This window comes from Protomyctophum parallelum, assembly GCF_964188405.1.
Source record: "Protomyctophum parallelum genome assembly, chromosome: 15".
NCBI lineage: Eukaryota > Metazoa > Chordata > Actinopteri > Myctophiformes > Myctophidae > Protomyctophum > Protomyctophum parallelum.
Window position 1 is genome coordinate 33,194,436 of NC_139710.1, and position 60,948 is coordinate 33,255,383.

The window sequence follows — 60,948 nt, forward strand, 5'->3', positions numbered from 1 at the left end:
TCTTTGCCGCACGGCTTAAAGAGTACGTGTTGAAGCATAGCAGGCTGACAATCGCGAGGTGGTATCACTTTGTTGACAGTCAGACAGTGCTGGGTGCCATTCAAAGAGACAGTTACGGGTTCCAAACGTTCTTCGCAAACAGGGTTGGGGAAATCCAGAAGGCGGGGCCTGTGACTGACTGGTGGTGGATTCCCGGGGTGGAAAATGTAGCTGATCTAGTCACAAGGGGGGGTTCTCCTGAGCAATTAGACAGTGACTCCCTGTGGCAAAAGGGACCAGAGTTCCTGACCAAACCAGTGGAGGAATGGCCCATGAAGTCTGCTGCTGAGGTGGCTGCTTCATCGCGAGAAATCGTGAGTACATTGCAGAGAAAGGCATTCTCTGCCGCTGTTACTAGATCCCAGACTAGGAACCAGGGGTCTGCGACGCTGCCAGGCAGTGGCAGGTCCTCACCAGTCAGTGACAGATCTTCACCGGACAACGGGGGGTCTCCAGCAGCAAGCAGGAGTCCTTCACCGGTCAGTGATGGGGGTTCTGGGGCAGCATCTAATGATGAAACTGAGCAGCTGTGGGGGTCGGGTCTTGTGAACCAGATGGACTTGACTAGATGCAGCACACTGTCAAAACTCTGCGGGGCAGTAGGCTACGTCCGCAGGGTGTTGCGCGGCCACAGGGGCTTATTCAAGTCCGGCAGTCGTGTACAGTGGGGGGCAGGGCTCTCTGTCGGAGAGCGCGACACAGCATTTATGGAGCTGTGCCTTGCTGCCCAAGAGGGGATTTCTTTCCCGACAACGACACTGAACCGTCTTGTAGTTAGTAAGAACGACAAGACAGGTCTCTTGCTATGCCGAGGCCGAGTTCAAACCGTTGACCAAGAAAGTCAAGGCGTGCCCATCATTCCTTACGGAGCACGAGTCAGCACACTACTGTGCGAGGAGGCTCACCGTGCAAACCACGAAGGCGTGGCTGGGACGCTCCTGCGGGTCAGGAAGAAGGCCTGGGTGATTCAGGGGCCGAGGGTCGCACGGAAAGTGATCGACTCTTGCCTGTTTTGTCGCAAAAGGGAAGCTAAGCTATCCAGTCAAGTGATGGCTGATCTACCTACAGTGCGCACAAGTCCAGCAGCTCCGTTCGAGTACACAACGCTGGATTTGTTCGGTCCTTACACTGTCAGAGGCATTGTGAGGCGACGCGTAAAGAGAAAAGTCTGGGGCGTGGTCTTCAGTTGTATGGCCTCACGAGCTGTCCATGCAGATTTAGTTGAGGACTTGTCTACAGAAGGCTTTCTGCAGACCTACCAGCGTTTCACTGCTCTGAGAGGCCACCCCAAAAAGTTGTGGTCTGATCGGGGTACGAACTTTGTTGGCGCAAGACCAGCATTGGAGGATCTATACAAGTTCCTAGGGGACATTGACAAGAAGCAGATCCAGCAGAGAGCAGCAGTTGCAGGGACCGACTGGGCATGGGAGTTTAGCCCAGCGGACTCTCCGCATCGGAACGGGGCGGCCGAAGCTGCCGTCCATGTTCTAAAAAGGGCGTTGAGCAGCGTCGGCGACACCGATGATCTGTCGGCGTTGGAGTTCCAGACTCTACTTTACCTTGCTGCTAACCTGTCCAACGAAAGACCCATCGGAGCCAGAGCTCAGGTCGGCGAGGATTCGGTGGACATCATCACTCCCAACTCACTGCTGTTGGGGCGGGCAGGGCCCAGGGGAGACTACCTGGGTTTTGACTTCCCTAGCTACCCATACAGTCGTCTTCGGGCAGTTCAGCGCGAGGTGGACAAGTTCTGGAAGCGGTGGAGCCAACTGGCGGGTCCACATCTCTTCATCCGAGAGAAATGGCACGTTCCAGCACGGAATGTGGCCGTCGGCGACCTGGTGTGGGTCGCGGACCAGAACGCTCTACGAGGTCGATTCCGGATGGGTCGTGTCGTGGAGGTCTATCCAGATAACCAGGGTGTTGTCAGGGACGTAAAGGTGCGGACATGTCCAAGTCTGCCCATCAGTTGGTCGCAGGTGGAAAAGGACGAGGTGGCGTGGCCATCTGTCATCCTCCATCGTGATGTGCGAAGGCTGGTGGTCCTAATCCCGGTTGAAGACCAGTAAATTAGACTAGAAGTCCTCTTGAGAAATACCCAAACGAACTCTACCATATATGCATGCTGCGCGGGTAAGATTAGCTTAATGGGTATTTACTTGAGGCAAGACTGGGTGGTGGGGCATACTTGCCATCCAGTAAGGAGCGAAGCGGTGGTGTCGACCTCCTATAGTCAGTTGAGATCAAAATTTATTCAGTATGAAAGTAGAATAGGTTTATTGATTCATGAGTTCACCTGGTGAGTGCCATCCGGAGGCGTTCATCGATAGAAGCATGATTGATATTTTTTTTTTCTATTGTTTATTTGAATGTTTTTGTATACAAATGAGTGTGGGGTATCTATTTAGCTTACTGGGTTTAATTTCAAACCGTAGCTAAAAGTGGGAGGTGTCGCGTTTATTCCGGGTGGTGGGCTCATTATAATATTAAGTGCCGACCCAGCTTATATATGTAACTACATGTTGTGTTGTATATGTATAGATGTTAGTGTTACTAAGAAAGTTCACTGCCTATAGATATACTCTGTGTTATATAAGAACAGAAATCCTCTTATCAACCAATTACAGTATCTCAGGGATGTAGATATTAATACAGTAAATTGGGGGGTAAAATGTGTTGTACTAACTACTGCTAGAAGGAATGTTAAGACGCATACTAGTGGGACACAAGTTAATAAGTAATGACAATTGCATGAGGAAGGAAGTGTCAGATGTCGAAGAGGCGTGCTCTCACAGAGACAATGCAGAATACGCGTGACCCGTTTCATTCATTCGTAAGCAATGTGACAAGACAAAGCAGGATCATGGCGTTTGCGTGAGTCTTTATAATGTGTTAATAAGTACGGTAAATACTCTGTCATAGTGATACGCTTGTGCAGTCGTTAGATCTGTGAATTAATAGTATGTGTTTGTGTTTCTTTTGTGTTTCAGTTTATTACCTAATGCTACTAACGCGACTACAGTCGCGACCTCTGAATCTTGTGCTATTGATTGAAGGACATTTAGTTGTGGAAGCTATTTGAACTATATCTAAACACGGGCCAGACAAAGCAAATAGGGCTTTTACTGTACACAAGTTTAGTAGAAGTGTGTTTGTACGTGTGTGAGTGTGTTATGAGTTATTAGTAATAAAATGGCCGGAAAATAAGTGAATGTTTGAGAGCCTTATTACAACTTGGAGGAAGTGTGTGTTTGAGTAATATAACGGTGTGTGTTTAAATCACAATTACTATCCTGTTTGTTACACCCCCATGCGGAGGGTTGAATCAATAGTTGAACAAAGTTATGAAACAGCAAAGTTTAACAATATCCGTACAGTGGTGGAGGAGGTGCGCCACTAGGAGGAAGCAGCCAGGTGTACCAAGGCAGTCTCCCAGGCCCAGCAAGGCCGCTGGATGAAGTGGGATGGCGTGGAGAGGAGGAAAATCACATGGAACGAGCTGTGGAGCATGGAGTCTAGTAGGCTGAGTTTCATCATTAGAGCCACATATGATGTCCTGCCCTCTCCAACCAACCTACATCTTTGGTATGGAGAGGACCCAGCCTGTCTCCAGTGTGCAGCCCCAGCAAACCTCAAACACATCTTGGTGGGTTGTAAGACCAGTCTAACTCAAGGAAGATACACCTGGTGCCACAACCAAGTGCTAAAGTGCTTGGCTGCCGAACTTGAGAACAAGAGGGCAACCACCAATGCCATGCCTCTAAATGCCCAGACTACCTTCCCACGGAAAACCTTCATCCGGGAAGGGGAGAAACGGTGGACCAAGCCAGCGCCTCCAAACTCAGGCCCATTGAGTGCAGCCCGGGATTGGGAAATGCGGACAGACCTCACCCAGAGACTCACCTTCCCACCCGAAATTGCAGCGACCAACCTGCGTCCAGACCTGGTCCTCTGGTCCAAATCCTGTCGGCGTGTCTTCATCGTTGAGCTAACAGTCCCTTCTGGCTCCAAAACTGTGGAATGCACTTCCCATTGCAGTCAGAACTGCAGCATCACTCCCAATCTTCCGCCGTAGCCTGAAAACCCACCTTTTCAGAATCCATCATGGCCCGTAGCACTTACCCCACCCCCTTAGATAGCATTTCTGTAGACGTAGATAGCATTTGATACAGACTTATAGCATGTTATGTAGACAGCACTATAATTGCATTGTATGTAGTCATAGCACATCATAGTACATAAGTATAGCATAGTAGTATAGATGTATAGTTTATATGTATAGTTTCATCATATAGATATTCCACTGTTACTTTCTTAGCTTACGCATGTTTCATGATAAATGTTTTTATGTGATGTATTCCCATGCTTTTTTGTTCTTGCTTAATGTAAGTCGCTCTGGATTAAGAGCGTCTGCTAAATGCCTAAATTGTAAATTGTAAATTGTAAATTATAACATCGATGAGGCATTCGAGCGGAAGAAGCTGCGGTATGCCAACTTAGCAGCTGAAGCAGAGGGGCGGGGCTGGAACGTGAAGGTGTGACCCGTGGAGGTGGGCTGCAGAGGCTTTGTAGCCAGTTCCACCACAAGGCTCCTGAAGGAAGTAGGGATCAGAGGTCAGGCCCAACGGAAGGCAATCAAAGAACTTTCCACTGCGGCAGAACGGAGCAGTCACTGGTTGTGGCTGAAACGTAGAGACGCAACATGGGCTTCCAGATGACCACGTGGTGCCACCATGCGACATACACCCAGGTCTGATCAACCTGTGGTGGGCCAACCTCGGCAGAGGGTGTCTTGTGATAAGAGGCCGAAACACCCAATGAGGTCGGGGCACACAACTGAAGATGTGTCGTACTGGTGGCACCACGCGATCATTGACAATTCCACCCCACCCAAGAAGTCATCTCCAATCCATTCAATTGTTGTGCTGAATATTTAGGGATATTTAACAACTAGTCCTATTAAGAATCCTTCTAACTAAATAAAAACTAAGCTTTGACGAAGACTAAATAAATATATTGACAATTTCGTCAACAAAAACTAGACTGTAGTGGAGAACAAATCTGAAAATAGCAGATCTACAAGCAATTTTCAGTGTAAAATATGCCAAATTTAATGACGTCGATGGCTGCTAAAAAATAAACTGTAGATTTAGTCGACTAAAATCTAAAATATCATTATTATATATTCTAGTGCTATTTAATTTGACTAAAACTAAAACTTTTCAGATGACTAAAATATGACTTTTGACATTTGATTCAAAGACGTATGACTCAAATCTAAATCAAAATGTGCTGTCAAAAACACGGACAGAGGCTCACCCATCTGAGTCGGAGGAGGAGTCAGAGGAGACGCGGGGAGGCGTGGCTCTCTGCCGCTCATCTCTCCTCCTGTGCTGCCTCTCCTCCTCCTCCTCCTCCTCCTCCTCCTCCTCCTCCTCCTCCTCCTCCTCCTCTTCCTCGTCCTCTTCCTCCTCCCCCTCCCCCTCCTCCTCCTCCTCCTCTTCCTCCTCCCCCTCCCCCTCCTCCTCCTCCTCTTCCTCCTCCCCCTCCTCCTCTCCCCCTCCTCCTCCTCCTCCTCTTCCTCCTCTTCCTCCTCCTTCTCTTCCTGTAGGAGGCGGAAGTAGCCTCGACCCTGTTTGAGCGCCGACGCCAAACGCCTGCGGGCAATAAGCACAGAGTCAGTGTCACACTGTGTATGCGGTTCAACACCCATTAAGACCATTCTGACCTGAGATCAGATTCTACAAATGTCTTCTACATCCTGACAGTTTTCCATTCTGACCTGAGATCAGATTCTAAAAATGTCTTCTACGTCAGTCGCTCTTCGATTAAAAAAAATAAATAGCAGATCTACAAGCTCGAGCTTGTAGATCTGCTATTTTTCAATAGCTAAAGCATAACATAATGCTAACACCAAAAGGGGTTCCCGCGCAAAATGGGTTAAGACCATTTTAGACCTGAGGCCCATTCTAAAAAGAATGGCTTCTATTCTAAATCCTGACAGTTTTCTGAAAAAACTCATGTTTCTATGTGTCAGTGGTGCCCAGCCTTTTTCATGTCAAGGACCCCCAGAATTATCTGTATTTACTATTTGGCCGTGGACCCCCATCTGAAAATATGTTGTTCCAGGGCAGGCACCCCCCACTAAAAGCAAAGATTTGAGTTAAAAACGTTCGCTGTGAAAGAATATATTATGTTCAAAGATTTGCACCACATTTTCACTATCAATAGCTAAAGTATAATGCTTAACCCATTTAGACGATTCTACAAATGCCTTCTAAATCCTGACAGTATTCTGAAAAACATGTTTCTATATCAGTGGTTCTCATACTATTTCATGTCAAGGACCCCCCCATAATCTTATGTATTCTGCCTCCGACCCCCATCTGAATTTTATTTGTTCCAGGGACCCCTCCAAAGTAAAGATTTTAGTTAAAAATGTTCGCTCTGAAAGAATATATATATTCAAATATATATATTCATGGATTTCACTAGTTCTCACTTTCAAGATCTTTTTAAAATCATTTAAATGCTTTGTCCATTGGAAAAGCACTGAGAGTGAAACACGGACGGCACAGAGCATGTGTGTACAGGGCCTCAGAAAACATATAATACAGGAACTCACACAACAGGGAACTACGAACCAACCAACAGGAACACAATGCAAACACAGGACTTAAATAGACACAGGATAACAGGGCACAGCTGGAACCCAAATACAATCAACACTATAGGATAGGCTGGGGGACTAGAAGGACACAGGTGGAAACATTATAGGCTGGGGGACTAGAAGGACACAGGTGGAAACATTATAGGCTGGGGGACTAGAAGGACACAGGTGGAAACACTATAGGCTGGGGGACTAGAAGGACACAGGTGGAAACACTAGGATAGTTTAAGGACTCCAGTGTTTGGTACCCTACTATTGTATACGTATAAGTACAGAACAAAGAATGTTTGCTATCGCCATCTTTGTTGAAGAAGGGTCTGGGAAATTAAGATTCAGTCTCACTAGAAACACTAAAAGTTTCTCAATCTTATTAGGTTAGGTTTAACCACTTAAGCATAATTTACTTAGGTTACTTTAGTTTAGGATCCCATAGGCCGCACAGTTCCGCCGGCTGTACGCCCGGGGCGAGTTGGTAATTTAAGGGGCGACTCGTCTGGTATTCCTCTGGGAACACAGACATGAAACAACAGGAGCTGCGTCTCTCTCTCTCTCTCTGAATGTCAACACCATCGCTCAACCGCAGGCCTCTCGTTTCGCACGGCGTCACCGCTGACGGATAGGCGTCTGTGGACGTGTTGCTGCCGCCGTTTGATTGGCCATTACGGTGTAATTAGGAAAGCGTAATTTAATTAGTTTGCCTGTCATGTCGCAAAGCGGCTTGCGTAACAGCCCGCTGGCCCGCGAATCATGACGCACAGAGCAGGTGGTGGAAAGTAATTAAGTACACTCACAGTACTGTTCTCTACAAAGTAATTAAGTACATTCACAGTACTGTTCTCTACAAAGTAATTAAGTACATTCACAGTACTGTTCTCTAGTCTACAATGTAACTAAGTACACTCACAGTACTGTTCTATACAAAGTAACTAAGTACACTCACAGTACTGTTCTCTACAAAGTAACTAAGTACACTCACAGTACTGTTCTCTACAAAGTAACTAAGTACACTCACAGTACTGTTCTCTACAATGTAACTAAGTACATTCACAGTACTGTTCTCTACAATGTAACTAAGTACACTCACAGTACTGTTCTCTACAATGTAACTAAGTACACTCACAGTACTGTTCTCTACAATGTAACTAAGTACACTCACAGTACTGTTCTCTAAGATGTAACTAAGTACACTCACAGTACTGTTCTCTACAAAGTAACTAAGTACACTCACAGTACTGTTCTCTACAATGTAACTAAGTACACTCACAGTACTGTTCTCTACAATGTAACTAAGTACACTCACAGTACTGTTCTCTACAATGTAACTAAGTACATTCACAGTACTGTTCTCTACAATGTAACTAAGTACACTCACAGTACTGTTCTCTACAATGTAACTAAGTACACTCACAGTACTGTTCTCTAAGATGTAACTAAGTACACTCACAGTACTGTTCTCTACAATGTAACTAAGTACACTCACAGTACTGTTCTCTAAGATGTAACTAAGTACACTCACAGTACTGTTCTCTAAGATGTAACTAAGTACTCTCACAGTACTGTTCTCTAAGATGTAACTAAGTACACTCACAGTACTGTTCTCTAAGATGTAACTAAGTACATTCACAGTACTGTTCTCTACAATGTAACTAAGTACACTCACAGTACTGTTCTCTACGATGTAACTAAGTACACTCACAGTACTGTTCTCTACAATGTAACTAAGTACACTCACAGTACTGTTCTCTACAAAGTAACTAAGTACACTCACAGTACTGTTCTCTACGATGTAACTAAGTACACTCACAGTACTGTTCTCTACAATGTAACTAAGTACACTCACAGTACTGTTCTCTACAATGTAACTAAGTACACTCACAGTACTGTTCTCTACGATGTAACTAAGTACACTCACAGTACTGTTCTCTACAATGTAACTAAGTACACTCACAGTACTGTTCTCTACAATGTAACTAAGTACACTCACAGTACTGTTCTCTACAATGTAACTAAGTACACTCACAGTACTGTTCTCTACGATGTAACTAAGTACACTCACAGTACTGTTCTCTACGATGTAACTAAGTACATTCACAGTACTGTTCTCTACAATGTAACTAAGTACACTCACAGTACTGTTCTCTACAATGTAACTAAGTACACTCACAGTACTGTTCTCTACGATGTAACTAAGTACATTCACAGTACTGTTCTTTATACAATGCTAATTTGAGTTACTTGTATAGTTTAACATTGACACTAATTAGCCCACGGACCCCCATTTGAACATATATTCCAGGGACCCCCATAAGAGAAGATTTATTTTTACTGTTCTAGCAGTGATTCTCAACCCGTTTAATTTCAAGGACCCCCAGTTTGACCTGCATTATAGTCTACGGACCACCCATTTAATGGCATTTCTATCTCTGTGACCCTCAATTTATATTGTAAAATCAATGTTCATTTAACAGTTGCAATGCGAAAATGTAAGCCATCGTTCTCACGATATATATATATATATATAATATATATATATTATAAATATTTTATATTTTTAATCTTGTTTAAAAATAAATCTGCCCAACGATGATGTCACTGGTGGACGGGTTTTTGAACTGCCCACAGCCCTACCATGAGACACAGACAGTGGTATTTTATCATGAACGTTTAGTGAGGACCAATTATATGAAGATATGTTGAAAAGTAGTGAAGTGGTCCTTTAACCCATTTTGGGTGTTAGCATCATGTCATACTTTAGCTATTGAAAAATAGCAGATCAAGTGGCGCGCTACGAGCTTGTAGATCTGCTATTTTTGAAAAATAGAATAATCTGATCTCAGGTCAAAATGGGTTAAGTATACCGTATTCTTACTTTTGGCATTTAAAAAAAAATCATGCCTTTTACTTGTAACAGAGTGTTTCAAGTTTCTACTTTCTTTAAATAAAAACAAAGACCTTGTTCACCACTGGTTTAAAGGTGCACTCATGTGGCCACATGGGGGCAGCGCCGGCTGATATGAGAGGAGGCTCACTGTTATGGGTCCCCTTCGCTTTTTTGTTTCCTATACATTTGTTTTAAATTATTACAATTTCTATTCATTTTCAAAATACGTTCTGAGAAAAAGCAAACCTTTTCATGAATTAATCCAAAATTCAATGATTTTTTTTTTTAACTTTATAAATTCATAAAAGAAAAATCTAAGAAATGCCATAAATTAATAAAATATAAAATAAGTAGTGGGTTAGGGTTAGGGTTAACTAGTGAAAATAGCCGATCTACAAGCTCACAATGCGTCGCAAAGCGAATCGTTGTGAGCTTGTAGATCGGCTATTTTCACTAGTTTGGTCCCGAACTCCCGGGAGAATGTCTAATTTCTGTTTTGGGTCACAGGCTAAAAAAGGTTGGGGGAACCACTGGAATAACAGAACCACTGGAATAACATAACCACTGGAATAACAGAACCACTGGAATAACAGAACCACTGGAATAACAGATGCAACAGAACCACTGGAATAACAGAACCACTGGAATAACAGAACCACTGGAATAACAGAACCACTGGAATAACAGAACCACTGGAATAACAGAACCACTGGAATAAAAGATGCAACAGAACCACTGGAATAACAGAACCACTGGAATAACAGAACCACTGGAATAACAGAACCACTGGAATAACAGATGCAACAGGTGGAGTTCCACAATGTAGACATTAGGGATGTCCCGATCCGATCCCGATACCACAATTTCTGTGTTAGCCGATACCGAATACCGATACCAGTGTCGTGATCTCATGTTGTGTTTATAGCTATCTAGCTTATATATCTCGTGTCGTGTTTATAGCAGACTCCTCACTCATAATTATGTGCACTTGCAGTTTGGGTAACTCAAAAGCAAACTCCACATGCCCCAACATTTTATTTACCTGCCATAGTGTCAACCCCTTACCCCTGTGTGGGATCGGTGGTTAGACTGGCATAGTGTCGACCCCTTACCCCAGTGTGGGATCGGTGGTTAGACTGGCATAGTGTCGACCCCTTACCCCTGTGTGGGATCGATGGTTAGACTGCCATAGTGTCAACCCCTTACCCCAGTGTGGGATCGGTGGTTAGACTGGCATAGTGTCGACCCCTTACCCCAGTGTGGGATCGGTGGTTAGACTGGCATAGTGTCGACCCCTTACTCCTGTGTGGGATCGGTGGTTAGACTGCCATAGTGTCAACCCCTTCCTTACGCCTGTGTGGGATCGATGGTTAGACTGCCATAGTGTCAATCCCTTACCCCTGTGTCGGATCGATGGTTAGACTGCCATAGTGTCGACCCCTTACCCCTGTGTAGGATCGGTGGTTAGACTGCCATAGTGTAAAACCCCTTCCTTACCCCCGTGTTGGACCGGTGGTTAGACTGCCATAGTGTCGTCCCCTTACCCCGGTGTCGGATCGGTGGTTAGACTGGCATAGTGTCAACCCCTTACCCCTGTGTCGGATCGGTGGTTAGACTGCCATAGTGTCAACCCCTTACCCCTGTGTCGGATCGGTGGTTAGACTGCCATAGTGTCAACCCCTTACCCCTGTGTCGGATCGGTGGTTAAACTGGCATAGTGTCAACCCCTTACTCCTGTGTCGGATCGGTGGTTAGACTGGCATAGTGTCAACCCCTTACCCCTGTGTCGGATCGGTGGTTAGACTGGCATATTCGCCGATACCGATATGACAAATAAGGGCCGATACCGATACTTTTCCGATACCAATACAGTATCGGGACATCGCTGGTAGAAATACTGTCAAAGTAAATGGTATTCAGAATGGGGTGTGTAGGCGTAGCGTTTATAGTCCAACAATGTCCCGTTAATCCGACATTACTAACACTAACCTGTTCCCGAACCGGATCATAAACCCAAAAAGGAATGCTGACCAGAGGCTAACCCTAACCTACCCCTTTAACCTAACCCCTTTAACCTAATCCACTTCACTGACAAATGGAAACTAAATGAAAACTAAGCTACGATGACTAAATATATATATATGACTAAATATACTGACAATTTCGTAGACAAATAAAAACTTAGGAAGGGACTAGTGGACAAGAGATCCAGTATAAGTCATTTTACACTTGGTTGCATGCTGAAAATAGCTGATCTACAAGCTCACAACGCGTCGTGACGTGCTGTGAGCTTGTAGATCGGCTATTTTCAGCATTCATTATGACGGCATCAAGACCCGCCAAAATACATTTGACTAAATCTACAGTTGATTTAGTCGACTAAAATCTTATGACATTTAGTCGACTAAAACTAGACTATAAGACATTCCAGGTGACTAAAATGTGACTAAAACTAAATGAAGTTTCAGTCCAAAGACTATGACTAAACTAAAATGGAAATTTGCTGCCAAAAACAACACTGTCGTCAACACTGCCGAACCGTGCCCCGTGATCTGCCGTGTAGTGCGGGAGGATTACATTTGCCATATTAGGAGATCAACAGTCATCGTCCTCCTTGATTGGCCAACCCAACGGATCGGCTGTGTGGATTGGTCAGGCTATGCGTGCCATTTGTGCCACTGAACCAATAATAAGCAATAACATGCACCTTATAGGACTCCGTTGTTTCTCAGAGCAAGGCTTCATAAATACAACGTGATTTACAGTGTGGGAAATGTTTCCGACTGGAGGACAAACACCACACAGCGCTTGTGCTGTTTCAGTGCAGCACAAGGTGTACGCCTTTTTTCGCTGTGGTGACACGGCTCAGATTGAGGTGCGTGTTTTCAACACGGTGTCTTTACGCTGGACGAAGTTGACTCCACTGACATCATCGGGAAGAGGAGAAAGCCACCTTGAGGTTCCATCCTCGCGCTGGGGCCACTCAGCTGTGCTGGTTGAAGATGTCATCTACCTCTGGGGAGGCCGTGTGTGGGGCCCACACTACAGAACCACCAATGAGTGCTGCAAAGTGCATTATGCATTTGATGTGGACGCCCACAGATGGTTTATACTCAGGGTTTCTGGGTCTGTTCCGGAGGAGAGGTGGGGCCACTCAGCCTGTGTCCTTGGGAAGGTCATGTATATCCATGGTGGACGCATCACCAGGCTGCCTAGCTGGACTAATGCGTCCGACACCTACAAGTTGGACACCACTACGATGGTCTGGTCTGTAATTGACACCAGAGGAACTCCACCTCCTATTTCATCATATCACTCTGCTACCATCATCGGGACAAAGATGTTTGTATATGGAGGCTGGGGGCCGGGTTACAACACCATCAACAACACCATCAGAGTGTTTGACACAGAGACCGACCTCTGGCTTAACACACCTTCTGCACAGCCTCTTCCAGAAGGACGCTGGTGTCATTCAGCCGTTGCCTACAATGGAGAGCTGTTCATATTTGGTGGTGACAACGACCAATTCCAGACCTTCAATGATATGTGGACGTTCAACCCAGAGACCTTCTCCTGGAAGAAGATTGAGTCCAAGAGGAACGGACCGTCTCAGATGGTTGAGATGTGCTGTTGCATTGTGGTAGATTGTATCGTCGTCTTAAAGGAGAATTCCATGCTAGAATGCTTTCTTATCTTTCTTACCTTTCTTTGTAGTTGTTACGTCCCCACCAAAGAGGTCCAGGTGTTATTTTGTGAAAAAACTCCTAATTCGCTTATTTCCATCGAAAGAAGTAGTAAAGTGTGCCGCTTGGGATATTATTTACATTATGAAGAGAGGATATATACGATATAAATAAGCGAATTAGCACAACACCCCATAGCCCCATTCAATTCAATGCAATTCATTTAGGGCTTATGGTAGGGGAAATAGCCAATAAGAATATTTTGCACAAAATAACACCTGGACCTCTTTGGTGGGGACGTAACAACTACAAAGAAAGGTAAGAAAGCCTTTTAGTATGGAATTCTCCTTTAAGAAGATACAGCGATGGCCTGTATGTCCTAGACTTTATGCAAGCTAGCGGTCATTCAGTACGGTCTGGAGCAGTCTGAACTCCCACACGACGTCAGGTGGGAACTGGCAGCCATGACGACCAACAGCAACTCAGGGCCGGTTTCAAGGCCGTCAGAAGACGCCAAGGCAGGCTCTGTCGATGGCGTCCCCACTCAGGGACGCTCGCACATGTACGGGAGATTTGGGCGTTTTGGGGCGTTTTTGGGACGTTTTTTTTACCACAACAAGCTACTTAGCATTAAAAAATATATATATTTCTAAAATAGCCGATCCAAAAGCTCAGTGAGCTAGATACTTAGGCCTATAAGTAAAAAAAATAAAAATAAATAAATTAGTAAAATATTTGCCTCTGGAATGTAGTGATAAAATAGTGAAGGTACTGAGTTACAGTACGGCAGACTGGCGTTCTCTCCAATCCATCATGCCTCTGCTACCTACAGTACAACTCTTGTCTTTGGTTGCCTGGCAACAAGCTGCCACCCAAGGGCTCTGCTGCTGATGCGATCTGTTAAAAAAAAAACTACAGTACTGTCATCCTTTGAAGACCTGCATGTGGGTGAAAATAACGGTTTTAATTCCTCACACCCGCAATCAATATTTAACCGTAGCGATTAAGCCTTCACACCTATACAAGCAATGTCACCTATAATATCGTCACAGTCGGGCAGAAACCTTCATGTTTTAACTTTTTTTTTTCTTCAGTTTTCAATCATTTTTTACGCTCTTTTTCTCCCTATTTAGTTCTTGCCAATGAAATCCCCCCCACACACACGCACACACACACACATTTCTCTGTAGCTGTTGTATCTGACTGGCTCACCTGCCAGTCAGGGGCCCCCACCGGGAGGACACGAGGCCAGTCAGGGCCCCCACCGGGAGGACACGAGGCCAGTCAGGGGCCCCACCGGGAGGACACGAGGCCAGTCAGGGGCCCCACCGGGAGGACACGAGGCCAGTCAGGGGCCCCACCGGGAGGACACGAGGCCAGTCAGGGGCCCCACCGGGAGGACACGAGGCCAGTCAGGGGCCCCACCGGGAGGACACGAGGCCAGTCAGGGGCCCCACCGGGAGGACACAAGTCCAGTCAGGGGCCCCACCGGGAGGACAGTCAGGGGCCCCCACCGGGAGGACAGTCAGCGGCCCCCACCGGGAGGACAGTCAGCGGCCCCCACCGGGAGGACAGTCAGGGGCCCCCACCGAGAGGACACAAGGCCAGTCAGGGGCCCCCACCGAGAGGACACAAGGCCAGTCAGGGGCCCCCACCGAGAGGACACAAGGCCAGTCAGGGGCCCCCACCGGGAGGACATGAGGCCAGTCAGGGGCCCCCACCGGGAGGACATGAGGCCAGTCAGGGGCCCCCACCGGGAGGACACGAGGCCAGTCAGGGGCCCCCACCGAGAGGACACAAGGCCAGTCAGGGGCCCCCACCGGGAGGCCAGTCAGGGGCCCCCACCGGGAGGCCAGTCAGGGGCCCCCACAGGGAGGACAGGAGGACAGTCAGGGGCCCCCACCGGGAGGACATGAGGCCAGTCAGGGGCCCCCACCGGGAGGACAGTCAGGGGTCCCCACCGGGAGGACACGAGGCCAGTCAGGGGCCCCCAGCGGGAGGACATGAGGCCAGTTAGGGGCCCCCACCGGGAGGACACGAGGCCAGTCAGGGGCCCCCACCGGGACGACACGAGGCCAGTCAGGGGCCCCCACTGGGAGGCCAGTCAGGGTCCCCCAGCGAGAGGACACGAGGCCAGTCAGGGGCCCCACCGGGAGGACACGAGGCCAGTTAGGGGCCCCACCGGGAGGACACGAGGCCAGTTAGGGGCCCCACCGGGAGGACACGAGGCCAGTCAGGGGCCCCCACCGGGAGGACACGAGGCCAGTCAAGGGCCCCCACTGGGAGGACACGAGGCCAGTCAGGGGCCCCCACCGGGAGGACACGAGGCCAGTCAAGGGCCCCCACTGGGAGGACACGAGGCCAGTCAAGGGCCCCCACCGGGAGGACACGAGGCCAGTCAGGGGCCCCACCGGGAGGACACGAGGCCAGTTAGGGGCCCCCACCGGGAGGACATGAGGCCAGTCAGGGGCCCCCACCGGGAGGACACGAGGCCAGTCAGGGGCCCCCCCGGGAGGACACGAGGCCTTCGCCAGTACTCCTCCTGCCCAACACCCCCCGTGGGCCGGCCAGGTGCCGACCCAGACCGTAGGAGTAACGTGCAATGTCCGCCCGGCTTCCCTCCCCTGAACACGGGCCAATTGTGTTCGTGTAGATCAGTGGTTTTCAAGAGTTAAATCATTGTTCAACATCTGCATTACTTAATTTACAAGAAGTGTACAAAATTAGACAATGCAGAAAATTTAAATTTTTGATCGTTTGCCTGTTCTACAGCATGACATTGTGGACACGATCTTATCAAAAAATCTTTACTTTTGGGTCAGAGAGGAAAAAAATGTCATCAAATGGTGGTCCGTGGCCTCAAATGCGGAAATAAATAATGGGCCTCGACATGCAAAGGTTTGAAAACCACAACCCGACTTGATCATACAACGGAACGGAGTCACACTACTAAAGCATCAAAAGTAGCAGATGTGCAAGTTCAAAACGTTGCGCGAATGTCTGGAGAGCCTTATCTCAACGGTCAGTAAATGCTTTGAGAGTTTGGGCGAGGGACTACGTCGTGTGTTCCACATGCTGCCGAGTGCCTGCCACGCTGGACTCACTGGTTATTTGCATATCATCAAAGCAGATCCACTGACATTCACACTGCCCTCTCTCACCTGGATGTGGGGGACAGAGACAGACGCACGGATTACAGCTTGGCCTTCAAAAAACACAATATTCCCTGCCAAGCCCGACACAAAGCTCCGAGACCCAGAGGCCATAGGCAGCACCTGCCCATGCACGTGCAGCTGGAGACTGGGCAGCGTTAACGAAGGCAGGGGGGCTTCGAGGTTTTACGGGGCCAAGGACCCCTTATAGCTGAGAGAGAGATTAATTAGGCGCCCACCCACACTACATATTGTATACAACTGTGTTTCATAGATACCTCCATGGAGGTTTGACAGCGCTGTCAGTGTGCAGTGTTGTGTTGTGTTGTGTTGTGTAGTGTTGTGTAGTATTGTGTTGTGTTCGATTCATGTTGATCATGTTAACCACAACCAAATAAAGCACTAGCCTACACTTGTTTACAAGAGGGTCCACCTTGTTCAATTCATCATAACATTTAGAGAGACATACAAATATACACTTCTATATAGCCAAAAAAACAGGAAATCATCATCATCATGATAAAGGAGGTAAAAAGGGAAAAGAAAACATATACAGTGAGGGGAAAAGGTGAGTGTGGGGGGGGATTCCGATTTGACGGGGTCGGTTTCGAATTGCAGCCGTCCATAGGTGCCCTTTGAGAGCGGTTTTGAAGGAGTCAAGGGATTTGCATGTCTTAATGACTGTTGGTAGGGCGTTCCACATTTTGGTGGCATAAGAGCGTACATACATACATACTGTATGTGTGTGTTTATTTTTCACAGCAGTAGGAGTCAGGACCAAAGTTTTTTTTTTTTTTTAACATAGCGGAAAGTACAATCAGCAAAACCACAATGTAGAGATTGAAGTCCTGTATTCAAAATGTTACTCAAGTAAAAGTAGCCTACAGTAGGCTACCAAAGTAAAAGTACAAAAATGTGGCAACATTTTGTCAAAAACAGTATATAATAGGGCTAAAGTGGTGAATGTATGTTTTGCAATAATCTAAATCTGCAGAGTAACTATAGTAAAGCTGTCAAATAATTAGTAAAAATATAAAGCACACAATTTGCTTCTCAGAATCAGCTTCGTTGACACATCACCATTTTACAAATAAAAACGTGCATGGGTGGAATTATTCGTTTGTACACATAGTGCCCATCATGTAATTTTTTCCAAGAAAACAGAGAGTAATCATCATCATCTTAGTTATTATTGATTTTTGATGTATTATTCGTCATAGTTTTAGTCGACGAAATAAACACTGGTGTGCGTGCGTGTGTGTGCGTGTGTGTGTGCGTCTGTGTGTTTTGCTCAGGCAGAGTGTTAACCCATTTTAGGCGGGAACCCATTTTGGTGTTAGCATCATGTCGTGCTTTAGCTATTTAAAAATAGCAGACCTACAAGCTTGTAGCGCGCCACCGAGCTTGTAGGTCTGCTATTTTTGAAAAATCGAAGAACGACTGACGTAGAAGACATTTTTTTAATCTGATCTCAGGTCAGAATGTGTTAATGTCAAGGTAATTACACGTGCAGCGTGCGGAAACAAACAAGCAAACACTATTTGGGGAAAGGTTATGGTTGGGAGCTACAGTAGACTCCTGTAATGAAGCAATAAATCCAGACAATCTTTCTCCCATAATGCTGTCTCTGTGAAGGATGGCGTTTTGAGACTGTCTCTGTGAAGGATGGCGTTTTGAGACTGTCTCTGTGAAGGATGGCGTTCTGAGACTGTCTCTGTGAAGGATGGCGTTTTGAGACTGTCTCTGTGAAGGATGGCGTTTTGAGACTGTCTCTGTGAAGGATGGCGTTCTGAGACTGTCTCTGTGAAGGATGGCGTTTAGAGACTGTCTCTGTGAAGGATGGCGTTCTGAGACTGTCTCTGTGAAGGATGGCGTTCTGAGACTGTCTCTGTGAAGGATGGCGTTTTGAGACTGTCTCTGTGAAGGATGGCGTTTTGAGACTGTCTCTGTGAAGGATGGCGTTTTGAGACTGTCTCTGTGAAGGATGGCGTTCTGAGACTGTCTCTGTGAAGGATGGCGTTCTGAGACTGTCTCTGTGAAGGATGGCGTTCTGAGACTGTCTCTGTGAAGGATGGCGTTTTGAGACTGTCTCTGTGAAGGATGGCGTTTTGAGACTGTCTCTGTGAAGGATGGCGTTTTGAGACTGTCTCTGTGAAGGATGGCGTTTTGAGACTGTCTCTGTGAAGGATGGCGTTTTGAGACTGTCTCTGTGAAGGATGGCGTTTTGAGACTGTCTCTGTGCAGGACAGCGTTTTGAGGCCATCTCTGTGCAGGACGGCCTGAGATCTGAGATTAGATTCTAAAAATGTCTTCTACATCCTGACAGTTTTCTGAAAAGCCATGTTTCTATGTCAGTCGTTCTTCGATTTTTCAAAAATAGCAGATCTACAAGCTCGTAGCGCGCCACCGAGTGCACGGTAAACTTTTTGAAAGCGACTCCGTGCCATGTTCATGAGCACCGATATGAACACAGTTTGTGAGCTTGTAGATCGACAATTCTTTTGGCTAATGCTCCCATCAGAACCCTATCACACAAAGATTGGGAGTATAATATACTCCCCTGTGTAGCAACATCTGAGGAACCCCTAGGGGTCCCCGGGCCCCCTGTTGAAGACCCCAGCATATAAGGGAGCATCGTTTTCCTCCCTGTGAAAATGTCAACCTTTGCCAGTAACACCTGTATGAATAATTCAGCGCGGTGAGCTCTATCAGGGGCTGTCAGAAATGTCATGTGGCCGCAGGCTCTCCTGGCTGAGTGGCTGCCCCCCCGAGAGGCCGCTGTCTCCCACGCCTGTGGCGGGGTTACCGGGTTAGACGCACGCACGCACGCACGCACGCACGCACGCACGCACGCACGCACGCACGCACGCACGCACGCACGCACGCACGCACGCACGCACGCACGCACGCACACACACACACACGCAGGCACGCACACATATACGACAACGCACGCAGACACACGTACGCACACCAGGGAAAATACCACAGATCTCAAAACTATCTGCAGGACATAGTCATACCCCCCCCTCCCCCTCCCACACACACACACACACACACACACACACACACACACACACGCTTGTATTCTACTATACTTGTGAGGACATCAACATTTTTAGGAAGGCATAAGAGGTCCCCGCCCCGGCACAAATTATTTTCATTTGGGGTCCGCAGCTGAATCCATAGAACCCATTCTGTTACCATAGGCAGGATGGTGAGGCTACAGTGCCAGTGAAATGCACAACATGAGCAAAGAAGAAGAGCCACATTCGCTCGACCCGGAAGTGAGCGACCCATATCTGTAGTCTAGCCTCACTCTAAGCTGTTTACTAACTCACAGACAATGAAGTATGGCTCACCTAGCATGGCTCAGATGTCTCCTGAGGCAGACGCCGTCTTCTGTTTTAGCGGCCTGCTGGGCAGTGTGGAAAGGCAACCTCTGGAAGTAAGCATGCTGGGCAGTGTGGAAAGGCAACCTCTGGAAGTAAGCATGCTGGGCAGTGTGGAAAGGCAACCTCTGGAAGTAAGCATGCTGGGCAGTGTGGAAAGGCAACCTCTGGAAGTAAGCATGCTGGGCAGTGTGGAATGGCAACCTCTGGAAGTAAGCATGCTGGGCAGTGTGGAATGGCAACCTCTGGAAGTAAGCATGCTGGGCAGTGTGCAATGGCAACCTCTGGAAGTAAGCATGCTGGGCAGTGTGGAATGGCAACCTCTGGAAGTAAGCATGCTGGGCAGTGTGGAATGGCAACCTCTGGAAGTAAGCATGCTGGGCAGTGTGCAATGGCAACCTCTGGAAGTAAGCATGCTGGGCAGTGTGGAATGGCAACCTCTGGAAGTAAGCATGCTGGGCAGTGTGGAATGGCAACCTCTGGAAGTAAGCATGCAAAACAAAATTTGTATTAATTTAAAAAAAAAAGTTAGTGTCGCATTAAAGGACCACATGAGACAGACATTTTATCATGAACATTAGTGAGGACCAATTACATGAAGGTATAGGTTGAAAAGTGATCAGCCTGATGGCGGGGAAAGGGCAGCAAAATCTAAATTAGCTGCCCAAATCAACACTGTTCTGAGTAAAGGTGGCGCTCATGGTCCTCGTGTGAGGATGCAGGTCACATGGTCCTGGTGTGACCTCCAGTGTCACATGGTCACATGTCACATGGTCCTGGTGTGACCTCCACAGTGTCACGCCGGGCAGCGGACCAGCTGTGTACATATTGCCTTTCTAACGTGACATCACTCATGGAAACGACAGATAATCAGCCTGTTAACCCATTCTGGACCAGAAAATAGCAGATCTACAAGCTCATAGCGCGGCACTGCAATGATGAGTCTGCACAACCAAGAATTTCACCCACGTTACTTGAAATGTGATGTGACAATAAAGATTGATTCTGAAAATAGAAATACTCCTGGTCAGATATTACCAGTGTGGAAGTGAAAGTTGCTCTGTGTAAAATGTTGTACTTGAGTTAAAGTAGGCTGCTGGAGTACTTGTGTGAAAAGTTATTCTTTTTAAACAAGTACTCCAGCAGCATTTGAATACTAGTATTTTTAAAATCATGTTGCACTTTATGTGCAACATTATTTTAAAAATACTTGAGTATTCAAATGTAGAAATCACAAAGTACATTATCTTTATAACATCAATACATTTCTGTATTTTGAAAGGCATAAGCACGTGTTGACCGCCGGCCGGGACACGCTACAACTACAAGCTTGTGAGATAAGAGGGTGAGGGAAGGTTTAATGAGCGTTTAATGATCACAACAACAGTCACACCTTACTTCTTGTTGTGGAATGTGGAGGGTCGTTGTGAGGGGGCTGCACGCTCCTCTGTCTGGGTGTGGGCGCACTCCCCCGGGCAGAGACTCTGCCCTTTCAGCCTAGGAACACAAAACATCAACAGAGGAGACAGAGTGAGCAAAGCATGGCTGACCGTCTGTCATGTCATGATATGTGACCAGATTTGACTGAGAGACTGCCATCGCGCAAAAAGGAGTAAAACTATTTACAGTTAATAGTACAGGCAGACTCTTCACATACTAGAGCATGTCTGAAATAAGTGTCAGAGCTGAAATTGACGATGTAAATATGAAATAAATGCTTAAACATGTAGCTATTGTAATGTTAGAGACCACAGAAGTGAACCTTTCAAGCCTGTTTTCTCAACTCGCTTTTTTCTGCAAGACATTAATTACTCTATAAGCCATATCTCCAAAACTAGTGGGTCAAACTGAACAACCAATATGTCAATTTGAAGCAGTGATTCCCTGCTCATATGACATGAAAAAACAAAAATTCAGCATGAAAATAGCGTTTGTTCACCACCAAGTGTCACTGTTGCACAGCCTAACACACAGACACAAACAGGCCGGGGAGGAGGGCTTGTACAGTACAGTACAGTACAGTACAGTACAGTACAGTACAGTACAGTACAGTACAGTACAGTACAGTACAGTACAGTACAGTACAGTACAGTACAGTACAGTACAGTACAGTACCACTCACTTCAGATGGGTCTGATTTCCTTTTGAATACTACAGGGCTTAAGTTGTTATTATGCATCGTATATGATTTAGACATTCACAACACCGCCGTGCTGGCTTCAATAAACACATTATCACTGACTAAGACAGAGTCACAACAACTCCCTTCACTTGAGTGAACTCTGTTCACTGCCATTTTTAAAAAATCATGAAAATGTAGTGCATATCTTTGAATATATATTCTGTCACAGCGAACGTTTTTAACTCAAATCTTTGCTTCTGGGGGGTCCCTGGAACAACATATTTTCAGATGGGGGTCTGCAGCCAAATACAGATACTTCTGGGAGTCCTTGACATGAAATATTGAGCACCACTGACATAGAAACATACTGTAGGTATTTCAGAAAACTGTCAGGAGACCAGAGACCAGAATGTTTTCTGGCAACACAATCCAAGAGGAGGAAGAGGAAGGTGACAGAGAGGGGAGGGAGGAGGAGGAAGGTGACAGAGAGGGGAGGGAGGAGGAGGAAGGTGACAGAGAGAGGAGGGAGGAGGAAGGTGACAGAGAGGGGAGGGAGGAGGAGGAGGAAGGTGACAGAGAGGGGAGGGAGGAGGAGGAGGAAGGTGACAGAGAGGGGAGGGAGGAGGAGGAGGAAGGTGACAGAGAGGGGAGGGAGGAGGAGGAGGAAGGTGACAGAGAGAGGAAGGAGGAGGAAGGTGACAGAGAGGGGAGGGAGGAGGAGGAGGAAGGTGACAGAGAGGGGAGGGAGGAGGAAGGTGACAGAGAAGGGAGGGAGGAGGAGGAGGAAGGTGACAGAGAGGGGAGGGAGGATGAAGGTGACAGAGAGGGGAGGGAGGAGGAAGGTGACAGAGAGAGAGGAGGAGGAAAGTGACAGAGAGAGGAGGGAGGAGGAAGGTGACAGAGAGAGAGGAGGAGGAAGGTGACAGAGAGAGGAGGGAGGAGGAGGAAGGTGACAGAGAGAGAGGAGGAGGAAGGTGACAGAGAGAGGAGGGAGGAGGAGGAAGGTGACAGAGAGAGAGGAGGAGGAAGGTGACAGAGAGAGGAGGGAGGAGGAGGAAGGTGACAGAGAGAGAGGAGGAGGAAGGTGACAGAGAGAGAGGAGGAGGAAAGTGACAGAGAGAGAGGAGGAGGAAAGTGACAGAGAGAGCGCAGAGATACCGGGGACGACATCGACTCATTTTTCAACCCACGAGGCATCCACGTGTGCCTCTGCCTGCCTGAGTCACTCTCCCCGAGAGTGAGACGACATCCCGGGCTCTGGCTGGCCCCTGAGCTGACCCCCGGCCCCAACAGTGTCCCTCTTCATCTTCTTTGTCCCCTCCTCCTCCTCCTCCTCCTCCTCCTCCTCCTCCTCCTCATCCCCTTGTCCCCACGCGCGTCTGGCTGATGGATGGCCTCGTTTACCGCAAATCTTTTTTCAAGTCAACCCGGGACACTGCTGTCCTCCCTGCTGTACTGTCACCACCGGCCCAGAGCCTATACTGAATACACAGATAAGGATAAGGAGAAAAATAGCCAATCTCTAATGATTTAAACTTTTCATGGTCTATATCGTTTAGAATAGTTTTAAAATGGTCTAGTATAATACAAGCAACGTAACTTGGGGGAAAGAAAACACGCAATGCGTCGCAGTATCGAATTCGAATGTAATTAAGAATCGCAATATAAATCTAATTGGCACCTATAGGTATCGATGACATATCGGGACGCACACACACACACACACACACACACACACACACACACACACACACACCATTTGTCTTAACAACAGCGAAGACCTTTTCCTGCATGACAACGTAAACACAGGTACAATTCAAGTGCATGTCTGAATATACTGTAGATGCTACTACTGCTAGTAAATACACTTTACCCAAGCTGTTTGTTCCCTAGCAACACAATTCCACTGACAAGGTCAATAAAGCAGAAAATGTAAGATGAGATTGCCTCGTTGCTGATTTACAGTAGTACCATGTTGTACTGTACTGTACTGTACTGTACTGTACTGTACTGTACTGTACTGTACTGTACTGTACTGTACTGTACTGTACTGTACTGTACTGTACTGTACTGTACTGTACTGCCCATTCTTGTTCGCTACAGAATCACAGCAACACCACAGTGGTAACTAGACATTGTAGCTGATGATTCATTGTCATACAAATTAGTATTTGTATTTGTGTATTTGTATTTGTGTTGTATTATTAGACATTGGGAAGATTGCTTTTTAGGCTTTGGAAAGAAAATTACACACACACCAGATCAGGCCCAAAAACTTTAAAAGCTTCACCATGTATGCCAACGTTCCTCTTCCACGCCCCATTTGAACCCGGTTTCCTTTTGACCTGAGATCAGATTCCAAACATGTCTTCTACATCCTGACAGTTTTCTGAAAAAGCTATGTTTCTATGTCAGTCGTTCTTCGATTTTTCTAAAATAGCAGACCTACAAGCTCGTAGCGCGCCACTCGGTGGCGCGCTATGAGCTTGTAGATCTGCTATTTTTCAATAGCTAAAGCATGACATAATGCTAACACCAAAAGGGGTTCCCAATTCCCGCCTAGAATGGGTTAAGTGCTCCATTGACCCCATGGAACACTTTCAAGAACCCCAGAACCGAATTTGAGAACCACTGCCATAATATGACTGACTTTCTGACTCCCTCCAGACTGCAGTAGAACTTCTACAGGTCCAAACATCTATCTGTGCAGACATTAAGCCACTCTATTCTGATGTGTCACTTCTGATATGGACCAGTGTTGTTTTTGGCAGCATTTTGATTTTAGTTTTAGTCATAGTCTCTTGAATATAGTTTATTTAGTTTGAGTCACATTTTAGTCACCTGGAATGTTTTAGTGTTAGTCTAGTTTTAATCGACTAAATATCATAAGATTTTAGTCGACTAATTCTACAGGTGATTTAGTCGACTACAATGTATTTTGGCGGGCCTTGACTCCGTCGTAAAATAGCCGATCTACAAGCTCACAAGCTTGCGACGCGTTGTGAGCTTGTACATCTGCTATTTTCAGCAACCAAGTGTAAAATTACTTATAGTGGATCTCTTGTCCACTAGCCCCTTCCTAACATTTAGTTTCTATCTGTTGACGAAATTGTCAATACATTTAGCTTAGTTTTAGTCATCATAGCTTAGTTTTCATTTAGTTTCCATTTAGTTTTCGTCAGTGAAAAAAAGGTAGTCGACGAACATTTTTCGTCTTAGTTTTAGTCAACAAAAACAACACTGATATGGACCACACTTCTCTACTGGCCCCGGCCAGCCGGCCAGCTGGCCTCAGCCCACAGTAACTATGATGAATGCATCGTCCAGCAGGAACAACCCATCCGTGAGACACTCCATCCCCCTTGATGTATTAGCCGCTAATCTCCGCCACCATCCACGATTGGCTGTGGCGGCCTCCTCCACCGCCCCCGCCCTCAGAGCACAGGTGACTGTAATCATTTCACAAATGGCAGCGGTTTATGTATGTCTTATTTTCGGAACCCACGTCGTGTCCTTAATTGTTGCTTCTCTGTAATGGGAAAAAACAAACCGTCTCCATAATTTAGCCCAGTGGGTCTCAAACTCAAGGACCCCCAAATTCAGATTTTGCCGCAGACTCGGGATTTCAAAATATTTTGAGCGAGGGATTTATTCAAAATGTCTTACAAATCGGTTCACAATTTCTCAAATTCCTTCCAAAATTATAGCAGCTCTGCAAGCTCACGCGTCACTGTGCAACACGTACTTGTGACACAGGCTATTTTCTCGTGTTGCCGGGGACCCCCTGGATCTCCTCCCAAAAGGACCCCTGGGGACCCCCTGGATCTCCTCCCAAAAGGACCCCTGGGGACCCCCTGGATCTCCTCCCAAAAGGACCCCTGGGGACCCCCTGGATCTCCTCCCAAAAGGACCCCTGGGGACCCCCTGGATCTCCTCCCAAAAGGACCCCTGGGGACCCCCTGGATCTCCTCCCAAAAGGACCCCTGGGGACCCCCTGGATCTCCTCCCAAAAGGACCCCTGGGGACCCCCTGGATCGGACCCCTGGGGACCCCCTGGATCTCCTCCCAAAAGGACCCCTGGGGACCCCCTGGATCTCCTCCCAAAAGGACCCCTGGGGACCCCCTGGAGCTCCTCCCAAAAGGACCCCTGGGGACCCCCTGGATCTCCTCCCAAAAGGACCCCTGGGGACCCCCTGGAGCTCCTCCCAAAAGGTCCCCTGGGGACCCCCTGGAGCTCCTCCCAAAAGGACCCCTGGGGACCCCCTGGAGCTCCTCCCAAAAGGACCCCTGGGGACCCCCTGGAGCTCCTCCCAAAAGGACCCCTGGGGACCCCCTGGATCTCCTCCCAAAAGGACCCCTGGGGACCCCCTGGAGCGCCTCCCAAAAGGACCCCTGGGGACCCCCTGGAGCTCCTCCCAAAAGGACCCCTGGGGACCCCCTGGAGCGCCTCCCAAAAGGACCCCTGGGGACCCCCTGGAGCTCCTCCCAAAAGGACCCCTGGGGACCCCCTGGAGCTCCTCCCAAAAGGACCCCTGGGGACCCCCTGGAGCGCCTCCCAAAAGGACCCCTGGGGACCCCCTGGAGCTCCTCCCAAAAGGTCCCCTGGGGACCCCCTGGAGCGCCTCCCAAAAGGACCCCTGGGGACCCCCTGGAGCGCCTCCCAAAAGGACCCCTGGGAGTTCCCTGGTCCCCACTGTGAGAACCACTGATGAAGAGCCAGCGGGCATACTGTACATGTGAAAACATCTCAGAAATCCTGTTGGACATGAAAAGTCACCGGAGGCCAGTTGATGTTAACTGGGTCACACATTACGCTTTGGGCTGGAGGGTGATATATTTTTGGAAGGTGGGAGGGGACTTGGTTTGTTGTGTGTGACCCACTTGATGGTCTGGATGTGTGGGAGAGGAGAGCAGAGGAGGATCAGTGTCCATTAAAAGCATACGGAGTGACGGGGCTTAGGTGGGAGAGCTCTGTGAGGCCCCAATGAGCAACTGGGGCGCTATAGATGAGAGAGAGAGACAGACAGGCAGGCAGGCAGACTTTAAAACTGCTGCAAAATTACTTAGATGCACTTTACACCCATACTTTTGTGTATTGTTAAGGCTGCGCATGAGAATTAGCATTTCTGTAAAATCCGGTATGTTTACATTGCATTTATGTCCATTAATATAGATTGTCCGTTCTAAATATACAGATAAAGTAAAAAGTGAAAGCCAGCTATGTCCAAAATGTTTACTTTTCAGGAAAATTACTGTAGCCTTTTATCATCCAAATACAGCTCAAATGGAGTTAGGAGGTTTTTTCATTGGTTAAAGATTTGTAAAACCGACACACAGGCCTACCACACTGCATATTTAATATAAAAAGCAGCGAGAATATGCATTCATATTCATGACAGAATATATCATACAGCAACAGGTACACGCGTGTGGCCGTGCGTGCGTGCGTGCGTGTGTGTGTGTGTGTGTGTGTGTGTGGGTGGAGGTGGGTGGGGGATGAATGTATGTAAAGCTAGCAGAGAGAGGGGAGAGCTCTAAATATTTTATATGAAGATAATCTATAGCTCCACCAGAGCTAAAGATAATCCTTAAGTCAAAGCATCACACTACAGTGTACACACACACACACACACACACACACACACACACACACACACACACACACGTAGTGTATCCTGACTCTGAAGCAGTCTTTTGGGTTCCAGATAGCAGGGGCTGTCCCGCCGTCTGTCCGACCTCTTCACAAGGACGTCTCCTCCAGGACGCTAACATGTAACCCTGCCTCATAGCGGTCAGAAGCAGCTGCTGTCGGCTGGAATTAATGACCGACTGCTGCACGCCGTATAAAATGCCCCGTGGTGCAAGTTCAACATCACATGCTGAACAAGCCGGAAGAGGTTTGGTCGTTATAGGAACCAGCGAGTGTCTGTGTCCAAACAACGCAAAATGTCGATTTGACATGCATGCAATGATGCAAACTCCATCTAGCCTGAAGCCTTTGCACAGTGGCGTGCACAGATAGACACTAGGGGTGCTAGAGCACCCCCTGCCCTTTTGGCAATGTGCCCTTTTGAGAAAAAAAAAAGGGTGGGAACCCCTTTTGGTGTTAGCATTATGTTATGCTTTAGCTATTGAAAAATAGCAGATCTACAAGCTCATAGCGCGCCACCGAGTGGCGCGCTATGAGCTTGTAGGTCTGCTATTTTTGAAAAATCGAAGAACGACTGACATAGAAACACAGCTTTTTCAGAAAACTGTCAGGATGTAGAAGACATTTTTAGAATCTGATCTCAGGTCAGAATGGGTTAAGGCAACCGGCCGGTTCCACGTGCTAGGTGCCCTTTTTTTCACTTTGCACCTGCCCCTCTAAATGTCTGTGCACGCCACTGCCTTTGCAGACGGTATGGTAACAGGTGTTTGGTATTCAAGTTGCAGACAGGCTGAGACTCCCCCTCCTCCCTCGCCACCAACTCTAATGGTGCCTGCATGCATTAGTGCTGTGCCACCCACAGCTGTTTCCCATGGTAACGCTAACGGTACCGGGAATTAACGACCCAGCACCTCAGGTCCAGCTGAGCGAGGTCCAGCCGAGTCGAACTCCTCTCCAGCCCACAAAGCAATTAACCCATTTAGGCCTGACGTTGAAATTTAAGAAATGTATTTTTTTTCTGAAAAACCTCATGTGGTTCTCAATATTTCATGTCAAGGACCCCAACAATTATATGTAATATGCCGCCGACCCCCATCTGAAAATATGTTGTTCCAGGGACTCCCCCCAGAAGCAAAGATTTGAGTTAAAAACTGAAACTCTGAAAGTATATATATTCGAAGAGTTGAGGCACATTTTCACGATTTTTCTAAAATAGCAGACCTACAAGCTCATAGCGTGGCACTCGGTGCCGCGCTATGAGCTTGTAGATCTGCTATTTTTCAATAGCTAAAGTATAACATAATGCTTAAAACACCAAAAGGGGTTCCGGCCCAAAATGGTGTCGGTGTGTGGCAGCACACCTATGGGGACCCCCTACAAGTTAATGCTCCCTATACAAATCCCTTGTATGTCTTTAAATGTTTTGATGAATTGAACAATGTGGACCCTGTTGTAAACAAGTGTAATGCTTAATTGGGTCGTCCACTCACAGTTGACAGTCTTTGTATTGAGTTTGTGCTTAAAATGTACTGTAAATTCTACAAACTGTTAATAAATATTTCAATCAATCAATCAAAAGTAGGGAGAGAGCAATAACTATAATTGTAATACAGTAGGCCAAATTAGATATCAATATAATAAGCTGGTGGGTAGCTTCAAACCCTTTGAATGACGCAGGCTTCTGTTCTATGATTGTTGGGGGGGTTAAAAATAAGTGCTATTGCAGGCTCAGTTAGTACGCCCTGATGGGCTGATGGGTATCAGCTGTGATAGGGGGAATAAAAGGGCAGTATACTCTCTATAGCAGTAGTGATTACAGAGGAGAACATTTTTGTTAAAACAGCCACGGCAGCAACAAAATCCCCATCGCAGCTCCATCAAGCTGTCTTACTAGTAGCGAGGCATGTCTTACTAGCAGCCGTCTCGGAGTGAGGCATCTCCCTCAGTGACACCAGCATCTGTTCTGCTGGTTTTGTGCTCCAGTGGACAGCATGCCATGCTAGGGTGTCAGGGCAAAAACGGCTATGAATTGGGAAATGTGACAACTCTGTCACACTTGATAACGGAGAGCACACTTAATGCACGAGTGGTGCACACGCTTTAGTCACCAGTGTCGCACACGGTAAATAGCAGATCTACAAGCTATTCGCGGTGAGAGACATGTACGCATACAACTATACATCGTATATAACCCAGGCATAGTAATCCTTCTGAAAGCTGAAATAATGTGTGTGGGGTCTTTGATCTGTCAATGACCTCGCCCCGCAGCACCAATGGTGTAACTGTAAAGTAAAAGTAGCCTACAATGCCTTCCTACCTACATGACTAAATATGGCCTAAATATGTCCCAAACCTTCCTACCTACATGACTGCCTGCCTAAATATGTCCCAAACCTTCCTACCTAGTACCTACATGACTGCCTGCCTAAATATGTCCCAAACCTTCCTACCTACAACATGACTGCCTGCCTAAATATGTCCCAAACCTTCCTACCTACATGACTGCCTGCCTAAATATGTCCCAAACCGCCCCCCTAAGGTCTTCCACTGCTGGCCTGCTCGCTTTGCCTACAAAAAGATGGCAACAAAAAAATATGTGGAAGCAGCTTTTTGCTTCTAGGGGCCGACGGCATGGAACAAACTCCCACTATACCTTCGACGGGCAGCCTCTGTAGACATTTTTAACGCACAGCTCAAGACCCACTTCTACACCCTTGATTTTAATTGATCTTTTAATTTGTTGTTATTCATGTCCTCACTGTATTACATTACTGCTCTTGCTTTTTAATGTTTATGTCTTGCTTTTCTTTTCTTTCTTTCTCCATTTCTCTGTAAAGCACTTTGAGCTGCATGTCATGAAAGGTGCTATACAAATAAAGTTTTTTTATTATTATCAATGATGAATGATTAATTAAGTACTGTACTTAAGTAAAATTTTTAGGTAATTGTAGGTACTTTACTGGACTATTTCCAAATTTCTGTACTTTTACTTCTACTCCACTACATTACAGAGGCAAATATTATCGCCTACTTTGATTCCACTACAATTATTTGAAAACTTTTAGTTATTAGTTACTTTGTAGGTTTTGATTATCATTACAAAACATGCATTAACCACTTCAACCCTAATATACATTTCTGCCACTCACATTGCGAGGCATTGTGAGCTTGTATGACACTAAAGCCAAACATCTTAACCACTGTCTAAACGCCTAAACGGGAAACCCCCTTTGACTGGGGGATATATTAGGCCTTTGGGGCTCTATTTTCGTCTATGCCAAACCCCTTATCCCTAAACTAGGCTACTTGGATTTAAATTTTACTATTTTGAAAAACATTTTTGAATAGTTAAAATATAGCCAACCTACAAGCTCACAACGTGTCGATGCAGATTGGCTAGTTGAACTATTCAAAAATGATTTTCAAAATAGTAAAAAAAAAAAGGCAAAGAAGTTTAGGGATAAGTTAGCGGTGAGGAAAATGGAGCCCTAAATGTCTTCAGGCAGAGGCCTAACATGAACTTGCACAGGCTTACGACAATGCTGAGGAGGCCGGTCACCCACCGGAGAATAGAGTTCACCCAGACGTGATAATAATGTGACTGACAGCTCACACTGCCTTTCAACTGCAGTGGCCGCTGGAAAGTAACTGAGTACATTTACTCATAGTATAGGGTAATTAAGGACAGGATGGTGTTGGTGTTTAAGCATTATGTTATACAGTACTTTAGCTGTTGAAAAATAGCAGATCTAAAAGCTCATAGTGCGGCACCGAGTGCCACGCTACAAGCTTGTAGATACTGGCCATGATACTGACCATGATACTGACATTATACTGACCATGATACTGACCATGACACCAACTATACCGACATTATACTGACCATGATACTGACCATGATACTGACATTATACTGACCATGACACTGACCATGATACTGACATTATACTGACCATGATACTGACCATGATACTGACATTATACTGACCATGACACTGACATTATACTGACCATGATACTGACCATGATACTGACATTATACTGACCATGATACTGACATTATACTGACCATGACACTGACATTATACTGACCATGATACTGACATTATACTGACCATGACACTGACATTATACTGACCATGATACTGACATTATACTGACCATGATACTGACATTATACTGACCATGACACTGACATTATACTGACCATGATACTGACCATGATACTGACATTATACTGACCATGATACTGACATTATACTGACCATGACACTGACCATGACACCAACTATACCGACATTATACTGACCATGATACTGACATTATACTGACCATGATACTGACATGATACTGACCATGATACTGACATGATACTGACCATGATACTTACGTGATACTGACCATGGTACTGACATGATACTGACCATGATACTGACATTATACTGACCATGATACTGACCATGATACTGACCATGATACTGACCATGACACTGACTATACCGACATGATACTGACCATGATACTGACGTGATACTGACCATGATACTGACATGATACTGACCATGATACTGACATTATACTGACCATGACACTGACCATGATACTGACCATGACACTGACCATGATACTGACCATGATACTGACATTATACTGACCATGATACTGACCATGATACTGACCATGATACTGACCATGACACTGACCATGATACTGACCATGCTACTGACCATGATACTAACATGATACTGACCATGATACTAATATTATACTGACCATGATACTGACATGATACTGACCATGATACTGATCATGATACTGACATGATACTGACCATGATACTGACCATGATACTGACCATGATACTGACATGATACTGACCATGATACTGACCATGATACTGACCATGATACTGACCATGATACCGACATGATACTGACCTGATACTGACGTGATACTGACCATGATACTGACCATGATACTGACGTGATACTGACCATGATACTGACCATGATACTAACATGATACTGACCATGATACTAATATTATACTGACCATGATACTGACATGATACTGAGTGACCATGATACTAACATGATACTGACCATGATACTAATATTATACTGACCATGATACTGACATGATACTGACCATGATACTGACATGATACTGACCATGCTACTGACCATGATACTAACATGATACTGACCATGATACTAATATTATACTGACCATGATACTGACATGATACTGACCATGATACTGATCATGATACTGACATGATACTGACCATGATACTGACCATGATACTGACCATGATACTGACATTATACTGACCATGACACTGACCATGATACTGACCATGACACTGACCATGATACTGACCATGCTACTGACCATGATACTAACATGATACTGACCATGATACTAATATTATACTGACCATGATACTGACATGATACTGAGTGACCATGATACTAACATGATACTGACCATGATACTAATATTATACTGACCATGATACTGACATGATACTGACCATGATACTGACATGATACTGACCATGCTACTGACCATGATACTAACATGATACTGACCATGATACTAATATTATACTGACCATGATACTGACATGATACTGACCATGATACTAACATGCTACTGACCATGATACTAATATTATACTGACCATGATACTGACATGATACTGACCATGATACTGACATGATACTGACCATGCTACTGACCATGATACTAACATGATACTGACCATGATACTAATATTATACTGACCATGATACTGACATGATACTGACCATGATACTAACATGCTACTGACCATGATACTAATATTATACTGACCATGATACTGACATGATACTGACCATGACACTGACATGATACTGACCATGACACTGACTATACCGACATGATACTGACCATGATACTGACATGATACTGACCATGATACTGACATGATACTGACCATGATCCTGACCATGATACTGACCATGATACTGACCATGATACTGACGTGATACTGACCATGATACTGACCATCTAGTAACATTTTGAATACAGGTTCATGCTAAATAAATACATTGATTGTGCAACAGATCCGAGTGTGCCGAGCAGCTTCCCTTTATTTCTCTCATGAATAGAGGACTTGTAAAAGAGTATTTCTACATGGTGGTAGGTATCCCTATGTTTTACTTAAGTAAATTAAAACATCCCAGTACTTCTTCCAAGACTGGTCAACTGCTAGCTATTTGCCACCGGGACCTCAGAAGTTATAAATAGCGCTAATTAGCACAGCTTCTTTCCTTGGGCCAGGGAGAGGTAACGAACCTCTCATCACCCCGCGGCCACATTCCCCTCCCATGGGATCACACTCCCCTCCCATGGGATCAACATTAGCCCATTTTAGGCGGGAACCCCTTTTGGTGTTTATAGCATTATGTTATGCTTTAGCTATTGAAAAATAGCAGATCTACAAGCTCATACGAGCTTGTAGGTCTGCCATTTTTGAAAAATCAAAGAATTTTTTTATAGAATCTGATCTCAGAATGGGTTGATAATGAAACTGTCAGGATGTAATAGATATTTTTAAGAATCTGATCTCAGGTCAGAAGGGGTTAGAGCTGAACAAGTGCTAAAACAGACAGGATGGGTATATAAAGAGGCCCCCGGAGATGGACCCGGCTCGTCGCACTCAGCCTCGGCAAACCTTTCACTTTATAATCACTACTCTTTATTCACTCCTTAAATTGGACTGTAATTAGAACCAACCAGGACAACCTTGAGAGACAGAGAGAGAGAGAGAGAGAGAGAGAGAGAGAGAGAGAGATAAAAGGATACTTATTAGGTTGTCATCCAAAAGGGGGCTGTCATTTAAAATATTTCCCCACACCTTATTTATTTTTGTATTTCTTGAACCATGACAGAACAGGCCAAGGCAGAGCAGCTCAGTCCAGGGTGTGACGCCAGCTTTTACCCGCTGAGAAACTGGTGGCAGTCCGGCTGGCCGTCCTATCCGGACCTGGGCCTGGAGCTGGGGACCCTTCCCCAGGAGAGAAGGTGGCCGTCGTCGGGTTGTTCCCCCTGGCTCGGGTACGCGCCGCCGCCCTCTCCCCTCTTTGTGCCCAGCTGTGTCGTGGGAACCAATGCCAGTACGGAGCAGTATTATAAGTGGAGGGTAATCCTCGACGTGACACACTTTGCTCCCTCGGAGATCTCCGTCAGCGTCAAGGAGGGATTCCTGGTGATCGGAGGTAGGGATGATGAGCGGCACGGCAGCTTCACTTATTAACCCATTTAGACCCGAGATCAGATTCTAAAAATGTCTTCTACATCCTGACAGTTTTCTGAAAAAGCTATGTTTCTATGTCAGTCGTTCTTCGATTTTTTCAAAAATAGCAGACCTACAAGCTCATAGCGCGCCACTCGGTGGCGCGCTATGAGCTTGTAGATCTGCTATTTTTCAATAGCTAAAGCATAGCATGATGCTAACACCAAAAGGGGTTGGCTTCACTTGTACATGATACTATAACCCTATACTTTACACTCTGTCTATCTTTGAGTATACGAGTATCGATTAATTCCCAAACGGAGCATGTGGCTAACTGGGACATTTCACCATTGAATCAAATACTAATAAAACACCCCATTGAGCAACTGTAATTACATTTATATGGTGGTGTTCCTCGAGTCTATACTCAGTGTCTTTTGAATACTTTGAATAATTTTTATTTCATTCCCAGGGAGTCATTCGGAGAGGCCAGATGTGTTCGGCTTCACGGCTAGATGTTTCACAAGGAAATACAGGTACATTCACACATTTCAAACCCAAGACTGACTCAATATCTAAGCCACAGTACAGGCCAGTTAATCAGTTCCAATGTGTCTCCTATGTAAACACTATGCTGTGCCGTTTCCAGACTGCCTGTTGGAATTGATGTCAGTAAACTTACATCCGCAATGTCTGGGGATGGCATCCTGTGTGTGGAGGCACCACTTCCTGATACTTATTCCATTCCAGCTGACATCATCATTCCTGTTCAGGTGACTATGATGGCATTCTCTCTCTCTCTTTCATTCTTTCTTTCATCCCATCTAATGCGATCAGATACTTCTTCTGCTATATGTAATCATGTTACTTATCTTCTCTCTCAGTAAAAGTGATTTATCTCAGACTCCGGATATTTGTGCACTTTATATCTTATATAGGTGGAAAAAGAGACCATCAGAGGACACGAAATGCAAGAAGACCACAAAGAGGCCACCCCAGAAACACACACATCAGAAAACGGAGAACCACAGCAATCTGAACCCACAGCTCCTGCAGAGCAGCCCCCAACAGAACCAGGACAGCCCGGTACAGAGGCACCAGATCATGGAGGAAAAGACTCTCCTCCCACAGCTCCAGAGCAGCCCCCAACAGAACCAGGACAGCCCGGTACAGAGGCACCAGATCATGGAGGAAAAGACTCTCCTCCCACAGCTCCAGAGCAGGCCCCAACAGAACCAGCACAGCCCGGTACAGAGGCACCAGATCATGGAGGAAAAGACTCTCCTCCCACAGCTCCAGAGCAGCCCCCAACAGAACCAGGACAGCCCGGTACAGAGGCACCAGATCATGGAGGAAAAGACTCTCCTCCCACAGCTCCAGAGCAGGCCCCAACAGAACCAGGACAGCCCGGTACAGAGGCACCAGATCATGGGGAAGAAGACTCTCCTCTTGCTGGCGATGACAATAAGCAGGAGGAGGTGAAAGAGGCGGAGGTCAATGGCACTACGCCCCACCCTTTGGCACCCGCAGATGAAGAAGGCACCGAGAGATTCCCAGAGCCTTCCGAGCACTCCGAAGCAGCCCTGGACAACCAAGATAACACAGCCTCGTCCACCGAAGAGCCCGGCAAAGAGGAAACCCTGGAGACGGACGCAGAGAGCAGAGAAACCCAGCCAACAGCAGCACCTGCACCGTCAGATCCACAGGCAGCAGCAGCAGAAGACCACGGCGAGGAGGAAGCAGCTCATCCTGGCGACGAAGAGGGGACGGAGAAGGACGCAGAGGCCCTGGCCGAGCCAACGGCAGAGCCTCACCCTGCTCCGACACCTGCTGCAGCGAGCGATGACGGCACTGCAGAGAGCCTCCCAGACCCTCCTCCTCCACCCGAGCACCGTGAAGCCCTGGAGGGCCAAGATAGCCCAGCGGCGGGCACGGCAGCTGAGCCAGCCCACAACGGAGAGATCCAGCCTGGGGAGGAGGAGGAGGCTACGGAGGAGATCACCCAGGAGGAGCTGGAGCTCGTCAAAGGTCTGAGCCAGGAGCTGTTGGACTTGGCAGCGCCCGACGGGAAACAGTAACACACCGAGCAGAGAGAGAGAGAGAGAGAGAGAGAAAACCCTCTTTGCCATCGAGCCTGGTCAAGCATCAATTCCACACCAATTCCACAGATGAGTTTCAGTGCCTTCATGTGTTCATAAAGTAATAGCCCTGCAGCTACAGTATATATATAGTGTATACTATATATATATAGTATGCAAGGTAAGCAATGCCAATGGAGATCAAATAAAACAGCATCATGAGAAAAGGCTGTGTGTTGTGACCCATTTTGACCTGAGATCAGATTTAAAAAAAAGTCTTCTACATCCTAACAGTTTTCTGAAAAAGCTATGTTTCTATGTCAGTCGTTCTTCGATTTTTCAAAAAATAGCAGACCTACAAGCTCGTAGCAATAGCTAAAGCATAACATAATGCTAACACCAAAAGGGGTTCCCGCCCCAAAATGTTTTAAACGATAACCTAATCCAGCTTCTTTTTATTCAACACACGTTCTGTCTTTCCCGGCTCTTTTCGACTACAAGAACTTAGAAATAATAATAAAAAAACATAAACAAAACCATATTGTAGAACTTCACAGTTCCCGGGTTATGTATGTATATTCTGGGTTACCCTTTGTATAGTCAAAAAGAGCCATTTGTTGCAGCCATTAAAAGTATACAGTATATTGTTTCTGTCAGGCAGACACCTCCTATCTCCATATTGTTTTTCCCGTAAATTAACGCCCTGCTAAATCATACCACAGCGTCACACATGAAGCAGATCCACAAAGCTCAAAACGCAGCACGAATCGACTCGCTTTGAGCTTGTAGATCTGCTACTTTAGAATTTGAATTCTAAAAAGTTGCCAGGATATGTTCCGATACGATCCCGATACCACAATTTCTGTGTTAGCCGATACTAGAGAATAATGTGTGTGTCGTGTGTGTGTGTGTGTGTGTGTGTGTGTGTGTGTGTGTGTGTGTGTGTCGTGTGTGTGTGTGTGTGTGTGTGTGTGTGTGTGTGTAGAGGGAGAGATAATTAAGTGGAGACGAAGCCAACTCTATGGTCGGAACAGAGCTGAGGTGTTTGTTTAGAGACAGATATCTCATGTTGTGTTTATAGCTATCTAGCTATATATCTCCTATAATTACCAGTACTTTTCCAGTACCAAAATGTGTACTTCTACTTCACTACAATTATTTGAAAACTTTAGTTACTAGTTACTTTGGCGATTTTAATTTTGATTAGAAAACATACATTAACCACTTCAACCCTATACATTTTGGCCATTTGTAATAGCCGATCTACAAGCTCACAATGCGTCGCAACGCGACGCATTGAGAGCTTGTAGATCGGCTATTTTCAATAGATTTTCTACACATTTTGAACTTGTGAAATGGGACATTCTGCAATATGAATACTTTTAGTACATTTCGATGCCGACACTTTTGTACTTTTACTCAAGTACATTTTCAATTCCGTACTTTTACTTGTAACGAAGTATAGTTCTAAATTGCAGTATTGGTACTTTTACTCAAGTAAAACAATTGAGTACTTTTTTCCAGCAGTGATAAAGTGGCCCCAGAGGAGAAGTGGCTCAAAGTGTCATTCTGCTGTTGCTATGGCAGCACCAGGTCCACATGTCTCTACCAGTCAATAGGCTACATCAATTATGTAACATAATGGTTTTTATGGAGATGGCTACACTCACTGCAGACAATGATGCCTCTATGATGTACAGTACTGAAATTGAACCACCATAAACCCTAATAGCCAAAAAGTGAACCCGGACATGTTGAGTACACCAACGTTTTATGTTATAAATGTTTAGTATGGGTCCCCAGTATGTAGAAACTGATGTTATAAATGTTGAGTATGGGTCCCCAGCATGTAGAAACTGATGTTATAAATGTTTAGTATGGGTCCACCCGCATGTAGAAACTGATGTTATAAATGTTTAGTATGGGTCCCCAGTATGTAGAAACTGATGTTATAAATGTTGAGTATGGGTCCCCAGCATGTAGAAACTGACGTTATAAATGTTTAGTATGGGTCCCCAGCATGTAGAAACTGATGTTATAAATGTTGAGTATGGGTCCCCAGCATGTAGAAACTGATGTTATAAATGTTTAGTATGGGTCCCCAGCATGTAGAAACTGATGTTATAAATGTTTAGTATGGGTCCCCAGCATGTATAGAAACTGATGTTATAAATGTTTAGTATGGGTCCCCAGCATGTAGAAACTGATGTTATAAATGTATAGTATGGGTCCCCAGCATGTAGAAACTGATGTTATAAATGTTTAGTATGGGTCCCCAGCATGTAGAAACTGATGTTATAAATGTTGAGTATGGGTCCCCAGCATGTAGAAACTGATGTTATAAATGTTTAGTATGGGTCCCCAGCATGTAGAAACTGATGTTATAAATGTTTAGTATGGGTCCCCAGCATGTATAAACTGATGTTATAAATGTTTAGTTTGGGTCCCCCAGCATGTAGAAACTGACGTTATAAATGTTTAGTATGGGTCCCCTGCATGTAGAAACTGATGTTATAAATGTTTAGTATGGGTCCCCAGCATGTAGAAACTGATGTTATAAATGTTTAGTATGGGTCCCCAGCATGTAGAAACTGATGTTATAAATGTTTAGTATGGGTCCCCAGCATGTAGAAACTGATGTTATAAATGTTTAGTATGGGTCCCCAGCATGTAGAAACTGATGTTATAAATGTTTAGTATGGGTCCCCACCATGTAGAAACTGATGTTATAAATGTTTAGTATGGGTCCACCCGCATGTAGAAACTGACGTTATAAATGTTTAGTATGGGTCCCCAGCATGTAGAAACTGACGTTATAAATGTTTAGTATGGGTCCCCAGCATGTAGAAACTGATGTTATAAATGTTTAGTATGGGTCCCCAGCATGTAGAAACTGATGTTATAAATGTTTAGTATGGGTCCCCAGCATGTAGAAACTGATGTTATAAATGTTTAGTATGGGTCCCCAGCATGTAGAAACTGATGGTATAAATGTATAGTATGGGTCCCCAGCATGTAGAAACTGATGTTATAAATGTTTAGTATGGGTCCCCAGCATGTAGAAACTGATGTTATAAATGTTTAGTATGGGTCCCCAGCATGTAGAAACTGATGTTATAAATGTTTAGTATGGGTCCCCAGCATGTAGAAACTGATGGTATAAATGTATAGTATGGGTCCCCAGCATGTAGAAACTGACGTTATAAATGTTTAGTATGGGTCCCCAGCATGTAGAAACTGATGTTATAAATGTTTAGTATGGGTCCCCAGTATGTAGAAACTGATGGTATAAATGTATAGTATGGGTCCCCAGCATGTAGAAACTGATGGTATAAATGTATAGTATGGGTCCCCAGCATGTAGAAACTGACGTTATAAATGTTTAGTATGGGTCCCCAGCATGTAGAAACTGCCGGATGCTAACTTGCATATGTTGAGCAATTTTCATAATTGGCATAATATGTGACCATACCATTAACAACATAATAGAAGGCAAGATATTCAAAATTTCATTATGCTTTATGTAGCATGTGACATGTCAAACTAGGGGGTTTTCATGATGCTGAATCCATTCCAAGCATTAGTTTTGCAAAAAAAAACACTCATTGGGCTATAAACACCCCTGCCCACTTGCCCAAATGTGACAGCATTGGCTGTTTTTAGCCCAATGCATGTTTTTTTGCAAAGAAAACCCAAATTTGACACATCACATGCTACATAAAGCATGATGACATTTTGAATATTTTGCCTTCTATAATGTAATTGTAATTGGTATGGTCACATATTATGCCAATTATGAAAATTGCCGAAAATATGCAAGTTAGCATCCGGCAGTTTCTACATGCTGGGGAGCAGTGGGGACCCATACTAAACATTTATAACATACTACTGTACATGTATACTCAACATGTCAGGGTTCACAATGGGGCTCTATGGGCTGGCTACTAGACTACTGTATATTATATAATGTTCAAAAATAGCCGATCTGTGAGTGAAACAAGCACAGAACAGGTCTACCACGACAACAAATGCAAAAGAATCAACCAGTTTCACTACTTGAGCCCGATTACATCAGCTATTTGTTTTAACCCATTCTGACCTGAGATCAGATTCATACGAGGTTTCCACTGGACACACACTGGTCTGATTAACCCATTCTGACCTGAGATCAGATTCATACGAGGTTTCCACTGGACACACACTGGTCTGATTAACCCATTCTGACCTGAGATCAGATTCATACGAGGTTTCCACTGGGCACACACTGGTCTGATTAAATTAATCATTAAAGCAAAGCCAAAATAAGCAACTACACTTCAGAAATAAGCCCAAACTATAAAGCAACGGGAAACTATGAATATTAAGCTATGTTACAGCAGGACAACTCGCCCCAAAGTCGCTTATAATAAGCAGACCTGGCCAGCTGTGGCCAGCGCTTTCTGCAATTTGCATGGGGGAAATAATGTCTTAATTTGTGCAGATAAAAAATGCTAGTCTGTTGCAATATGAGAGTTTTAAGTATAGTCTTTGACTAGTCTGGACAAGTTCTCTCGGTCTGGAGTCGTCTTAACCCATTTAGGCCTGACGTCGAAATAAAAAAAATGTCTTCTAAATCCTGACAGTTTTCTGAAATACCTCATGTTTCTGTATCAGTGGTGCTCAATATTTCATGTCATGATTGCGATCTGCTTGTATTAAACAATGTTAAACTCAGATCATTGCAGCTCTAGGCGAAGCTTGAATTATCCTCTTTCAATCTGCCGAGCTTTTGTTTCATAAAAATCCACCATGTTATGAGCTATGAGCTACTTTCTGTCAAGAAATTCTGTGCAGGTGATTCTTTTTCTAAGTGCTGGAGTTTGGAAGCACTCGTCGCATGTCACTGCACGGCCCTGTGTACCACCTGTTTCAAATTTGCACATAATGCAGGAGGCAGCAGTGCGACCCGTTAACGAAAACGAGTGCTTCCAAACTGCATCACTTAGAAAAATAATCACATGCATAGAATGTCTTGACAGAAAGTAGCTCATAACATCTCTAGGTGGATTTTTATGAAACAAAAGCTCGGCAGATTGAAAGAGGATAATTCAAGCTTGGAGCTAGAGCTGCAATGATGGCGATTTTTTTTTTTTTTAAGATATTTTTTTGCGGCTTACGCCTTTTATTGATTTTTTGAAGGGACAGACAGTAGGCTGACAGGAAACGGGAGAGAGATGGGGGGATGACATGCAGTAAAGGCCGTGTCGGGCTCGGGAGTCGAACCCGCGGCACACTGCTACTGGATTACCAGTCAGGTGCCCAGACCGTTACGCCACGGCCTGGGCCAATGATGGTGAGTTTAACGTTGTTTAATACAACGCAAATCGGATGAGTGGGGAGTCAATGGAGGGTATGCAACTCTAGATTCATCACATTATAAAAAAATCTAGAGTTGCAAATTGCGGCTAGTGCTTCATTATGTTGTTCGGACAAGTTCCTCTCATGTTTCCGCTCATTCCAGTCTGCTTTAAACCATTTAGACCTGATAAATGATTCTTAATGTCTTCTAAATCCTGAACGTTTTCTGAAAAACCTATATTTCTGTCGGTGGTGCTCAAATAAAAAAAAGGACCCAGGCCCCAGAATTCTCTGTATTTGGTCGCTATTTTTCAACAGCTAAAGTATAACATAATGCTTAAAACACCAAAAGGGGTTCAATTACAATTTACAATTACAATTTACAATTACAATTTTTACAATTACAATTTAGGCATTTAGCAGACGCTCTTAATCCAGAGCGACTTACATTTAAGCAAGAACAAAAGCATGGGAATACATCACATAAAAGCATTTATCAATATCATGAAACATGCGTAAGCTAAGAAAGTAACAGTGGAATATCTATATAATAAAACTATACACAGGGCTGCACATAAGTGGTGCACCACCGCGCATGCGTCGTCAACATTCAAAATGCGCTGTCAATCAAGCGCCGGGAAGCGCTTCTGCGTACCAACAGCCGGGGCCGCCTAGAATGATTATTATGGCCAGAATACTAGTACATTCTGTGGCGAGAGCATTTCCCACCGACTGCCACTCAAAGTGGCTACTGGCCAATCACAGCGCGTCCTTACTCAAAAGGGGGAGGATTCCATGCTGCTTTCTGCTGGGAGCCTGGGAGGAGGCGGAGGGCGGTTGACAGGAAAACCTGACACAAATAGTTTCGTCTTCTCCGTTGCAGATAGCAAACTACTGTAGTCCCCGGTGTAAAAGGGCATGCTTTGGATGCTTTGCACTCTTCCCATTTGCCGCTGTGCTTGTGTTTGTTTTCCGGCTGCTGGAGCAGCATGGTTGCTCGTGTGCGATGCCGTCTCAGAACCCGAATCCGAGGCAGAAACCATATTAGCGTCTCTCACAGCCTAGGCACCGGCCACCGACTTTTTTCGGGTACTAAGGTTTTAGTTCCGACATAGTGGAGTGGGAAGAGTTTAAAGCATTGCGGACTGGCACTGCTGCTGCCCAACATGAACACCATGTCTCGACATACTGTCCCTTATTATCGTAAAGTCGGGTAGTGTACACTGTTTATTTTTGCACCGAGGAGCCATGTGTGTCTGACTGTCTGACACACATGTCTGACTATAAATAATGGTCCTGTCCTGTAACCACCTGCGCCAGTAATCCTACTGTAACCACTAACCAAACTGTAATCTGACTCTCTTTATCTGAATCTAATATCTTTATCAGATCAAACAAACAAACAAATAAGTCAAGTAATCCAAAAAGTCACCAAATAAAAAGACAATTGCATTGCTCAATAAGAGAAAAAAAAAAGATTATTCCTCACCCAACCTTCAAGTCAGCTAGGAGGCCACAGCAGGTTCCCCTGGATTCATTTGTCCAAACGCTCTGAAGGGATTCAGAGCAAAACCCTCAGACCTCCTTGACCAAACATGTCTTCTTTCCTGGCCCCATGTGCACTGCTCTGTGGATTATCCATCTCTGATTCAGGTTTAGTATTGGCCTTAAACGAGTCTCTTTTGACAAACTACCACCAGACATTCTTTTTGAGACCTAAAATGGAAGCAGCCGGCTGCCTCACTTCATGTACTTTTATTATGGCTGTTCCTGGTACCTCACTTCCTGGAACTTTTGCTAACATGCTTTTTCCCCACAGCTCCCCCTATGGTCAAACCTTGTCAACAGTCAGCTGTAGGGTGGGGGTAAGGAACTGTGATTGTGCATTTGTTTGTTTAACTGTATGTAATGTGTTTTTTTAGTTTAGTTTTTGTTTGCTTTGTATTCATGGACATATCCTGATGTTTCTTTGAAGATTTTGTTTAGTGTTTGTGCTGCCATGTGGGTGGGAAAATATATGTGAATAATTGCTTTGAAAATACTATGTTGTAAAGAAAAATCAATAAACATTATGTTAAAAAAAAAAAAAAAAACCTTGTCAACAGAAAATGAATGACCATGGGTTAACCAGGCCCGGAAGATATTTCCCAATAGATGTTTCAAAAAGTATTTATTTAAAGACCTTTTAAGCCTCAGGACAAAGCCAGCTCTTGTTGTGACAAATCATGACAATAAACATAACGTTTTAGGGCCTATCACATAAATAGAAAGAAGAAAAACAAAAACAAAGTGTTGTAGGCTACCCTGCCCTTTTTTTCTTAATAGGACTGAGGAGGATTGTAAAGAAATTGCTTTTCTGAAAAACCTACTGTATGTTTCTACAGTATATCAGTGGTGTTCAGACTATATCATGTCAAGGACCCCAAAAATAATTATAATGTAATTGTAATTGGCCACCGACCGCCTTCTGAAACTATCTTGTTCCAGGGACCCCCCCCCCCAGAAGCAAAGATATGAGTAAAATAAAAAAAATTAACTTTGAAAGAATATGTATTCAAAGATTTGCACCACATTTTCACGACATTTCAAAATTATGCTATGCTGCAATCTTTCAATAGCTAAAGTCTAGTCCTATAAAACACCAAAAGGGGTTCCCGCCCTGAATGGTTTGAAACCATTTGCCAACCTTCCATCCAATCACACTATAACAGGCACCCTGGAGTCTTGGACTCAGTCCTGTAGGTAGCACGTTTGTTTGTTTTTTTAATCTTTTTTTGTGGCTTTCACCTTTTATTTTATATTTTTTATAGAGGGACAGACAGACAGTAGGCTGACAGGGAAATGGGGGAGAGAGATGGGGGAGCTAGTGACATGCAGTAAAGGCCCGCGGCACACTGCCAGACTCGGACTATACCGGCCAAGGTGCCTGGACCGCTGAGCCACGGCCCAGGCCCGGTAGCACAGGTGTTGAGCCAAAAGGCACAGCTGTGAATCCACACCGCAGATAATGGCAAGAGATTTTTATTGCATCAACCAATACAAAGACATTTTCACAAAAAAGTTGGGCAGGAGGCAAAACGTCTGGCCAAATAAAATAAAATTCATTCAAACCATCAAAACCAAACACACGCACTTACACGCACGTGCACACATGCACACACACACACACACACACGCTCGCACACACACACACACACACACACACACACACACATTCACGTCTCATTGCACGTACAAATAGAAAACAAAGCATTACATCAAATGTAAATAACAATTTTGTCAGTATATGATGCTGAAATTATGTTTCTGATTTCTGGATTGGCATAATCGGTAAGAATATTTACATACAGTATCTCTGCACATGAGTCTCCAACTCATAAATAATTCTGAAGCCATATATATAAAGGGTGACTTTCATTTGCTTGTCAATTTAAATGACATTCATGACCTCAAAGGCAGGGCGATACACATGACTTTAAAAGCTGGATTTTCAAATAATAACACGTACGGTACGATATAAGTTATAATGTGGCATTCCCATAAATACTCATATCATGATTATTATACATTACCTTTTTCAAACTTCTCATTTTAACACTAGCATGACTGAGAGTACCCGGCGCCGCAATTTGCAACTCTAGATTTTTTTATAATGTGGTGAATCTAGAGTTGCAATACCCTCCATTGACTCTCCACTCATCCAAATTGCATTTGCGATCTGCTTGTCAGTGTTGGAGTTTGGAAGTGCTCGTTTTTATTAAGGGGTCGCGCTGCTGTCTCCTGCATTATGTGCAAATGCGAAACAGATGGCATGCAGGGCCGTTCAGTGACTTACGACGAGCGCTTCCAAACTCCAGCAGAAAAAGAATCACTTGATTTAAGATAAGTTGATTATCTTTGGGCCCGTGAAGCTTTCAGATGGTTCCCCTTCCATGACCATTATCATCATCATCATCATCATTTCATCATCTCAGACATGTTTGACATCTGAATCATTTTCTAAATATGAATTTAAGCACATGCTACTTCTGTCTGATTTTACCTCAGACATGCTAGTGTACGTGCTTCGCTGCGGAAGCCGCTAAACCCGTGTTTTTTTCCCTTCTACAGCTGAGCTTGTAGATCTGCTATTTTTCCAATAGCTAAAGTTAAACATAATGCTTAAAACACCAAAAGGGGTTCCCGTCCTGAATGGGTTAAAATGTATGTAAATATACATTGTACGTGGCTTTGAAATGTGCTATCATTGTGCTAGCATTGAGGATATTCCTGTGGACTGCTTCAAATTACACCCACAGTACAGAACACTGTACAATATTAATGTAAAAATCACATAGAGCTACATCACATATCCATATCTCTAAAGCAGTGGTTCTCTATGTAGAGAGACCTGTCCTGGGCTGGGCTGGCGGGTGGGGGTCTCGCCTGGGCGTTGAAAGTGTGGTGGCGGGCGGGGGTCTCCCTGGGCCGTTATCTTTTCCATCTTATAGCTCTGGGGGGACGACGGCCACCACTAGGCCATGGCCGGCTCCTGCTGGGGCTGGGTGGGGGTCTCCCCCGTCTCCTGCATGGACTCCCCGCCGCCCTGCCCCTCGTTCTGGAACAGGTAATAGGGGGGGGTCTGCCGCGCCTCGATGATCAGCACGCCCTCCGGAGACAGCGAGGCGAAGACGGTCAGAGGGTCCACGTCTAGCGGGATCCTGGCGGAACGAACAGAGGGAGAACAGGTGTGGTGAGAAGAACGATAAGTGAGATATTATATAAACAAACAAGTACTGCCTTATAGAGATAGAACTGGACTCTGGTTGATGTAAACACTATTGATCTGGTCTGCAGACCACCAGTATTTCAGTGTCATTCCACGATAAAGAGCAGGCGTGTTTTCAGCTGCGAGGTTCGAGAAACAATTAAGTCTGTTTGCAATTACTGAGATAATTTGTGGGCAAAGGTTTTACCACCTGCAATGTGTCTACTATCATCTTCTAACAGACAGACAGACACCAAACACCAAACAAGCAAATGTTTGGTCGTTTTTGCTTGATTGGTGTTTGGTACGTGTGAATGAGACCTGACACCTGAATGGGAAATGGATGTGTTGTTGTGAGTGAATGGGTGTTCGATCGAATGGATGTGTTGTTGTGAGTGAATGGGTGTTCGATCGAATGGATGTGTTGTTGTGAGTGAATGGGTGTCATTGGTAACCAGCAGGGAGCTCTCAGTATTGATCCAAAGCAGGTGAAGCTGTGCTGCAATTAGCTGAGAGAAAGAAAGGTCTATAATTGTATTTTGTCATCAATTGAATTGTTTTCTGCAAAAGTAGCAGATCTACAAGCTCAAAACACGTCGCTTTGCAATAGGGCATTAAGTTCTGAAAAGCACAAAGAGTTAATATAAAGAGCTTTCTGTTCGATATAGGCTTAGCTGTCATATCGCGGACGGACAGAAAGCTTGTATGTCCAAAACTGATCTACAAGCTTGCAATGTTGTGAGCTTGCAGATCTGGCACAGAGGGAGCATTCTTGTCATTGTTTAAAAGTGATGACTCAACATCCACACTCACATTGCTCACTACTTTCATTGAGTTACGCCAACCCGTGAGCCAATAGCATTTGCGAATGACACACACACACACACACACACACACACACACACACACACACACACACACACACACACACACACACACACACACACACACACACACACACTATGTTTACCCAGGGTAACTGGACTAAGCTCAAGAACTTGTTTACAGCCAGGCCCTGCTCATAGAACATTTCATGGTAGGGGTTCAATGCCTTGCTCAAGGGCACTTCAGCGGTGGTAATTTTAACGTGCCGTTCCGGGGATACGAACTAGCGACCTTCCGATATCAAGACCGCTCCACAAACCGTTGTTGGGCCACCGCTGCCTCACAATGAGGGTTAAATGAATGCTCAGTATTCTGGGGGTCTGCAGACCAGATCATACTTTTCTGGTCTTTGTCAGACCAGATCATACTCTTCTGGTCTTTGTCAGACCAGATCATACTTTTCTGGTCTTTGTCAGACCAGATCATACTTTTCTGGTCTTTGTCAGACCAGATCATACTCTTCTGGTCTTTGTCAGACAACATGGCCAAATACGGGGGCGCTGCTGGAGTTTCCATGTCCGCTGCCAAGTGTCTCAGTGTCTCCGGGCTGCAGACATAAACAGCAGCGTTGCTGCACGTCAGCCTGGCTGGGAGTCAAACCAACCCACCGTTTAAACCCTTTAGACCTGAGGACGATTCTACAAATGCCTTCTAAATCTGACAGTTTTCTGAAAACCCTATGTTTCTATGACCCCCAAAAATATATGTAATTGGCTGCCGACCCACATCTGAAAATATGTTGTTCCAGTGACCTCCCCAGAATCAAAGATTTGAGTTAATCTGAAAGAATATATTCAAAGATTTGCGCCACATTTTCATGATTTTTCAAAAATAGCAGACCTACAAGCTCATAGTGCGGCTTTTCACTGTCCTATACCACCCCACTGACAATTACATGTCAGATGGTGACAGAGAGAGAGAGAGAGAGAGAGAGAGAGAGAGAGAGAGAGACAGAGACAGAGACAGAGACAGAGACAGAGACAGAGACAGAGACAGAGACAGAGAGACAGAGAGAGAGACAGAGAGAGAGAGTTCCTCGTTCACCTCGGCTCATTAGAGAAGAGTCAGCAGACACACTTGGAGAGGTTTAAAGATAAGACAGTCAGTGCACACACACACCAACACACCACAGTGGCGGGTTTTTACAGACTGTTAATTTAAGTGAGAGTTTAAACATTGACTTTTAGAGCATAAAGGTCAATTTATATAGGATGTCGTGCTTAATTCTGTGAGACATGGTTCCTGTGTTCACATAAACGAGACAGTGCAGGGAACTCATGTACCTTCCCTCTTAATGCGTTATGTAATGTGTTTCCCTACATTCATTAATCCATTCTGGGCGGGAACCCCTTTTGGTGTTTTAAGCATTATGTTATACTTTAGCTATTGAAAAATAGCAGATCTACAAGCTCGTAGCTTGTAGATATGCTATTTTTGTAGGTCTGCTATTTTTCAAAAATCGCGAATATGTGGCGCACATCTTTGAATATATATTCTTTCAGAGCCAACATTTTTTAACTCAAATCTTTGCTTCTGGGGAGGTCCCTGGAACAACATATTTTCAGATGGGGGTCGGCGGCCAATGTTTGGGTCCTTGGACATGAAAATATTGACAGAAACATTTTTTTACAAAACTGTCCCCCGGTCTAAATGGGTTAATGCATGAATTAAACGACGACGAATTAGACGACTTCACCAGTTTCCTTTAACTAAGCCCCTCCCCAAACTGCTATGGTCCAATCACAGCTAAGCATAACATGGGTTAGAGTCGACAAACCTCTGCAACATTATAGTTTTCCTATATGATAAAACATTGTTTTAAAAATTAAATGTCACACATATTTTTCCAGTGCATACGGCAGGCCTCGTTGACGGAGATGGAATAGATTATGACGGTCTGTTTCCACAAATGAACCAGTATTTAATGTGTAAAGTCTGTGATATTTACATTTACAATGAATGAGCCCATGGGGCTTAGCTAAAGGTCTATTGTGTCAAATAATAATACATGTTGATTCAAGATAAAGAGCCACCAAAAAGAGAGAGTCGTTATTATGTTGTTGTCTGCGTAGCGCTAGTAATTAATTAACGCCCCTGTTCCGGGGATGTTCCGCTCGTATTCAGCATAAGGCTCATTCATATAGTCTGGATTTTCGGTGGTGAGCTGACCACCACTCCGGTGGTGAGGTGACCACCGCTCCGGTGGTGAGCTGACCACCACTCCGGTGGTGAGGTGACCACCGCTCCGGTGGTGAGGTGACCACCGCTCCGGTGGTGAGGTGACCACCGCTCCGGTGGTGAGGTGACCACCGCTCCGGTGGTGAGGTGACCACCGAACTACAACATGACGTCACTGAGCCGCGGTGAAGAGCAAACCGCCGCCGCCCACCGCTCCAGCCCTTCTCTCTGTTTTTACTCACCACCACCGCTCAACGTCATTTCAGCTCGGAACCGGAGCGGTGGTCACCTCACCACCGGAGCGGTGGTCACCTCACGACCGGAGCGGTGGTCACCTCACCACCGGAGCGGTGGTCACCTCACCACCGGAGCGGTGGTCAGCTCACCACCGGAGCGGTGGTCAGCTCACCACCGGAGCGGTGGTCAGGTCACCTCACCACCGAAAATCCAGACTATGAATGAGCCTTGTTAACCTGAGCAAATAAAAGTAAAGAAAAAAAACTAAACATTTGCGCGTATGTTCACCCCAGAATAGGGACGCACTGCAGCAGAAATAAAGTTGTCTATTTGGGACAAAGTCAAATCAGTCAGGTGGTCTAGTATAGACTCTATACTCTATCTGTCCAGCACGGAGAGAGTTTGTTTATCTCTGACCAGCACTCATTTTATCTCAAACATTGATTTTGTACGGCTGCCAAAAAAAACCTATCCAATAACCCCCCCCCCCCCCACCCCTAGCCAGCCACAAGGGAATGCTCGAAAACAGCTTTGGGCCGGTACAGTTAGAAAACTGTGTGTGTGTGTGTGTGTGTGTGTGTGTGTGTGTGTGTGTGTGTGTGTGTGTGTGTGTGTGTGTGTGTGTGTGCGTGCGTGAGTGCGTGTGAGAGAGAGAGAGGGGCCACTAAAAGGTCAATGGATGTGTCTGTGTGGATCACACACACACACACACACACACACACACACACACAGAGTAGACAGATGGAGTCCAGTGTTATTATGGGTCTCTGTGGAACGGGGGACAGAGACAGAGTGACAAACAACTCTGTGCCAAACGAGCACTGAATGACAAAACAACAGACAGACGCAGAAGGGAATACGGATGAAGAGGATTCTGTCTGGTGTCACAGAGTACTTGTACCTTCACCCTCACCTCCTCTGAACACACACACACACACACACACACACACACAAACACACACACACACACAAGTTACTAATTGACATGTTTCCAAGCATGCTGCATGAGAAGACGATATCTTCCACATTGAACAACAGAACGACCTTATTTTGCCTCGGCGATCCCAGCCCGAGAATGAAAGGACCACTTCACCACTTTTCAACCTATCTTCATATAATAGGTCCTCACTAATAATCATGAAAAGAAATGGCGCAATTTTTTTCTACTCGGTCTGTGTCTCAAGAACTCTCATAGGAGGACTGTGGGCAGTTCATAAACCGTCTTCCAGTGACATCATCGATGGGGAATACAAGCTAATATAAACTGCAGGCTTTCTAGTCCTGAAAAGTTGCAATGCGAAAATGGAAGCCATCGTTCTCACGATAATGAAAATCTAAACATTATTGTAAAAGAATCTTGTTTCAAAAAAAAATCTGCCTAATGATGATGTCACTGGAAGACGGTTTCTAAACTGCCCACAGCCGTCCTATGAGACACAGACTGAGTAGAAAAAAATCGTGCCATTTTTTCATGATTATTAGGGAGGACCTAGCCTCGGTACAAGGCTTTCATTTTTGTTGGTGCAAAAATTGAAAGCCTGGAGGAACGTATTGGCCGCTCTGGTCTAAAAGTGGGAGTCAACCCTTCCGGGTGGGCGTCGCTCCAAATTATGTGACGTAGCACTGCACTAGGGGGGAGAGGAGGGGCCGGGGGTGACGGACAGATCGATGAGATCCAATCAGGGAGTGCGCAAATCTGAGCCGCGACCCGCCCCTCTAGACCAGAAACCTAACACGTTAGCTCAGGCTAGGGAGGACCTATTATATGAAGATAGGTTGAAAAGTGGTGAAGTGGTCCTTTAAGGCTGAAACCGTTCACCGTGCAATGACGAAATAGGGAAATTGGTTCAGTCTGTCAAGTCGAAAGTCTGTGTGTTTTATAAATATTTAATCAATGGAAACCAAGTATAAGAGCTTTAATACGACCAGAAAACAACTACAGATAATAAACACAGACTCTTTTCTATGTCCTGAAAAATAAATGGTCTTAGTTGGACATATACTGTATAAGGTTTCGTACAGCAAGACGATAAAGTGTTGTTTTTGGCAGCAAATTTCTATTTTTAGTTTTAGTCGTAATCTCTTGAATAGTTTTCATTTAGTCTTTAGTCACATTTTAGTCACCTGGAATGTTTCAGTGTTAGTGTCTAGTTTTAGTCGACTAATTGTCATAAGATTTTAGTCGACTAAATCTACGGTTGGTTTAGTCGACTAAAATGTGTTTTGGCGGGCCTTGATGCCGTCGTATAGTCGCTGATTTTACACATTCTGAAAATAGCCGATCTACAAGCTCACAATGCGTCGCAGCGCGACGCGTTGTGAGCTTGTAGATCGGCTATCTTCAGCATGCAATCAAGTGTAAAATGACTTATACTGGATCTCTCGTCCACTAGTCCCTTCCTAACATTTTAGTCTAGTTTCTATTTGTCAACGAACTTCTCAGTATATTTAGTCTTAGTTTTAGTCATCATAGCTTAGTTTTCATTCAGTTTCCATGTAGTTTTCTTCAGTGAAAAAAGGCAGTCGACGAACATTTTTACGTCTTCGTTTCAGTCGACGAAAACCACACTGGACGATAAAAGTGTGCGTTTCGGCCATTGCAAAGGAATGTGCATTCTCTCTACGCTGCACTTTGTTCAGTCCGTTTATTTGTGTATGAAAGTAAATTATTTATGTAGACCCAGCTCTCTCTCTCTCTCTCTCTCTCTCTCTCTCTCTCTCTCCATCTCTCGTTTAAGGTTTCGCTCGACTGGAGGCACGCAGAGCACGATCCGAGTGGCTTTCCAATTATAGGGGGATTGCGATAGGAAGTGTGTGTGTGAGGCTAGCGTGGCCCAGCTGCTTACCAATTAGCCCGACGAGGAAATGAACGGTCGCTGGTTGTGGCGCGTCGCCTTGCGAGACGGTTAGCCTGCGCCAGCGATTATAACACAGCCGTTTGAAGTCTTCCCACCGACCAATTACAGTGCCAGACACTGGGGGGGATGGCTGGATGGTGATTGGTTTGTTTGAGGAGTTGCATGGCGTTAGCGACGCGTGCGTTCGGTCTCTGGCAAACAGCTGTCCCTCTGGGGTGCAGTACTTAGTTAGTTTAGACATATTTTGGTTTAGACTAGTTATTGGTTAGACCATCATTAGTCCTACAACTACAACCTATCTCAAACCCTCACCCTAAACCTAACCTCCCACGGGGCAGCACACCTAAACCTAACCTTAACCCATGTCTAACCAATGACTAGTCTAAACCTAACCTCCCACGGGGCAGCACACCTAAACCTAACCTTAACCCATGTCTAACCAATGACTAGTCTAAACCTCACCTCCCACGGGGCAGCACACCTAAACCTAACCTTAACCCATGTCTAACCAATGACTAGTCTAAACCTAACCTCCCACGGGGCAGCACACCTAAACCTAACCTTAACCCATGCCTAACCAATCACTAGTCTAAACCTCACCTCCCACGGGGCAGCACACCTAAACCTAACCTTAACCCATGTCTAACCAATGACTAGTCTAAACTAAGTATGCACCCCGTCACTCTGCTGTCACTGCAAGGCTGGCCTGCTCTGCTCTGCTCCGACATAGTTCATTTTCTTGATCTTATCTAGTTTCGGTTTATTTTTTATATTTATATTTCCACACTGTTGAGGTAAGCCACTAGAATAAGTGCTCTACCTGCAATGTTTCAATAACCAAGTGGTTTTCAACCAGTGTTCCTTGAGGGGGGGGGGGGGACCCGTCCGTACAAATCCATTTGGTTCAATTTTACACTCTCAAGAGTTAAATTCTAATAAGGATCCATTTGGTTTCATTTTACACTCTCAAGAGTCAAATGTTTGCTAAAACAATCTGCATTACTTAATGTACACAAGAAGTCTACACAATCGATTGTAGAATAATTATTATTCTGATCAATTCGGCACGGATTTGTTGGGTAAAATCGGATCCAACGATATAACAAGATATACTTCCTTTTTGTGTCCGAGAGGCTAAATCTCATCAAATGGTGGTCAGGTGGTTCAAATGCCGAACACATAATGAGCCTTGATGTGAAAATGGTTGAAAACCCACTGCAATAATCAATTTTGGGCGGGAACCCCCTTTGGTGTTTTAAGCATTATGTTATGCTTTAGCTGTCGAAAAATAGCAGATCTACAAGCTCATAGCTAGATCTGTAGATCTGCTATTTTCTTTTTTTAATCGTGAAAATGTGTCTGAAATCATTGAATATATATTCTTTCGGAGTGAACGTTTTTTAACTAAAATCTTTGCTTCTGGGGTGGTGTCCCTGGAACTACATATTCTCAGATGGTGGTCAGTGGCCGATTACATATAGTTTCTGGGGTCCTTGACATGGATTATTGAGCACCACTGATATAGAAACATGAGGTTTATCAGAAAACTGTCAGCATTTAGAAGACATTTTCAAAATTTCGAAGTCAGGTCAAAATGGGATAATCCAACCATGAGAGTGAAAACGAAACTGCCCTGGCCTTAACCTTCCCACCATTTCACTGTGCATGTGAAGGATAAAACGAGTCAATGTGATTCCTTTGTCTAAATGCTAGGAGTGGGAATAAAGAGAGATAGACCTGTAAAATGAGAGAAAGTGCAGCTTAGAGTCTTTACAACATAACGTAAGACCGCCTCCATAAAGTACTCACTGTATCTTCTTTGTGAAATTCTTTGTCACTATTCCTCCTTCCTCTTGCTTCTCTTCGTGTTTCCCTATAGAAAAACACAACAAAACAGTGTAACATTCAGTGGGTGTGCAGTACTGTATACTGTACAGTAGTCGTCAGAAAGTGTTCCAGTCTCTCGCTGTAAATGATTATATTTTACAAAGCCATATAGCTCAGGTCAATGGAAATTAAAAAAGGTGCTCATACATACATACATACGGGCCCTTTAAATTTTAAACACCAGATAATAGGCCTAACAGCCAACTCTAGGAATTCTCTATTAAATCTATCTCTTGCTCTGCTACACGCTTTGGATATGAGAATCTTTTGATGGTGTTGAAATCAAAAGTACATTTAATTTGGTAGACATAAAATGTCCCGTTGCCCAATCTCATTTTGGCAGCAGTGACTCGGGGTGGATTCTGTCCCCGCCGGTATGAAGGAATGTTCTAGTGAGTCAGAGACTACAAGAGAAATGATAGTCAGAGTCTGACCACGTGAAAGTGAAACGAACATGATGATGAAATCCAACATTCCTTCCTTCTGGCCTCTTCCAGATATAGTTCCCTCAAACTAAACTAAACTAAAAATTGATGGAACAGCTAGTACTGGAATGCCCCCAAGTTAAAGGCCTGGTCTCCCCCCAAAGCGTTGTTTATACAGGCTCACAGTATGTTAGCCCCTCCGGCAGCTGCTATGGGGCTGTTCTGAATATCAGTGCCGCTAGCACGCCATATTCTACCCCCACCCACCACCACCACCATCAGGGCTTCATGCTTGACTATCTGCTAGTGCTACCCTTCGGCCCACCCACCCACCCCCACTGTGACGTCTCTGAGCCCCACCTCCCCGCATCGAAAGTGCTGGACTCGACCAGAGCCAGGCTCTGGGCTATGTAAAGCCCCCCACCCCGAGAGAGAGAGGAGAGCGCATGCAGAGCTGGCCTCACTGGTGAAGTCATGTCGTTGCTGTCGGGCAGAAACGCCGTATCTCCATATTTCTAACGTTTTGTGCTTTTTCGTCAACACCCCGCTTGATCATACTTTTTTTTCTCTTTTTTTTTTAAAATATATTTTTTATCCCACGATTTTGTAACCCATTTTTCACCCCTGTGTCAATCATCTAATGTGATCCTGGGCTCTACACACCCTCCACCAACCTAGTCCCCATATATGGGGACAAGGGGAGAGCAACGGACTTGAACTCATGCTTCCTTAGTTCCTTCATGCCTGAGTGTCCAAGTTGCTTGATCATACTAACTAAGTCACATGAGTAGCAGATCCACAAGCTTTTTGAGCTTGTAGATCTGCTACTTTTTTCTACTTATGAATTTGAATGCTGAAGAGTAACAGTTTTGGACATAGGAGGTTTCCGCCCGACAGAGACGATATGTAAATAATGTTGTTAATGACTGTATGACTCTACAAACGTCACCGCTGCGTTTCAGACGTCAAACAAGGTTCCCCCGAAGACACTTGACAAACGACGGAAACTTATTAGCGTGATATTGTGAGGAGCTACGCATATACCGCCCATATGATGGCAACAACAACATCACCGTCCAGATTATTAAACTTATTAGCGTGATATTGTGAGGAGCTACGTACTGTATAATATACCGCCCATAATTATGATGGCAACAACAACATCACCGTCCAGATTGCGAAATGCTCTTGGAATAGAGATGGCAGATTATACACTAGCATTACACTTACACGCCATTGTGCGAGGGTGTCACTTGCCAAAAAGATCAAGAACAGATGCAGTTGTTATCTTGTAGATCGGCCATATAAAGGCTATTTGGCAAGCGAGATGGTTGTGTGTTTGTTGGGGTATTGTGTAGGTTTTTTTGTTAAAGCTTCTAAAACGAATTAGAGTTTTAGAAATGAAGTGGCGTCAGCGAAGCACACTGAGGCAGGCAGGCAGTGTGAATGAGCCAAACTAACTGGCATACCAGCATTGTGTTTATAAAAAGCCCCATGCCGTGCTGGGGGAGGCTGGGAGCTGGGGGCTAAGGGGCTGGGGCCTGCTCTCTCCTCTGTGCCCTCGTCCGTCCTGTCCTGTTCTGGGTATCCCTGGCATTTGTCTTTCTTTTGAAGTATCGCCTGTTGGCTCTTAAAGTGAGACCCCCCAGTAGTTTGTTTGTTTTTACTGCAGGACTTCTTCATCTTTGTCGTTAAAAACAGATGATTGACATGGAGGAGTATACTGTATTTCTTCAACATGCATATATACTCGCAACATGTTGAGCTTTGAAGGTCAGTTTTATGTTTTTGTTATGTTATGTGGAAAAGATTAGACACTCAGAACAGTCATTTTGAATATCTTTGTAACACAAATCTTTAACCACCAAAACGTGTATGGGTGGGGGTCCCTGACCAAAAAAATATGTCCATGCCAGTGGCCAAATACAGGGGGTCTCTGAGATGGAAAGGTTTGAGAACCACTGCCTAGATCAAATTATCAATGTTCAGTCAGGTCCTTTAATAAACAGCCCTTCTTTAACAAGTATAGGCAAGGCTATATTCACTTTTAGTTCAATATTAAATCACCATGCAGGCTGGAGGATGAATCAAGCAGGCCAGTGGGGTGCAGTACTTAGTTTAGACAGTTTTCCAATGACTAGTCTAAACTAAGTATGCACCCCGGCGGCCAGTGGAATAGAGAGGTTTGGACCTGCCCGGCCACAGGGGAAAGAGGAGGCCCGGGCCAGAACATTCTGACCAAGTGTTTTAATGGCATAACACTACGACGTATCTTATTTTTAACAGAGACTGTTGTCGTGGCCGGCCGGCCCGGGCCTTGCCTTAAATCTAAATGTAGCTCATGAGTTCTCTAAGAATCTCAAACAGGTGTCTCAGTTTGAGGCTCGGCCTGTCAACCGAACCAACCCCCCTCAACACGTCTGCAGGGCACTGTGGATTTTATATCACTTAAAGTACAATTCAAATTAATAGATATAAAATGTATATCACGGGTTCTAGAGTCAAAGGTCAAGGACCCCCATGACTCTCAGAGAACACATACCCATAATGCAGTGGTTCCCAATTTATTTTCATGTCAAGGACCCCCAAATTGATACTAATTAGCCCGCGGACCCCCCATTTGAAAATATATTCCAGGGAGCTCCATGAAAGAGAACATATTTACGGCTCTAGCGGTGATTCATTTCAAGGACCCCCAGTTAGTTTGACATGACATTAGTCTACAGTCTCCGGGACCCCCAATTTATATTGTAAAATCAATGTTAATGTAACTCTGAGTGTACAAATGTAGCCTACACTCTCAGAGTTACAGACCCATAAGGAGTCCATTTGATTCCAAACTATCATTTAAGCTGGGGACCCCCTGGAGGCTGGAACTCCTTCAAGGACCCCTGGGGGTCCCCGGACCGGGCCCATACTCTATGCCCCGGACCCTGCTTTGACAACCACTGCAATGGTCCAATTAAGTCCCCTTAAGTCACCCTGGACCCCCACTATGAGAACCACAGTGCTAGCTAGGCTGTGATAGTTTTGTCTTGTTGTTTTTGCAACAGTGCTGGTGGTGGCAGGCAGGTGGTGGCTGCTGGTGACATGTAGGTTTAATTTGGACGTTGGAAAGGAAAGGAAATTAAGGTACTATGTTTACCCAGGGTAACTGGACTAAGCTCAAGAACTTGTTTACAGCCAGGCCCACAACATTGCCTTTTCTCAGACTCTCACCTGAAACTTCTACAAAACCGTCTCTCGTCTTGACGTTTAATTCCTCGGGCGTGAAGCTGTGGACGTTCACGCACACTTTCCACGGCTCTCCGCCGGTCGTGGTGGGAGTGGAGCTGCGGGACGATCCGGAGGAGGGTTCACTGTACCGGGTGGTGGTGTACACCGTCGGCCCGGCTCCGCCGGCCGACGACGGGCGCTGCTGGCCGGGGAGGAAGCCTGCGAGCAGGCCCCCGGCGCCGCCGCTACCGAACGGCGACGCGCCGCCCAGGCGCGTGCTGAGCCGGCCCGGGCGCGCCCAGCCCGGCCAGTCCATGCCCATGTCGTCGGGGAACGCCGGCAGTCCGAACTCGTGGTCGTCCATGAACCGAGACGCCAGCTGGTCCCTGAAGGGAGACTGCTCCCGGAACGGCGACTCGGCGAACGGATCCCTGGGGTTGATCCTCTGTCGGCTCCCCATGGTGTAGAAGTCTCCCTCGGCCATGTCCTTTAGGACGGTGCGCCAAAAGGTCACAGGGGAAAGTTGGGGGGGCTTTTTTAAAAATCCCTTCAAATAGGCTACTGTCCAATACTATCTGTTCAATACAAAAAAGTACAAAAGTCCCGATTTCTAAAAAACTATATAAAAGTTTATATCTTCGGTGCAAGCTGTGTTGTGGGCATTAGCCTACCATTACGCACGGAAAGTCACCCGACTACGTATCTAAAAAAGAAAAGTCCTCTTGAGAGTTCCAACTAAAAAGTGAATAATGGATGTTCTTCAAGTTGGGTTGTCTTTTATATGGCGAGGTTTTCATGGACCTTGGAGTGAGTGAGTCGGCAACAAGTGTCGAGAAGGCTCTGGGAGGGTCGAGGTTATGCCTGGGATTTATCACTCGGCCGTGCGAACTGCGACGGTGTCGCGCACCGAACATAAGCCGATCTACAAGCCCACAACGCGTCGCGCACGCAGCGCCCCGTGGGCTTGTAGATCGGGCTATACTGGTCAGTGCGCGACACCGGCACCACCCACACGACGACGAAGCACAAACTAGACTTCATAGACAGACACAACTGCTGACCAAAGAGAGACCCCTCCTCCTGATATCCACATTTAGCCACCGGTTCCCGTGTCATCCCTTACCCCCCTCCCCTCCCCCTCCCTCTCCCACGGTGACCGGTCGCAGTCAGTCATTTTTATTACTCCTCCCTCCTCCATTCTGACTCATTGGTTTTTAATAGAAAAGCACTCATTGCTTCAGGACAGACAGACAGACAGACAGACAGACAGACAGACAGACAGACAGACAGCACCACAGCAATGGGAAGAGAAGACATGATGAGTGACTGAGTGAGTCCAACTCCAACTCTCTGATGTCACTCTACAGATAAAACATTACGGCTAATGTCTGACTCAACTGCGCATGAATAACAGGAAATCACTTCATCGATTATATAGCCTATCATCAATACTCGATAATTATATAGGCTAATAGAACATATAGTGGCAAAAGTCAATAAGACAAACTCACAACATTTCGTAATTGCAGATCTGCCATTTCTGATTAAATTAAATTAATCAAATTGTGATAACTTTACATAACAGTGACATTGCATTAACAGTGAAAATGTTTTATACAATTATAATTACAAAAGATTTGTCCCTAAATTATGATTATGACCATAGAATAAAATGCTTTATAACGTGTTAGTATTGTTATAACGCATTATACTACGATTATAGTGTTATAAGCAGATTATAATGCATTGTTATGTGTATAATGTATTATAATGGACTTCAAAGAAAGTGTTTGTTACCCCAAGTTAAAAGTTGGTAGGCCTATATCACACATCAAGTAGTACTAGTGTGTCATCTGGTGACTTTACTTCAAAATGTGGAATGCCCTAAAAACAGACATCAAAAAGTGACTCCTTACCCGCCTTCAAAAAGCACCTGTCTGCAATTTGTAACTGGTCCCATTAAAGGCTAAGCTTAACACCAGAAATGACCCCCCCCCCCCCCCCCCCCCAGCTGTTTGCTGTAGCCGGGGGGGGGGGGGCACAGGCCCAAAAGCTCAAGGAATTGAGTTTAGCCTGTGAATTAATCGTGTTTTTGAGTGGTGCAACCACTCCAAAGAACAGCAGTGGCCCTATGGCCATCCCTATGTCTGTATGTCCCTATGTTTAGGGTACCAACAGGGGGCGCTGTTTTTCTATTAATTTCGTCCTTATGGTCCACAGAATGAG

General features: G+C 45.3%; 2 protein-coding genes across 2 annotated transcripts; one reads left to right on the forward strand and one right to left on the reverse strand.

Annotated features, from left to right (window-relative positions):
- Positions 1–34,312: 34,312 nt before the first annotated feature.
- Positions 34,313–37,140, forward strand: LOC310872023 (uncharacterized protein). The gene is made up of 4 exons (XM_083783692.1): positions 34,313–34,857; positions 35,347–35,410; positions 35,524–35,647; positions 35,813–37,140. Exons 1-4 carry the CDS (start codon positions 34,524–34,526, stop codon positions 36,950–36,952), a joined length of 1,662 nt encoding a protein of 553 aa, XP_083639818.1. The 5' UTR covers positions 34,313–34,523; the 3' UTR covers positions 36,953–37,140.
- Positions 37,141–45,294: 8,154 nt separating this feature from the next.
- On the reverse strand, positions 45,295–59,536 carry hspb8 (heat shock protein b8). Its single transcript, XM_083783621.1, has 3 exons — positions 58,726–59,536; positions 55,004–55,067; positions 45,295–46,989 (listed from the first exon to the last, which is right to left on the reverse strand). Exons 1-3 carry the CDS (start codon positions 59,204–59,206, stop codon positions 46,803–46,805), a joined length of 732 nt encoding a protein of 243 aa, XP_083639747.1. The 5' UTR covers positions 59,207–59,536; the 3' UTR covers positions 45,295–46,802.
- Between the last annotated feature and the right edge of the window lie 1,412 nt (positions 59,537–60,948).

Excerpts from the sequence above, each read along its gene's own strand:
- hspb8 (XM_083783621.1), bottom strand. The coding sequence starts at position 59,206 with ATGGCCGAGGGAGACTTCTACACCATGGGGAGCCGACAGAGGATCAAC. Across the intron at positions 55,068-58,725 it reads CGGTTTTGTAGAAGTTTCAG|GGAAACACGAAGAGAAGCAA; the intron begins GTGAGAGTCTGA and ends GTTTTTCTATAG. Across the intron at positions 46,990-55,003 it reads AATTTCACAAAGAAGATACA|GATCCCGCTAGACGTGGACC; the intron begins GTGAGTACTTTA and ends TCGTTCCGCCAG.
- LOC310872023 (XM_083783692.1), top strand. The coding sequence starts at position 34,524 with ATGACAGAACAGGCCAAGGCAGAGCAGCTCAGTCCAGGGTGTGACGCC. Across the intron at positions 35,411-35,523 it reads TGTTTCACAAGGAAATACAG|ACTGCCTGTTGGAATTGATG; the intron begins GTACATTCACAC and ends TGCCGTTTCCAG. Across the intron at positions 35,648-35,812 it reads ACATCATCATTCCTGTTCAG|GTGGAAAAAGAGACCATCAG; the intron begins GTGACTATGATG and ends TATCTTATATAG.